Genomic DNA, 72,089 nt, shown 5'->3' on the forward strand with positions numbered 1-72,089 from the left:
TGTATCATTTTTTTTTTCCAAATCACAGAATATTTGTAATTTGTTTGATAATATTAAGTTGTAATTGACATTCCAAAGAAAAAAATCAATTTCATGTACACAAATGACGATAGTTTCTCCGCAAATGGTATAAACTTGTAAATTCCATATTTCATGATAAATCATTTATTCAGTGTGCTTATTTTCAATGATTTACGAGGGGGTCAAAAGTTCGTGGACTAGCGCCATAAAATTAAAACCGCTTTAGGTACATCAATGAATTTTGAAATATCTAGTTATCGTCATCTTTTCTAATTATAGAATAAATTACAAAAAATAAATTCAATTTTTTGATAAATTGGTAATGTTTTTATAAGCAATGTTATGTGCAGACGGTGCAACCTCGGAAACGACGTTTTTTCCGACTTAGTATAATTAAGTCAAAACTATTTTGATTAGTGTTGGCAACGAATACCCGGTTAACCGATTAACCGTCGAACGATGCGAGTATCGGTTAGTAAAACTGCTATTCGGTTACTCGGATAAAAATACATCTGATAAAGTAAATAACTTAAAAATAAAATGTTAATTTGTTTATAAGCGTATATCATAAGCATTTCTCTAATTTTATTTACTGTCAGATTTGATGATCTAGTGTTTCACTAGTACGATCGATTCGTTTTTATTTGTTTTCGCAGTTAATTGATAGCTTTGATTGCCAACAGGTTATACAAGTTTTGAAGACCCGAATAATAATTACCTCATTAAAAAAAAATTACATGATGCCGCCAAAGACATATATAGCTTGGAAGTATTTAAAAGAACAGCTGATTCGATACCTGTAAAATGTAATTAAGGTAGACTAGATGGAATATTCAAAGTACATTTGCTGATATGTCTTATACATTTAGATGTAAGGGGTTTAAAAGATCATATTTTTCTTTCCTCATCACAATTATACAACTTTAAATAGAATGGTAAACTGCGTTTGAAAACTAGCAGGAACTATATTTTTGGCGGAATGATGGCGTATGAAAATATCTTCTTTTCTGCCTCTCAAAATTATTGTAGAATATTGAATTTAGTTATAATTTTTACGCAATCAAAGACTAGACGAAATTTTCAAATGTAAGTTAGATTAATAATAAGGGACTAAAGTTTAAAAATATATCAAATAAATAAGATTTTTCACACATACTAGAACTATGTTGGCTTATAAAATTAATGCTTCAAATCTAAGTACAGATTTGAGCCAAAATTCCGTAAAAAGTGTTATTTCTCTCTTAGTAAACCATCAAAACTTTTAGTTTTTATATCATTTTGTATCTTTATGTGACAACTTTACTATATATGAAAATTGGAAAAAGTTAAATATAGGAAGCATATAAAAATAACTAATAAATCCTAAAAAATTAAGATTCGCATTAGCAAATATCCATTTTATTTAAATTATCCATGTCAATTTGGTAATATCATCTTATAGGCCCTATATGGTAGTATCTTTTTATGCAAAAAGAAAAACATTCAATCTTTTGAATTACAAGTAGGGCTCGCATGATTGGAAACAGTAATTTTTTATTCTTAATGTCCAGGAAAAAAGAAATGACCTTGACCTGACCTTGCCTCTAATATTAAACGGTCAAATTTAATCTCACTGATACCATCACTTAGTGATATTGTCCTCTTGATTCTGTGAAGATTTCATTAATTCTTAAATACAAGAAATGTGAGAAGAATCCTACCTTAAGTGAATTGGAGTTATCGTGTAGGGTTGTGATTTCAAATTTCTAAATAAGTAATTATTCTCCTTGATCATGACATAACTATATCGGGAGTCGAAAAGTAAAAGGTGATGAACGCCATTGTAAAATAGCGTGAAAGATTGATTTTTTTTTCTGACTTAATTAACTTTCTAATTTTAAATATACACGTTATCAAAATTCTTTCAAGATAGTGCGTGCGTGGGTATCTTTAAGCATTCACAATATATTTGTGTTTTATCACTACCGATGAGTAAATTTAGGATGAGATAAATGATATGTATGAATATTAATAAAATCATCCGAGTAACCGGGTACTCGATCGAAAGATTCAGCGAGTAAGCGGTTACTAAATATCGTCCGATTTGCCAAAACTAATTTTGATATGAACATTTGACAGCCAAAAATCACGTTAATTCAGGTATGTGTTGGGAAACTATTGTTCCATAAAATATGGAATTTTCACCTCATTCTGGAAGTTCTGTGAAATCTTATCGTTAACTTTACATGGAGTATCCAAACAAATATTGCTTGAAAATGACGTCAAAAGCGGCGTTGATCGGGTGTTTTAGCTATATTGAACTCCAAAAAAATATATATATATGCTGGCACAATCAAGCTAGGATCTCTTCCAATGTATAAATCCATTTGCAATAATATATCCATTGAAAGCCGCTGTATATATCATTGGAAAGTCAAAATAAGTGTACAGGGTAAAAGAAGCGGACAATGAAAAATGACGACGTTTTCGGACGTCATGAAACTTTAACGGCGACGGGTGATCATATAGTGTCCTTTTTATTTTATAATAATTTGGGAAATAATGAACGTATCAAGCCAATTTTTTCAACATTTCTTTATTTTTTGTTGTTTTATGTTCCTTGTAAATTCTGTAAGCTCAGACAATATAGCCCCAGTCCATGAACTTTTTGATAACCCCTCGTATGTATTTTAAAATTACTCGAAAATTGGCAGTGGTTGCAATTTCTATTAAAGGCGAGTTATTGATTTGATTGAATTATTTAATATGGTTGTTTTCTCATAAGACATAATTCTTTAGTGTTCAGATTGAAGGTGGGTAATACAGCAAAGATGGTAAAGGGGAGATAACATGAATATATTTTTGAAAAGACACTTGAAATATGTTTTTCTCTTTAAATATCAAATTGCTGTGAACCATTTTTCTCTGTTGTTCGCAGAACAGAAATTTAACTGATTAACGAATATAATAAGACATAGACAAACTGATCTATGATAACTTTATTGAAGTGAAGGATATGTAGATAATGAACAGTATTCAATATCAAAGTCCATAAAACAATACAAAATAGAAGCAGAGTAAACACGGGCCGCCAAAACATCAGAGGTAGAATTAGGTGCCATGGAGGTGTTAGCATCCCCTGCCGACTGGTCACACCCGCCGTGTGCTCATTGTTATAATCGGGAAATAACGAAAAAATCCGTCGTCAATTCAGTGGATAAATAATGGACTAACAATAGGTATGAAAAACATACAGCATTTGACTCAATGATAAACTGTATTTGCTGACAAGGTCATTGTATCGACAATAGAACTTACAAAATGATAAATTGAAACGAGACTGCTGATATTCTTGTTTCATCAACTTATTTGTCAATAACTTTTCTCGTTTAAGAAATTCTTCATACGTAGTGCATGCTCTTGAGTATCAAATCAACTAAGATACATATGCAGGTGATGAAGGTATATTGCTGTATAAGTATGGAAAGCTGACGATAGAAAAATTAAAGTCATCACGTTTATCATAGACCTTGGTTGTTAGATTACCATTAACGTCTTTTTTCAAGTAAAATATCCAATTATGAAACAGATGTTTCAGACTCTGTGGTGTCTTTTATTTCAAGCTCACCAGAATATGTCTTATCGACATAGGAAAGAAAATTACCATTGTTAATTGACAATACGTCATCGGTATATCTAAATGTTCGAGTTGAAGGCCACGGCAAGTGTTTTCTTCTTTTAACGCACAAAGATTTTGCACAAATTCTGCTTCATATGAATACAAAAATAGGTCTGCTAATAATGGAGCGCAATTGGTACCCATGGGAATTCCAATAGATTGTTGGAAGACTTGGTCTCCAAAAACCACATAGATATTGTCAATCAGAAACTCAAGCATCTTTTTATGTCAACTTCAGATGTTGTCAATCAGAAACTAAAGCATCTTTTTATGTCAACTTTAGAGTGTACAATCGGAATCTGTTTTAACAAAATAATTTTGCAGATGACCCATGACTAAGTAAGTAAATTTACGAGTTACATTTTCATTGAAAAAAAAAACAGCTGTCAATGATATCAAAAAGCATTGACTTTAATTGATCGTGGGGAATGGTTGTGTTTAAAGTTGAAAAGTTGTAAGTTTTTTTAAACTGTTGGTTTTGGTAAGGTCTTGCTATTTCAAATTTTCCCAAAGGTCTTTGGAACTTTTTAGTATCTACATCTGATTCATACCAAAGGTAATGAAAAGTACATTTATGTTTCCTGAAAACATTATGAATCGTGTACATTAAAACCAGGAGGACCATAGGGAACACTGGGATTAAGATCAGATACTTAGGATACATTCCCTGTGGACTCGAGCTCGTCACACGAACCGTGAGCTCTCTATTTACCTTCTTCGGTAGTATGGTCTCAATATTTCCCACCTTATTCACTAATCAAGAGCTTGCTCTGAGTTCAGTCAATCATTAAAGCGATATACGTAGATATTATAGGTATTTCATCAGCATAGTTTAAAGTCAGCGTTTTTTAAACTTAAATTTTGTGGTCGTTAATGACCCAGTTAGCGACTATAGCCTATCGTTAGGTTGCGTTTTGGCTGATTTGTTTAATACTAATTGTTAAGCTTTGTTTTCAAACTGAATTTACTACGGAAAGTTCTGTCTATCTGATCAATAAAAAACGCTAACGGCGGACGTGACTGGGGATGTTTACAACTCCCAGGCACCTGATCCGACCTCTGGCATTTCCAGGGATCCGTACTGTACATATTTGGATTGTTTATGAATTGTTTGGGATATATTTACCCTTTACAGTTATATAGCTAGACAGCATTAAAACACATGACCAAAGAGTGTGTTCATTTTTGCTGTTGTAAGGTAATACTACTGCTTTATTTAATTTACATTAAATCTACAGCTTTCAAAGAAATCATAATCGCTATTTCTCTTTTTCGTCAAAATGATAACAAAAAATCATTTAATAAAATAATGGAGTGCATGCAGAAATTAATTTAATATGACCATAACTTTAAACATTTCAAACACTAGATGTTGTCCGCTAAAATCAAGGATAAGGCTTTTTCTAGAAAAGTTTTTAGCGCAGTTAGCTGAAATTTTCAATAAATGTCTATTTATCATTTTGAAGTTCATCTTAATTTTTTTTTTTATAAAATACAGACAAAAATAAATATTTTTTGAATGATTGAATGTGCACAGGATACTGCACTTCGGCGCACAATAAAAACAGGGTTTCATAAGAAAATACACGAGTATTATTTCGAAATAAAAGTATTAAATACATGTAGATATGATTGGGGCAAAAATTATTCGATTTTAATTCACTAGCACTATCAGTGTCGTCTTTTTGAAAATTTCAAGGTATTTGCTTAATTTTTGGCAGTTTCTCGAGCATTCGAAATGGGAAAGTCGCAAGAAAGAAATGACGACGTTTGATGGCGGTACGATGTACCGCAGAAAGAGAGAGAGAGAGAGCAGTTTTACTTAGATGTAGTAAAATCGCTCTAAAATAACTTTAAATGAATATAAAAAAAATACAAAAACATCATCAGATCTTTGTTATACAAGTGCAATGGGAGTTTTCTTGGCGAAATTCCTTTTAATTTGGTCCAAGAGTAGAATAAAACATACGGACAAACTGTTTTGGTAATGGCAAAAGGTCAAGAAGCTGTCAGTGTAGATTGGCGATTTAAGATAGCATATTTAGTTGAATGATATTGAGAAACCTGTCCGTAACTTGATAATAAATCTTCAAAATGCCCCATGTATGTTCTTCGGCTGTTTATGAGGGAATATATACGGAAACACAAGTCTCTGCATTAATGGTATACTTTAATTAAGTTTGACTTACCGAACCTTTTTAGCAAAGAGGAAACGTGACGCTGATTTAGGCACTTTGATGTTATCTTACGTGCGCCAAGTGAGTCGAAGCAATGTTACAATGTCATAATTTGTTTATTTATGTACATATTTATCTGAAATTTGCTTTGCATATTGATGAAATATTGATTAAAAATGTTCTAACAAGTAGTGAAATTTTGTAATGTAGGGATGATTAATTTTCACTCTATACAATTTGTACACGATTTTTTACGGACAAGCCTTGCACATGAGTATTTAGTACAAGTATATTCAGATGCATGCGAAGAGTTTATACAGAGTCGCAAAATAAAAGAAACTCAAAAAGCTAATATCTGTTGAGAACAACATTGAAGATTGTATGTACATAAATTATTTGCATGTTACACCAGCATCCTCGTTGTGACCACAGTTTTCTTTCCCATAACCATTGTGCGTACAGTCGAAAATGGATGACTCAGTCCCCTGACAGTTGACGTCATCTAACCAAGTAATTCCAGACCCTTCTCCAAAATACGCTCCTGAGCGATCAATATAGTGTCTATAAAAATAATATGGTTAAAATATGTCATCCGATATGACATCGAACTATGTCCACCAGAAAAACAGGCATTATTGTATTAAAAGGCGGCACATTTATTGTGACCAAAATTTTATTAAAAACAATATAACATATCATATATAATCCAAATAGAAGAATATACGTGTATTTGAATATTTATTTAAAGATAGCTTATTTATTAAGATATCGTTTGTTATGTGTTCTTGAATTCCTTTGATTAGCCAGTCATCAAAATACAAGCACACTTTAATGTCTTTTCTGAGGTAACTTCCCATTACTGTCATCAGTTTGGTAAAACTTTTGGGCTATTGCCGACCAGACTGGCATTGCCTTGAATTGGTAATTATACTGACTTTGCCAAAAAAAAAAAAACTCAAAAATCTGCGGTGTGCTGGACACACAGCTACATGAAGATAGGCATCCTTTTGATCTAGAGACACTGCCAATCTTCGGGATCTATGGTCCGCACTATACTTCTCATTGTCTCCACCTTGACATGAGGTATTTCTAGGTAAGTATTTCGAACTCTAAGGTTCAGAATTGGCCGAAATCCTCCGTCCTTCTTGGGAACTAGAAAGAAAGTGCTGTAAAATCCCTGGTCTGACGGGACTAGTTCTACAGAATTTTTTCCTAATAAACTTTGAACATCTTCTCTTTTTTTAAATCTACTATAACTGTAGTTCTGTCTGGCGGCATATTTTTGAACTGAAAATGTAATCTTTTCTGGATTATGTTTAAAGCCTCTATGCTTTTCAAAATTTACCAATTTTGGTCCTTTTGGGGGAGATACCAATGCTTTGGCAAACTGTCTGTCTTGCTTAAATAATCTTATACCAAATGTTTCCATGTTTAATACTCGGGGATACGAACCCCCAACTGATTATCATCATGCCTGGAGAAAATAGACTGAAAACAGACTTAAGACAAAATTTCAAATCAGTATATCTTTTGAAATAATTTTGAAACAACGCTTTTTACAATGCGTTAACACTGAAAGATTATATAAACTTGTAAATTTTTGATAATGTATGTATTATAAATGATTAGCTATTCAAAATCAAAATTTTGACTTAAGTCTGTTCTCGGTTTATGTTCTCCAGGCCAGATTTCGTAGAAGTAGCTACAAGTTTTCCCTTATATCTACTTCTCTGCTTGAAGTTATCTGCATTCTTATTGTATGCCTTCTTAGGAACCTTAGATGCACTTCGCTGAGTTTATCATGCATCACTGTGAAAAGACGTATCAATTTTCCTTTTCTTGGAATCAGCATAATTATCCTTGCTCCTTAGGTGTTGGGTTTCTTTTGCATCTCTTGTTTGCATTCTCGGCACTAGTATGCAGTACCTCAAAATACTTTCCAAGGAACAGATCTGACCAAATATAGACAAGCATTGCATCTTAGACTCAGTTGCCTTATTCTTGAAAGTCATGTCCTGCAAATACAAGTTTCTTCTTGAACCCACAGCTGTTACGATAAATCTAAATGAAACATCTACTGAGTTAAAGAACTATACAAGAGTCTGTAGTGCCCCTGTCTTATCTTGATTATACAGAATCTAAGTAAGATGCGATCATAGGTTCATAAGAGATTTGTCTTAAAAACAACAATTAAAAACAATCTGGCACTCATATCTACTTTGCGAAACTCCTAATTACACGAAGCACTGTTCTTGTCACTTAATCTAAAACGAACCTTGCCATTAATAGCAAAACATTTACTGGACTGTGTTTTGCTATCTGTAATGCCCTCTTCAATATTACTATTGAGAATTGTCACATTACAAAACTTCGTTAAATGATCTGATGGCATGACATATCTTTCATCATCTTTTAAATTGCTTTGCAAGCACAGACCTTGCCTCGTACCTGCCATTCCTTGTCAACATTCATGAAGGCTTGTATGACCGATCCCCCCAACGAAAGGTGGCCTAATCTTTGAGGAGACTTTGCTACATTGAAAATGCTCTGATACATACTAATGCATACTGTTCTCGTTTATCAGCTTCTGAGGGAACTTTAAACTCTGAAGCTAACTTAGTTATGAAGTTCTTCCAAATGCCTTATTTGAAGCAATATTTGACTCTGTCTCATCACTTTTCTCATTACCATGTGATCTAGATTCATCTAAAGACTGATCATCATCCTCAACAAACTCGTAATCTCGGTCATCTTCCAAGTCTAGGACATCAGGACTGACAGACCTGATTTCCCTTTCAAATCTGTTGAAACGTCTGTTACACTCTTGTCTACCTGCACCCGCATTAACAGACTCACCTGGGGGTTATGACCTGAAGAGACAACCTCGGCTGAATTCTTCTGTCGAGTCATGAGCCTGATTCTGAATGCAAATGCTTGCTCAGACCAGTTCATAGAATTTCCATGTCTACTCGGGGGAGCGACCAGTATGAAAGGTATACGTATTTGGCTGTTTAGAGACGTCTTTGTGCAGAATTTAAGGGCACAAAGGCTGAACTTGGGTTCCATTGTCCGATCTGGGGCAAAGACAGGTCTAGGAACACCTTAGTTTGACCGTTCGAAGGTAGCGTCAAAACGCAATGAAATTAACGCCATTCGCGAGCTAGAGGAATGTGCTATCGATATTAACAATTGGATGAATGCAAACAAGCTTAAAATGAATTCATCAAAAACAGAATTCATCCTCTTTGGAAGCAAACGGCAACTAGAAAAATGTACAACAAAATCTATAAACATTAACGAAAATGAGATCGAATCTGTTAAATGTATACGATATTTAGGTGCTTTTCTGGACGAGAACTTAAATTTTAAAGATCATGTCAACAAAAAATGCCGCACAGCTATGTTTAATTACCAAAAAATCAAATGTATTCGAAAATATTTAACGACCGAAGCAACAGAAGTCTTAGTTTTATCTTTAGTTATATCCCATTTGGACTATTGCAATGTGATTCTGTATGGTATATCGCAAGGAGAAATCATCAAAATGCAAAGAATTCAAAATATGTGCGCAAAACTAGTTTTAAACCGCAAAAAATATGACAGTTCTAAGAAAGCCCTTTCTGATCTTCATTGGCTACCAATCAAATGCAGAATATCTTTTAAAATTTTAACATTCATGTACAATTGTTCTGTTGGCCAAGCACCGGAGTATTTAAAAGAACTGTTAACGAAAAAAACATCAAATGCCAATTTACGCTCTTCAAGAAATTCTGAAAGTCATTATAATGTTCCATTTAATAAGAGAAAAACCTTTAGTGACAGAAGTTTTAGTACCATCGGCCCCAAACTGTGGAATGAACTGCCAACCAGTATTCAAAACTCAGGATCAATTGACATTTTCAAAAACAAATTAAAAAATTACTTTTTCAGAGACTTCAATTCCTTGTTTTAATTCTTCGTATGTATGTAGTATTATGTGTAAAAAAAAAAGGACTTTATGAATATGTATAATTTATGTATATATGTAAATATCTTTTATTTTCTTAATGTACAACGCCATTGAATACGTTTTATGTAAAAATAGGCGTTTAATTAAATAAACAAGTTTCAAGTTTCAAGCGTAGGACATGTTACATCCCCCTTGTCGCTCGGAGACGACCAGGACAACAAAACTTTAATTTTACTCTCGTCTACCCCCGAATTCGATCTATCCCTCGTCTCAGACGATATGGGACTTTTAACCGGCTTGGTAGCTTTAGCTAAAGCCTAATCCACCATTTTATTGTATGCGGTCCACGGCTCCGGAATCCACGTTCTGCATATCTTACAAGTAAACGCCTATGTGCACAATTTGTGCCGAAAACAATCGGGATGATCGTCGAGGGCGTTCATATCTCTAGAACATTGTGCACATGTTTTGTTTGAAGTTTATTTACTAAAATATCGTTTGTTTTCTGTTTTTGAATTTCTCTATATTAACCACTGAATTTAGATCAGAAACAAAGATCTGTAATTTATATTATATTTTCAAAAGATCTATTATTCACTCAGAACTAAATCCATTTAATTGATTTGAAATTTTATACTGAAAGGAAAAAGAAACGCAAAGTAAACTTTTGAATTCAATTAAAACTATTATTTCGAATATGTTTCCAGTAATTTTATAACCCATTTTAATTCATTTTTAATCAAAAAGTTACCAAAATCTTGTAACTTTGACTGATGAATCACAAGTTAAGGAAACTGATATGTCGATACCCCCCAAAAAATAAAATAAAATTTTCATAATCTCCCTTTCACATTACTTCAAGCCTTGATTTTCCTGTGTATTGAGTTCACCAGAGCATTTATCTTTCTCATAGGGCTATTATTCAACCCTCCCGAGGGTAGTCTTAATGGTTGAGAGTAGCTGTAACATTTTAAAGGCAACAAATCCCCCCCCCCCCATAAATCCCACGAATTTTCGATTTAGGATAGAATTTACAAAAACCAGCTGGTTTGGTACTCGTAAATGTTTGTAAGATAGTCTCGACAAACACTGGCTACAGTTTCCCACTGTGAACATGCTATAAACATACCACATGCTACGCGAACTTACGTATGTGAGAGTAAAATCGACGTAAAGTTGCAAGGCTCGCGTACCGAACTAGAGAGTTTCTGTGAATTTTTGAGTGAAAAAAAATTAGTTTGATTGTCTGTTGTATAAATATCGGTTTCAATGATAATCCCTTGACGTTACCAGATAATGTGACGTTGTTACGCGCCAACGTCAACGTCATGGTTGGTTAGAAACCTTTTTAGTCACCCTCTGACAACTGAAAGCAACTTTGTTGGTTGAAAAGTTAAAAACAACCAACACAGCAACATGTTGTTGCCTTTTTAGTTACTTATGCAATTCAATTACTAGTGCCAATGTAACTTCCGTCAGCCATACCATGATTGCGAGAAATTTATACTGATTGCAAATATGCAAAAACGATGTCTATAACTCTAATGCATCGTTTGGTACCACAAAAAGTGATCACAAAATTGTCATCAGAATTGTCATAATTAAGTGCAAAGTAACTGAAATACGCATCTTACCAATTTTCGTAATTTTCGACCAAATAGTCAAAAAAAAAATTTGCAAATTATGCTCTCATGCGTTTCATTTTCCTTTCAGTATATTTGAAAGACATTATGGTGTTTATAAAAGTCAGTACATGTATATTAGTAAATTATTTTAAATTTTTAAATATTTCAAATCAGTAAGAACACTGATGCCCAGACCACCCAAGAAAAAATATATTCACCTCGTGCAAAGCCCTGGGACAATATGATTTTCCTTAGCTGAACGAATCCCCACATTTCCATTACGATCATGAAAATTTTACTTATACGTCTCAGTAGTCTCATTATTACGTCTAATTGCTGCTTCTCCGTTTATAATTCCATGAGTTCATACCCAAAAATGGTTCTCAATTCATGAAAGCTCTTAAGTTTTTTAAGTTATTGGGGTGTATTAACATGGATTTCTCACGTAGACATATTGCACTAAGCGCGCTACATTTAAAAATCACCAATCCCGATAAATAAAAATCCGATTCCGACCGAAATGGATGAAAAATAATTTAACTAAAGGTAATTGCCACTCAGAAATTATGTTCCAAAAAAACTTTTTAAAAAATTGTAAATTATATGACAATTTAATAACCAAATTTCATAATAAATTCAAAGTAATTTTCCTCTATATATATTCTAATCGGGATCGGTGTAATTTGGGGCATTTTTTAAAGAGACTACATGAACACTGAAATATATTTCGATATCGTACTTGTAAAAAAAAATGCTTTAATTAATTACTAGTCTACATGTAAGAAATAATTAAAATTCTAGACGTTCGATGTACCCTTCATTGCCTGGTTTTTGGTGGATGTCTTACTTCTGAATAATGTAAGTGAAAAAATAAATAAAAGTTTAGTGAAAATTTACCCTGAATAACCCAGGCTTCTACAAACGACACGTGCGTCCATGTCGTCCCAGTCGTCATCACACACAGTGCCCCATCTCCCGTTGATAAATAACTCAACCCGACCTTCGCTGCTTGAAGCTCCATTTACCAGTCTAATGGCATCTGTATATATATTTTAAAGGACATTTATACTCGACATTTTATGTGTAATTTAAAGTAGGACTATGTCATCGTACTAAAGTTTGATTATGTAAATTTTTATTACAAAAATGTGACCTTAATTTCTGCAGAAAACCATGTGATCTTAAAATGTCATATTGTATGACTGACATCATAAAACCATAATTAAATTCCCGTACTTTAACTGTGAATTCACTTATTCATTCTGGGGATTAATCTTTTGTTTTCTGGGTATGTTACTAAGTAGGATATGGAGATAACGATCAGTATTCAATATCAAAGTCAAAAAAACAATACAAAAGGAGCAAAGCAAACACGGACCACTGAAACATCAGAGGTGGGATCAGGAGCCATGGAGGAGTTAGTATCCCCTGCTGCTCATTGCTCGTGTGCTCATTGTCATGATCGTGAAATAACGGAAAAATCCGTCGTCAATTCAGTGTATAAATAATGGACTATCAATTGTTATGAAAAACGTCAGTCAGCATTTGACTCATTGATAAATTGATTTGCTGACAAGGTCATTGTATCGACCATAGAACGTACGAAATGATGACTTTAAGGGGGATGTACAAGCCATACTGGATCAAGTCTGGTGTAAATTAAGAAATATCAAGAATGCGCTTAATACTTTACCAAACTAGCCCAAAATTACTCAAAGTGCTAATGTACTCATTACCTACTGTTAGAGACCAAAATTAGTAAAGAATTAAGTTTATTTTGTTTTAATTAGGAGGAAATAATCATGTTAGAACTGCGCAGCTACAGCATTCGCGAGATGAAAAATGCATTGAAAATAATGTTAGTTCGATTCATTGGTAATATGGCTACAACCATTTGTTTCGCTTTTTTCTTGTCATTATCCATAATTCTTGAAAATTTGATTTTTCATATGAGGGTCTTCATGAGGCCATGTGTTTATTTCGTCCCCCATTCCTCTGTCACACAGAGTTCAAATAACATTGATTTTAGAATAAATGCGACCAAAACAACACCAAGACAAAAAATTACTAAGTAATAATCCTTAGGTTATACAACTTACTACTTTTATTTGTTGCATCACATCGTCTGATTAATGAAAAAAACGCAATTTTAACCCCACTCCAGCAAATCGGGAAAAATTGTTCTGTTTTAATTATCGCTCGAGTTTCCTCGTTAAATATCATTCCACAGAGCACGTGGTTGGCATGTGCATATACTGCTGTGGATAGATGCGTTTATTACCATGATTATATTTAATTTTTCATGGAACAAGTCTTGATAATTTGTTGATTTCTTTAAAACTCAAGAAAAAAGATAAAAAAAGATGTGTTTACGGCGGGTCTTTTTTTCTGTGGCGATAGAAGTTATTTTCAAATGGGACTCTCAAGGAGGATGCTTAATTTTTAATTTGAAAATGTTAAACAATATGTGGTGCATGAAAAACAAATTGTAATTACATGTATTACATTCGAAAAGTTGGTACATATGTCTATTTTGTTTAGCAGTTAGATAGAAAAAATTGTCAGTTATAGGATTTCCTTCAGGTACCTTAGATAAATAGCTAGATTGTTTGCAATGACCCACACATTGTATGGAGCAATGTTTGGACATAAAAACACATCATGTCCTATTATGTTGAAAAAGTTGCAAGCTCTCACTAACGTACGAAGTTTGATAAAATATATTGAGTTGTTTCTATGAAATACAGAAGATGAAAATGTTTGCAAAGAAGGTCCATTGCATATGCTATGTCTATCTTCGGGAAAAAAGAGTGAGAGGCTAGACCCCCCCCCCCCCCGAAAATCCTATGTTTGATTTTCAAAACAGTGCCAAACCTTCAGAAATTTTGCATTACTAGGTATGTGATGGAACATGCACTAGCTTTATATTGTTAAGACCACTTTTTATAAAAATATTTGGTTGCCCTCTCTCCCGTTCTACTGCCTATAAATAGCCCGACTCATTTTTTTGACATCCCATTACACGATATTTTTTTCTTTTTTTCCGTACAAATATGTTTAAATTTTAAGGAAATTTTTTCCTCACCTATAAATACGGACCCAATAATTTTTCCCCGAGTTGGGTGGACCACCAAACGTCATTTTAAAGATGGTCCAAAATATTTATTTATGTTGGTTGTTTTCTTCTTTACTCTGTAAAATTGTAATTTTGACAATATGGGCAAATAGAAAAAAAGTTTTTTTCAGTAAATCTCCACTCTGAATGATTTCATTCCTTTTCAAATGGTGCTCCGATGTGATGAACATTAATGTTTATTTGACACAATATACTAGTAGGTACTTAAACAAGGTCATTCATATTGATATGTGTCTAATATTCTTTGTGTTTCATTGGTAATAATTAAGATTTTGATAGATAAAATAAGTTATCTGTGGTAGACTTACAAACTCTTGATTTTTAACTTTGATGGTGCACATTTTTCCTTACCTGGAATCAAAGAGTTTAAGATTTTTTTTATATCAATACGTTCACTATTTTAACAACTGTTCGTTAATAATACTAATTACTTTAAGCCACACTATAACACATTTCCTTCTTTAAAAGTGTTTGATCTCAATTGAATATTATTTGAAACATTTTGTAACTGGAATTTCTCTTTTACATTTTAAGATTATGTACCTCAGTATTTCGAAGAGGTCTGGAAAACAAAATTCTCTGCTAAAAATAGACCACGTGCTGCTATCCATGAACTACTTTCATGGTTCTTTACACACATTTTGAAGACGACAGTACCCTGTTTTCAACTTGAAATTACCATGTAAAAGTGCAAAATTTAGACATTTTCTCAACAGATGATTGAAGAGAGAACATTAATGCATACTTTGCATATTTTTTGGATTTTTTAAGGCTCTGCTGAATTCTGTAGCTGCTCAGTTCTAAGTAGCATATCAAAAGCATTTTTCTGCAAAAGTATAGATTATATATGCACAACATACATTCAGCATATTTGTTGTATCTTTATCATAAGGACTTAAAATTTGATCAAAATACAATGTATTTTAGCCATTTGAAGAAATGTTTACATTTTGTGCTTACTGCACTAAAGGTGACCGGACATCCCCCTTAACCGAGATGTACTACACATTTTCCAATCAAATCCTCTCAAACCAGCCCCCCCCCCAACCTTAAAAAATTGACTCCATGAAAAAAATAAGTGATTTTTCAGTATCAAAATATGTTTATAAACCAAACAAATGAACAATTTTATGATATTCATTAAAAATTTTAATTTGATGTAATTTTGATACCCTCGTATATATATAATAATTGATAAAAGTTCAAAAAGAGGCTAAGGGTGAGTTTTAATAGTCTTTTACACAACTAATTAAAAAAATATAATGTTTCGGAAGGGAAACTAAGGAACTTAAAATGATTGATGAAAAGTAAACATTTAAAGTCGAATTTCCTTTTTTATGTAACGTTAAGACATATTCCTATCTAAATTCAGCGAATAAGTTATTCATATTATGAATTGACTTTTCTCGTCCCATCAAAACCCTGAAAATCAGAAAATAAATATTGAGAAATGAGTGTGCAAGTTACCAATATATAGTTTTATACTTACTACCCACATCAATATTACATTCCACTTCTACAGCACCAGTCTTACTGCAATCGGGGCTGATAGTTCCAAATTTACATCCAGCTAATGTTCTCTCCGATCCAGTACACTGGAACTCTTTTAAGTACTGTTCGCCAAATATATTCCCATCTTGTCCACGGTTTACCAATCTAGCATAACTTCAATTTTAGAAAAGTCCTTTTTATCAAATTTTTACTTATTTCGTTGGGTTTTTTTTCAAGATTTTTTCATTATACCATGACAAAATGACTATACCAATGTAGAATGAACAAAAAGCTAATGAATAATAATATCGATGGATTGATTGATTGATTGATTAATTGTATGTTGTTGAAAGTCCTTTTCGTTAATTTTTCCCTAATATGGAGACGCCACCGGTTGAGAGCTACAAATTCTGTCCTATACTCGCCACTTAGGGCCATTGAGCAGGGAGTGATCTTTTTCCTGCCAACACCTACTGCGACATCGGACCTCGGTTTATACGGTCTCGTTTGAATGACTGGTCTCCACTGGTCTCCACTTTCAACAGTGGGATTAGAACCCGCGACATATGGATCAACTCCTTACTGTGCGAGTCTATAGCAGACCTCAAAGCACTATGCCACGCGGGCGACAATAATGATCGAAGTAATGCTAGAGAATAATACATCTCTGGTTGTAAAATCCACCTGTGACGTCACTCTTGTTTAAGTGCTCCATTAATTTTTAGGAATCGAGAGTTGCAAATTTCATTGAAAACGCAATTTATGTTCTTATTCTCCTTCCCGTGCCTCAACTGAGGAAAGAACTTAGAAAATTTTATCAAATTCATTTTCAAATAAAGAAAATTAATGTGCCCATGCTGAGAACCGAACCCGGTACCCAAAACCTTTAAAGTCGGGTACTCATCTCCCTGAGCTATTGAAGCTGTTAAAATATTGCCGCTTAGACTAACGTCAGTACACTTTGCTCGGCTTCTTTCTATAGTATATATGAATCGAATACTACTTTTATGTTAAATATATAATTACATGTATTACAATGTATTCTAAAAATATGAACAAACATTAAATACAAGCATTTAGAAAGGCGGATTTTACGCGGGCTAATATACTCGTAGCACTCCATTCCTTAAAATTAATGGGCGTCGGCCCCTTCCGGGCCTCGGCTTCTTTAGTTTTAAGGAATGTAGCGCTACTCGTACATTAATCCTTACAGAATCCTGTTATTCGCGTATATAAAAACGCGAAAGAGCTTTCATCGTGGTCTTGTCATTATAGGATCATACGTTCTGTGAGAGAATATTCCTTTTAAATCAAAATACGCAATTTTGCAGGAACTAACTTCCATTTTGGACCTTTATCGAAATGGAAACAGATTCAAATTTTAAAACCACCCAATAATAGCAGTTAATGCAGCCATTTACCTGTAAGGAGTATACTCCAAAGAATATTATAAATCTAATTTTTTGGAAAACTGAGACTTTTTAAATATGATGAAAGACGTTTTTAACTGCAACTCAAGCACGTATATAGGTTTACCTTCTACATAAAAAGTGCATGTCTTTCTATCAAATAATAAATCCACTGTGGGACGTGGAGACCGGTCCTTCGGATGAGACCGTATTAACCGAGGTCCCGTGTCGCAGTAGGTGCTGGCACGAAAAAGATCCCTCACTGCTCATTGGCCCTAAGTGCCGAGTATAGGACAAAATTTGTAGCTCTCCACCGACAAGTGGTGGCCTCTCCATATGAGTGAAGCAAAGCATGAAAATATGAGCACACGATCCAAAAAATACAACATGCCTTTCAATCTTCAAAAATATATTTTTCATTATGTTCTTGCATATTTTGGATCAGAGGTTTTGCTCTATATGTGCTCTATATGAAATATTGAAAAGTATTGCTTTAACTTTAGGCCTTTCTTAGACAAATTTATATGATAAAGGGAAAGTGACGCATTTTGTGACGTCATGATGCATTGGCTAGAAGGAAAAGTACGTCATTTTCAATACATACATGGCCACAGACAGTTTAAGTGATAATTTTTTCATTTTCAATATTAACTGAACAGTTTTGATTTTTGCAGAAATACTCATCGCAAAAAAGGCCCTAGGTGGATCTTTTATTCAAGGTAAGTACATTTGTGAGTCCTTCATATATGATACTATTATTTCAATAAAATCCACTACAATACTTCTGAGGTTGAACACTGTAAATGATAAATGAAAAGATGATGGTAGGACAGGTACTAGACAAATGTAGACCGCTCTAGTTTTTTTTTTTAAATATACTCCAAAAACAAACAAAGAAATGATTATGATATGTTTTTGTTAGAATGAATAAGTATTTTTTTTTAAATCTTTGAAAAAGAGCATGAAATGGAGAGAGAGAAAGAGAGAGAGAGAGAAAGAAAGAAAGAGATTTCATGTACCTTGGGTAGCCAAGACTTCTGCAAATAACCTTTGCCTCCGCATCATCCCACCTGTCATTACAAAATCCAATCCAAATACCTTTGATAAGCACCTCTGGATTGACAACGGTGTAATTTGTAGAAGAATTTTGTTGTTCTAATCTGATTATTTCTAAAACAAAGTCTTGAAGTCAGAGATTTACTAATTTTCTCTCTCTCTCTCTCTCTCTCTCTCTCTCTCTCTCTCTCTCTCTCTCTCTCTCTCTCTCTCTCTCTCTCTCTCTCTCTCTCTCATCACTACAATGTATGTCTAACGGAGTTTTGAAGTCAGTGATTTACTAACATACTCTCTCTTTTTATCTCCTATCCCCTTCTTACCATTTGCTGTGTGGTAACACACGACTCCTGCGTGTCTACCACTGTTACAGACGTTGGATCCACTAATGGATCGTATACATTCGATCAAAGAATCTTCATTGCCATTACAGTTAATGTTGCTCACAGCCATTTGGCCCTTTGTTTCCCCAAACACAGAGGACGAAGCTGATAAAGCCGGGATTCCTCTACCAAAATAGAACCATAGCCTTAAAGAGCAATCACAGTTTGGAATTGATTAAAGAAATCAAAAAATATATATATCGTACATATCCCGTACTTGACGGGCATGGTATGGACGGAAGGTCGTGTGACCTCTCGACAGGTATGCTTACTTCTCCATGGCACGTGATCCCACCCCTGATGTTTTAAAGATCCGTGTTTTTTCTACTTTAATTTTTTATTGTTTTAAACGACCTTTGATCTTGCATGTTATCTTCATATTACATGTATAATATAAATTTTAAAAAAAATTCAATTGATAAATTTTTTAGCATTTGATATGTATGGCGTATAATGTTTATTACCCTGAATACCCTAGTCCTCTGCAAGTTACATAAGCCCATTTGCGTCCCATTGATTGTTGCACACACTTCGCCATTGTCCATTTATGAGAACCTCCACTCGGCCTTCATGTACAGAGCTACCATTCGCCATTCTTACTAATTCTTTTTTTTTTTTAAAAATAATAAATGATAATTGACCAAAAAAATTTTAAGCAAGAGCTAGTAGACCAAGTCCAACGAACAGGTATTACAGGGAGTCCTATTGTAGGTATTTGATCGCTTTGTTTAAGTCTTTGAAGAATACGAGTAATTTTATATATCTCAAAAAATGGTGATAAACTGAATAAAAGCGAACCATTTTCTGAATGGTAGCAAGAATACTGCAGTATTTATCTCATTAGATGTTGAAATATATGAACTTACCATTTTCTGAATGGTAGCAAACGACTCCTGCTGCCTCACCACTACAGCCGTTTGATCCAATCGTAGATTGTCGACACTTCAATAAGGAATCTTCCCTTCCATTACAATTTATACCACTCAACCATAATTCACCACCGCCTTGTCCAAACAGAGAAGATAGGACCGGGAGTCCTCTACAGAAAATATTAAATCAATATTTACCGTGTGTAATTTATGATAGTGATTTTTTTTTGACACATCTATTCTTTTTCATTGTTACTGTAGACATTTAAACAGATTGTGTCATTTCCAGCAAAACTTTATTACATCTTATAATATATTTTTCTTTTTATGTAGTTTTAATGACTATTTGATATTATTTGTTCATTAATCAAGTACATGTATAATGAATTTAGTCAATGTATAGTCATTATCATTTAGTCATAATTTAGTACAAATTCAAAATCGTCGAATTTAAGTATTATGACATTTTAGTGAAAAGGAGAATCTAAATTTTTAGGAAATTATGATTTACACGTGTATAACCTGAAATAATCTAAAATGAAAAAAAAACATCTGTACAAATTAGTCTATTCCAAATATAGCGTTTGAAACAATATACTATTTTAGCTATTATATGGAGACATTACCCTGAATAACCGAAACTTTTACAAGTGACATCAGCATTCATCTTGTCCCATCCTCTGTCACAAACATTCTGCCATTCACCATTTATCAAAACCTCGACCCTACCTTCGTCAGCAGAGCTACCATTAACTATTCTGACTGAATCTAAAAGAATTAAAAAAATAACGGAAAAAAAATATTTACGATGTATTAACATTAATTAGATATAAATGAATACATTGTTGACCTACCATTTCCTGTGTGGTAACAAACGACCCCAGCGTGTCCACCATTGATACAACTGTTAGTCGCAATAACTGACTGAATACATCTAAGTAGCGATGATTCACCTCCATAACAATTTCCTGCGGACAATATCCATATTGTTTCAGGTCCCTCTCCAAATACAGATGAGGAAACTGAGAGACCTCTGCAAGACAAGGGTCGTTGTGAAGGTGAATTTGATTCTAACAAATGTTCATAACATAACACATTCATAAAAAACAAATGATACAAAAATAAATAGCCATTTTAGACAACACTGTACATATGTACTTATCTCAAGATATCAACTAAGGAAAACAACAAAATAGGCAAATCTTGTTTGATATAATGCAAAATAACCTTTAAAGTGAATGTTTTGTTTCAAGAACAGTTTGTATTTTCCAAGCAAAAATGAAAAGCTGATTTTCATGAAAGGCTATAATTGTTTAAAAAATTTAGAGAGGTTACCCTGAATATCCAATACTTTTACAAGTCACCTCAGCACTATTTTTATCCCATCCTTTATCGCAAATACTCCGCCACTGTTCATTTATCAAAACTTCAACTCGACCCTCGTACTCAGAAGTACCATTAACAATTCTTACCGATTCTACAACCAAAACGTAAAATACAATTAACATCGATTATATTCACATGAAGATTTACATAAAAAAATTAAGAAATAAATCACAGAGAAATTTCTATTTTATGCTACGTTTACACTATGTTCCCGGCAGCCACGGCAGCCCCGGTTGCCCGAAACGTAGTGCGCCGTGAGATTTTGGTTATTTTCCCCTCTATATCCAAGTCTTGACAAGTTCTTTTGCGGTCTTCTACAGTCTTCTACGGAATCCGTGATGGGCCGTAGGAAGAAGTTGCCGTGGAGTGCCGGAGGCTCCACGGCGCACTACGGTTCTGCCACGTATGCCAGCACGTTCCCCCCAGGCCTCTTACGTTCTGATAGGTCCCCTCTCGTTTCTCGCGTTCTTATGAAGTTCTTATACGTTTCTCACGTTTTGTCAAGTGTTTCTACGTATGAAACATGGACGCCGGGAAACTATGGATCACGTTTGTACCAGAGAAGGTCTCCTAATTAACCAGAAACAATCATTGTATCATGACCCTTCAAAGATAAAACATCATGAATTCCCAAGACGAAGATTTTATTTTCGCGTGTTTGCTGGGTGCATACCTAAAATCACTTCGTCCAAATGAAGAGAACCAGCAGCAGTTACAGAGAAGGAAGGCAGGAGTGCAGCAACTAGGAATGAGACGAATAAGACGGATGAGAAGGCGGAGATCCAAACTTCTCTGCAGTGCCCGGCTTTTATATGCTTCCTCTCAGACCGCGTGCGCCGTGTCAGACCGTAGTAGAACGCAACGCACCGGGACCATAAACCGTAACATGCCGGGACGAACCGCGATTGAACGCGAGGAAACGGGTACCATACACCCTAGGTTGCCGTGAGGAATGTGATGAAACGTGGCAGAGCGTGATAAAACGGACAACAACCGTGAACTAGCCGTGACAGAACGCGAACGTCAGCAAAACGTCTCAAAACGTGAATGGACCGTGAGATGAATGGAAATATACATTCTCCCGTCCCACTACGGACTGCCTCCAAGTTCTGTTACGGTCTATTACGTGCTGTCGCGTTTTGTTGCGTTTATTCCGTTTTACTACGACCTACTAAGTTTCACATCTGCAACGTGGCCGCCGTGGCAAATTTTTTGACAGTTTAAAAATCTGTCACGGCATCCACGGCAATCGCGATGAGTTACGTTTGCCCATCCCGTTGCCCCAAGTTTTCTCACGCCCGTCCCGTTTTTTCCACGGTGGCCTGAAACGTGATTGCCGTGGCTGCCGGGAACATAGTGTAAACGTAGCATTAAATTCATTTTTAGCACAATACTCCTCATTAAATAATAAACAAATACTGCCTTTAGAGATGAACTGCTTATCTGTTTTTATAATAAAATTAATCAAGGAATAAAAAGTGGCAAAAAAAGTGTTAAAATATGAGCATAGCAAACTTAAGTAGGTTTACTGTAATAGCCAGGTTAACCCACCCTTTCCCGTTTGATAACAAACGACACCAGCGTTCCTCCCAGAAGTGCACACGTTGGACCCAATTATTGATTTTGTGCAGCGCAGCAGAGACTGTTCAAACCCGTAACAGTTAACGCTGTTAAACATCCATATCTGCGCAGGACTCTCTCCAAACACAGAAGACGCGACAGGAATACCGCTGAAATATGATCAAAATGATTAGTGACTTATGTCAAACTTTATCGAGAACGATTTCTTCGAAAATTTAATTAAAATCTTAATATACAACATAACATCGTAAATTCAAAAAACGTTAAAAGAATAATGTATTCTCTTAATTTTTTAATAAAAAATTTATCAACACAACATTGGATAACAATATAAGTGTACAAGGAGACCTTGAATATCCAAGAATTTTGCAAGTCACTTTTGCATCATTGTTTCCCCATCCTCTGTCGCATATACTTCGCCATTGACCATTCATCGAAACCTCCACACGACCCTCATGGTCAGTGCTACCATTCACTATCCTAACTAAATCTATAAATAACCTAATTTATACAAAAATCATAAAGCATTTAAAATATAGTGTTAAAATCCTTAATTAACAACCGTTATTTTGACGCACCTTTTCTTGTGTGGAAACAAACCACTCCAGCTGTATTACCATAACGACAAGTGCTTGATCCAATCACTGATTGTGTACACTCAAAGAGAGAGTTCTTATTGCCATTGCAATTTACATTGTCTAACCATGCCTGGCCACTGCCTTCACCAAACACAGAGGATAAAACGGGTAAACCTCTTTAAACAAAAAAAAAATATAGAGAGAAAGAGAAGGATGCGGATATAACGAACAATATTCAATCTCAAAGTCCAAAGTAAAACAATACAAAATAGGAGCAGAGCAAACACGGACCTCCTAAACATCACAGGTGGGATCAGGTGCCATGGCGGAGTGAGTATCCCCTGCTGACAGGTCACACCCGCCGTGTGCTCCTTGTCATGATCAGGAAATGACGGATAAATCCGTCGTCTATTCAGTGTATAAATAATGGACTAACAATGTGTATGAAAAGCGTCAGTCAGCATTTGACTCAATGTTAAATTGTATTTGCCGACAAGGTCATTGTATCGACCATAGAACTTACGAAATGACGACTTTAAATGAGACTGCTGATATTCTTGTTTCTTCAACTTGCTTGTCAATAATTTACCTCGTTTTAGAAATTGTTCATACGTAGAGCAAAGAATATCGTGAACTACAGTAAAAACAAATTTAAAAATAATATAAAAATAAAGAAAAAAATTTAAAACACCCTGCATATCCAAGACTTTTACATGTGACATCAACATCAGTTTTACTCCATCCGTTATCACACACACTTCCCCACTGGCCATTAATAAAGACTTCAACTCGACCCTCATCAACAGAGCTACCATTAACAATTCTAACTGAATCTGAAATTGAATTTCAAAAAAATCTTATGACAAAGTTTAGTATATCCAAAAACAAAGTTTACTTTAATGTCTTTACCCACCATTTCTCATGGGATAACATACAACTCCAACGACTCTTCCAGAATTGCACTCGTTGAATCCAGTTACTGAGTCTGCACACTGTAACAGAGAACCCTCGTTTCCATTGCAATTAATGCCGTCTAACCAAATGTGTTCATTACCGGGTCCAAAAACCGACGAATTCACTGCAACACCCCTTGAATCAATAAATAAAAATTAAAAAAATTACGAAACATGCAACGTGTTCGTGGCAATTCACCTGGTTTATAAGCATTATAATGCAGAATAAAAATCCTTTGTAATTTTTAAAAGAATGCAAAAATTAGAGTCAAGCAAGCGATCATCAATTGATATAAGTTCCTTTATGAAATCTAAACTAAAAAATTTTAAGCATTAAAAGATAGTTAGATGGATAGACGGAAGGGTGGATGGGTGGATTGGTGGATACATAGATAAAAGATAGACTGATAGAAATCTGAAAATAGAGTGACAAGCCTGAAGTTTTACTGGGGATTTTCATGTTTGTATATAATTATTTATATTTATACAGTTTATATATACATGTAACCATGAATGTCTTTCAAATATTAAAAAAACATGACAATAAATTACCCAGAAAACCCTAAGGAACGACAAGCGACTTTGGCGTCATCGTTATCCCATACTTGATCACAGATAGTGCCCCACTTCCCATTGATATACACCTCAATTAAGCCTTCATTTGTAGAATTTCCATTCGACAACCTGATATGGCCTGTCAAACAATGTAAAATTCAAAAATCGAGATAAGTTCCTAACATTCGTAAACTGATTAAAGTTCATATTATTTGTAAAATACATTCATGTACGATTTGGAAGAAAACAAACAACTCCGGCATCTTCTGAATGAGTACAGTTGGCTGTGGTTGAATGAGGACAGTCGAGAATATCAGTTTCAGCACCACTACATTGTAAATCTAAATGGATAGTTCCTGCTCCTTTTCCAAATACTGCAGTTGAAACTCCCACACCTTGTCTTGAAAAATATTGAGTTAAAATGTGTGTATTATTTATAACCCTGACCTTGAATATCTAACAATTAAAGTGATGTATTTCATCTTAAACAGACACACGAAAATAGACCAATTCTTTTTTTTAAATACTAGTATATATCGATCTGATCAAGAAGACATTCACCTATCTAATCCAAATAGTTGTTTACAGACCACATTGGCATCATTGGAATCCCAGCTGTCAACACACACTGTTCCCCAGACTCCATCCTCGTAGACCTCCACCCTTCCTTCCCCTGATGAACTTCCATTCACAAGTCGTAAACCTTAAAAGAAAGAAAACATTGTATAGCAATTGGCTCATTCGTATTGCTTAGCGCTTGGCAAAAGAAAGGAACAGGTCCTGTTTTATTGACTTCAGCAAGTCGTTTCCGGGGATGAACTCACAACCCTCTTGCTATGGAGCGAATTCGAACCCTCTACCGACTGAGCCTAATATTGAAGTGCTCACTCCACCATGGCACCTGATCCACCTCTAATATTCTGGAGGTCTGCGTTTGCTCTGCTACCATTTTGTATTGTTTAATGGACTTTTGAGCTTGAAAAATGTTCGTTATCTCCATATATTTCATTAAAAAAACAATCATCTCTTGAACGTTAATAAGGTTTAATTAATTACCAGAATGGAACAAATGACTCTTAAAATATCAGAAACTTTGTACGTTTGGTTAAATTATCAATCTGGTCTAATTTATATTTAAGAAGAACTTCTTTCTATAATGATCATATTTCTTGCAAATGAAAGCGAATAATTTTTTTGTTCGCTACATATGCGATTCATACGCATGGAAGAAACCCCTACCTAGTTTTCCAGCTCCTCCGGGATCAGTACACTGCTTTTGTTCGGTAATCTCTTTCTTAAAATTATCCAGCTGCATCTGATATCTAAGCATCTTAGTCTCAATCAAGTTAAAATGAGACGTTATTACTTTTCTTGTTGCTGTGTTAAACAGAAGCTCTAGTTCATCTGTATTAGTCAATGGCAAGTTGCCCACCGATTCATGTCCACCATGTAAGATCTGACTGTCCGCCTTCATCATGGTCAGTATCACTCCTAGAATAGTAGCTGTGTCCATTCTGGATAGAAGAGGAAATAAACACATTAATAAAAACCTGAACAATTAAGTTTTGAAAATAATGTTTCTTTTGTTTTCTACTAGAAATTCCATTTCATCCTTTGTTTCATGAATATGGCAACGAATAGGACATTGAATGCTTTTCAATCTCAAGCATCATTATTAAATCTTCAAATAAACAAATCTCAAAGATATGGAAAAAAACATGCTTTATTAAGTTAACATCTAAATAGTCGATGCAATACAGAATTAACAAATCAAAGTACAAAGAAAATTAAACCTGAAACAGAATTTGTCAAGTATCAAAAAAATGAATAGCCTAAATACGATAAAACTTCAACTTAATTATGTTTTACTTTACTTCACTGGAGAACCTATCCTACTTTGATATTATTAAGACCCAACAATAGTGCCGTGTTGCTTGCAATTGGTAGGTAATAAAATGTTAATTTGAAAGCTTATAAAGTGGCAGGAAACGTACGAAATTCATACGTAATATGTTCAAATATGTTACGGTGCCCGAAGTGTTCATTATTATTTTACTTGATGTCGTGCCTGGGTTGTTGGTTAGGGAAGTAATGTTTAACCAATAGATTTAGATCATTTTAAGTACTCTTAAAGACTCGTATAGAACTAAATCATTCTCCTTTTCAGACTTCTGCACGCAAAGAATCAGAAAATTTTATTTAAAGTCGGTTTTTGACAGACATAGTCAGGTTATCATTAAAACGGATGTGCAAGCCCTTGCCCACACCACTCTCCACTAAGATATATATTGTACTTTGACTGTGTGATAAGATGAATGTCCTGTAGCCCTTTTGACAAAACATCTTACGATGAATTTTTATCTTGAGAGAAATCGTATGATTATAAACATTTTCACTAAATTCTTAAGAGGTTCTTATGTATAAGATTTTCGTAGCTTTACGAGAGCTTTAATCCTCTTCTAAGTATTTTAAAGCCGATTTTATTGTTAAAAATATAACTTTAAAAAAATACCCGTTTAAATGAGCTTTGTTTTTCTTTTTCTTTTTTTTTGTTTGCTTGTTTGTTTGTTTTTTGGTTTTTTTTTTTTTTTGTATCACAATTATTGCCGAAAACGTGAATGAAAATACTACAGAATTATTTACAATGACAGAAGGTGAAAATACTCAAAAAGTAATTTCAAAAATAAATTATAAGTTCTAATAAACTCTACAATGTATTAATTTTGGTATTTTTTTTCCAGATGCCCACTAATGACTTAGATCATATATACTCGACAATACATTGAAGCAAAAGAATCATGTTTGCTTGCAATTGATTGATATCGATGCACAATCTGCATTTTTTAGTTTGTTTATTAAATACAGAAATATATATTTATAATAGTTATTACATAAAAAGAAAGAACAGTCACCTCTCTAATCCAAATGAATGTTTATAGGTCACATTGACACCATCAGACTCCAAACTAACCGTTCTCCAGAGTCCGTTTTTGTACTTATTATCTCTTCCTTCCCGTGATGAACTTCCATTTAAATATCGGACATCTTTAAGTAAATAAAAAAAGTTATAGTTCATCGTAGGCTTCGTCAAAACTTTGATATAGAGGCATATTCCAGTTTGCGTTTCTACTGGATAATAATTCTCTTTGAAACATTAATTTGCCTTGGTTTAGATTACTTATTCTAATCTTAGTTCCAATATGCCTGATTCTTTACACAAAATATATTTATGATACTTTGTAATTAAACAGTAATTGGTCTCCAAATGAGAGAATAAAATTCTCGAAAGGGACGTTTTAACAACCAAAACAACCATACCAACCTAGATTTCCAGTTTCCTCCTGAATAGCATTTTGCGTTTTCTTTATTTGCTTGGTTATATCTGTCTCTGTCTTTAACTTCTCCAGCTCTGTCTTATGTTTAAGCATCTGAGCTTCCATCATGTTTAAATGAGATGTTATAGCTTGTCTGGCTGCTGAGTTAATCAGAAACTCCAGTCCTTCTGTATTAATCATTGGACAATGATCCACTAGATCATTTCCACTGAGTATAGTTTGACTATCCACTGTCATCATGGATAGTATCAGTCCAAGTACATTTATGGGACCCATTTTTTATAGAAGGAACTAAAGGTACGTGTATATGGGCATTAAACCTTTAGAAATTTGTACTAAAATTATTTTATTATATACTAGAATGGTATATCACTCATAAAATATTGATTTTTATACTAATACATTCTCCAAAAACGATTTTGGAAAAATAAGAATCGTACAGCCAATCTTTAACTATTCATCAAAAGAAACACTTTTTTCTAGAGCAGTATGATTATTCTACCCACACTTTATGTAATCAAACAGTCCAAAGAATATCTTTTTTGGATATACAAACCTTATACTTAAAGTGTTTAAAAAGTAACAGTAATTAGTAATTTGTTGTTTCAGATTGTGTCTTAGTTGCGATATAAGGAAATACTTAAACTATAAATAGAATGTAAGGCTCATAAATTTAATTTAAATACTTTGCACTAGTATGAAAAAAAAATTAAAGTGTTAAAGAGGAAATTTAAAGAATTTCATATTTTTTGCTTAAATTGACAAAGAAAATAATATAATACATTTTGAAATTAGTTTTACATCAAATATTTATAATATTTCTTACAAAAACTATTATAATTTTTTTGGCGCGTAGAGTGGATTTCAGATTTACATTGTAAGTTGCATTAAAGAACATTACACACAGTTCAGGAATAAAGCATTGGATGCTTTCTCCACCGAGGAATCTGATCCAATCTCTGGAATTTCCATAAACAAATATTTATACCCTGCTTACATTTTGTATTGAAATTTTTATAAAATCGTAGTCTAAATCAGTATAGAAACAAAATGATAATTAATATGTATTCTTTTTTATATAGATCGTAATATATAATCGTTTTATTATTTTGCGAGTAGAATGCTTACTCCACCCCCGTCCCTATTTTCCCAAATTATTCATTACATTTATAAATTATAAACTAATTGCAAAGCTTAAGATTACCATGGAGCCTTAAAACCCTTTGAAAATGTTTATTAGAGAATTTACTTTTTCTTAATAAACATAAAAGAATTAACATTCCTTTTGGCACAAATGTGCATGCATTTTACATTTCTATAATATTATTGTTAAAATCCCATTCAAAGTATACAGTTGCTAAAAATAAAATAAAAATTACCTCAAAGAATTTTTTTTCACTTTTTTTGTGAACGTCAGTGATCTCCTTCTTAGACTTTTTAAAGGCAGGCTTAATGTATGAGGAAGTATGGGGAAGTAAGGAAACAAATTTTTATAAATTGTGCGTTGAGTCCTCTTGTAAAAGTTTACGGAAATCCACACCAAAGGTCCACATAGCATCTCTCTGATAACAAGAACAACGGCGGTAACAACATCACTATTTCCACTTGATGCCTTTGAAACTTCAAAAGGGGCCTGGTCACAGAATGCTTGCCGTTTTACTTACAATTTTATATTTCTTTTTTTATTTACAAAAAATAACTTCAGTTTAATGAATTGAACTTACAGATTCTTCAAATCTAAAAACAATGACATTCACGTCTTCCATTTTCGAGATGATCAAAATGTTAGCTAATTATAAGCTATCTCTATATTTAAAAAAATTCAAGATCAGAATAATATTTGGCATACATCACAAATGAAGTAATGCAGATGTTCTATAAATGGCATATGTTAAGCAATGATTCGCATCATGTTTGTGACGTCACGATATATAAACATTATGGCATTAATATGTAGATCACTTGTAACTAAAAATGAATGATTTAGTCATACTCGATCAACGAATGGCTGTAAAGTTTATCATCTATCTCACGCTATATTTTATAAGGTTAAATAAGAAGAAAGTTGTGAACTTAATATCAAAAAATTAATAAATTCTACGTTTCATGATCACATACGTCGATATTTTCTCTGTGATTATTTTTTAAATAATATACGTAAACAATCAATATTTCATTTAAATACTGTATTTCAATGTGTGTATTTTTAAATGTATGCATTTTGAAAGTAAAGATGTGCAAAACTTTGTATTTGACAGTTACATCGCCATTACGTTTTTACGAGGGTTGTTCGAAAAGTTTGTGGACAACTGCCATATCTTTTTATTTGACGTCAGATAATATCTAAATTTGGTAGAAATATTCAAAAAAAGAAATTCAAATGATTCGTATTAATTTCTTCAAAATATTAGGATTTCTTCAAAACTTATCCAGATTTTAAAAATGCAAAAATCGGGTCGCGGAGCAGGTCAAAATTTAGTAAGATACAGACAATACACTAAATAATGCCTGCAGTCTTTTTCTCTGTAAAATGGAACAAAAACGAAAAACAACCCAGAAATTCAAATTAAGAATTGTTACATCAATTCGTAAACCAAATTATGACTTTATATGTTGCTTTGTTGAAAAGAAATCAACTTCAGAAGATAGATATTCCTTATTGAAAACGCCAAAAATGATGACGTTTTAGAACGTCTCGGAGCAGCAGATAAAGATGCAATTTTGTGTTTTACTCAGGAAAAATCCTGAATAAACTCTATTATTGTTGGGGGAATCAAGAAAATATGTCACAAGCGAGTCGTGCATGTGTGTACAAATAGTAAAGATAGTATTTGAGTGGCAGAGACTCTATATCGGATGAGTACAATATGTGGAAAAAAACCGTTTAACTGTAAAAATCTGGCCAAAAATTTTAAAAGTTGGAACGTCAAGGAAAGACATAGGCCTTTCAAAGTTGCTTATCTGTGAAAGCAGAGTTAAGTAATTAAAGAAATTAAAACCTTAGCAAAGGAAATTATACAACGAGTGCAATTCTTAAAAAATAAATTTCAAGTATTAGAAAACGGATCTAATGAAAGGACATTGGATTATACTGTGTGAAATGTATAGGGATAGTATTTTTTAGAAATTTTTGACGCTGTTTTGCCGTTAAGTGTGCTCCGCAGTTACAAAACATGCTGATTTTAAAATGATGTAAATTGATTTTTATTAAATCGAATGGAATAAAACTTCCGAAATCAACAAAATATTTTTACATTTTATATTGTGCTTAGTTTAAATTTCTAGTGAGTAATATGACGAAAATTGACATCGTCCACGAACTTTTCGAACAACCCTCGTAGAAAAGATATACATGTAATAATGCAATCGACTGGTTTTATACAAGTTGTTTATTTACTAGATATAATTTTCTCAAGATTGAATGAGGATAAATCAACAATAATAGAAAATTAAGAGGAATGACTATAAAAATTCTGATTTTGTAATTTGTTTTTATATCTGACTATTTACTAGTAATTATTGTTCTCTGTTCAAAGAAATGTAACAAAATAAGAAACAAAAAATGAGACAAAAACAATTGTTCTATGATATATTAATCGTTCGTAATAAAAATATAAATCCGGAAAACAATATGAACTTTTAATATGAAAAGCAGAAAGCTTATCCCCCAGGAAGCAGTAAGTTGGGTGTAGATTCTTAGGAAGAGTACTGTATAGGGGAATAATTTCACGGGTTGTAATTTTCACGTTTTTCTCTTTTTTGAAACAATCACGATTTCTTGAATTCGCGGAATTGGTATATGATAAAAGTTTCCTCCCTTATCTATACCTATTGAAAACTTATTCACTGTTTCTTGAATTCACTGATCCATTAACACCGTGAATGTAGCGAATATTAACACCGCGAGTTATTTTCCCCCTATACAGTATGCATTTCCTGTCAAACCGTCAATCATTCTGTAAATCCTGTATATTTTATATACATATGAATTTTTTTTTAAAATATAGTTTGTTTTGAGCGATGATTTTTTTTTTCCCTTTGATGATGACATATTTTCAAAATTCTTATTTTTCTTACAAATATATCATGCATCAAGTAAAACATAAATTAGAAGATTATCAAAATCTATTAAATAGAAAAATACAATAAAAAATAATTGCAATGAGAAATTGAAATGATATTACAATTTGAAGAGAAGTAAATACATGCATGTAAAAAAAAAATACAGAATTTTTAAATATAACTTTTGAAAAGTGAATGCTTTATGAATAGCATATGCTTTTACTTGTTTATTAATTTATAAAAGTACAGGTTAAACAGGTTAGAAAACTCTTTATACTTTTCAAAGTTCAAATGTTTTAAAAATATGTTTCAGGAATATAGGTTCATGTTACATGTACATTAATATGAAACCTACAGGACTGGTATACAAGGTACATAACAGATATGAAGTAAAGCTTCAATTCTAATAAAATTCAATTTTAAATCGTTACTTCATAAGTCTCCAATGATTTGTTTACCAACTGCTTTAAATAAAAGATACCACCTTTAAGCATGAGGATGTCGTGTTTTGTGGGTACAAGGACATTTTTGTCCTTTAAAAAGTCTAAAACTGCGGACTGAACCCTTAAACATTCTGCAAATCCACCCACTAGATTTACTTCATGAACCTTCTCCTTATTGAAAACGTCCTTCAGATTTTGAAGTATCTGTTTAATAGGTTCATCGAAAAGACTGTCAAGCTCTTCAGCGTTTATAACCATTTCCTTGCCCATTCCTGGAGCATGGAGTTGTATCATCTGTGTTTCTGGTTTTCGTATAAAGTATTGGAATTGATTTATGAAATACTGGTTAATATCAGGATTCCTTGACTGTTCAAAATAGCTACTGTAATTTCTTCTTAGAAGATCTACCAATTTTCTGTTGACACTGTTGCCTCCTCCGGGGCCTGTATATTGGAAAACAAAATGGTCCAAATGTTTTCCCAAATTTGCTCTCGAATGTACAGTGATATCCATTGTTTCTTCTAAAAAAAATGTCAATTTAAGAATTATCTCAGTTACAAATTAAAACACATAAACTTTCATGTGAAGTTTTTCTTCACATGATATTTATGCAAATGAATATGCTCTTTAGGTAAAATTCATATGAATGTTATATGTCCAAATTGCCTGAGGTTTTCAAATAAATTTGAAGTTATCTTGTTTTCTGTCTCTTTCTTCTCTTTCTGAACTTCATGTAAATTTCATATAAATTTTGTATAAGCCACTTTTGCCTGTGTATATTTTTCTTTAGTAGTCTAGTAATTTTGTAGCTGCAGATCTGTAGCTATCCGAAAAAAATATATATTGATAGACCGGAGAGCAACAGTGCAACCCATTGAAAAAACTGTGTATTTATTGCGCACAAAAAAGTGTGCTCGGTTCTTGATTATTTCTTCCAAATTCTTACCTCAATTGCAAAAGAGGGAGGATTTAAAAAATTTTCTCTCTCCTTTATCAAGTACATTCGTAGATGACATCTGAACGAAGCATATTGGACCGAATTATCTTTGAAATCAAAATGGCAGTATATATAATAGAAATGTTCGATGATTACAATATCAGGGCCAGGAAGACTATTAAAAATAATTATGACGAATGTTTTGTTGTGGAAAGAGTAAAAGAATATGTTAGGAACACACGGTTAGCAGGGTTCTCCATCATTTGAGATTTTACTGTGTTGCAGAGTTTACGCGAAGCACTAATATTTCGCAGTATTTTCGCGAACAAATTCGCAACTGAATCACAATTCATAATAATTACAATAGATTACAAGCACACACTTATTTAAAAATCGCTAATTATATAATAGTGTTGTGTTTTGCGCGCACTATGCCTAAATAGTAGTCAGGGTTTGACAAATGGTGCACGAGCTGGAGGCGAGTGCACTATGTGTCAAACCCTGACTACTATTTAGGCATAGTGCAACCAAAACACAACACTATTGTTATTATTATGCTGACTGCTGTAACTGTATAAAAACGGCAATATTTTCTTCATTCCCAATGTTTCATCACATGTTACATTCGTCTATTCTATTATGACGTCACCTTATGCAACATGTACGTCATAATCTTTTTCTTTAATTTTGAACGTTCCATGCTTTAGGTATAATCTACAGATAGTTTTAGAGAATATTATTTGAGTGAAGGAAGGGGGATTGCAAGAAATAATTTTAGAACATTTATTTTGTTTATTTTTAATTTTAATCATAAAATATTTGAAAACTAAGTTTATATACATTATAGTACAATATTATAGATAACGGCGTAATCGGTAGCGCGTCGGACTTACAATCTCGGGGTGGTGAGTTCGCTCCCCGGTATGGGCGTTGTCGGATTTTCCTCAAAAATGGAAGCCGTGCTCTATTTCGCCATAGTATGCTTACGCTATATAAATCCTTAGACCACTATGCGAGAATAGTAGGGTATGGGTTATATAGAGACAAACTGACAGGAAGCATAATAATTCGTTACACAAATGATATGTTCGTACATACTGATAAAAGGAAAAAAACGTTCTGAAAAGCAGAGGAAATTCTGACCGATAGTCGAACTACTTAACATTTTTGAAAGTAGATTTGCCGAATTTATTTATCAGGTTTCTTGATCGAGTTACCGAATTACAAAAAAAGGAACTTCAGAACAGTAAAATATTTCATAGAGTTCCTTGAACATGCTGAAATTTCAAAATTTTCGGCAATTTATAAATTACATCAATTAAATGACTTCGGTACGATGTTATGTTTGACTTACAGTGCTTACAGATTTCTAGAGCCGTGGTTCTATAGGAAAGACATATTTAAATATTTTTCATAAATAATACAATGTATTTTATTGCAACTACCAATTAACCGGTACATTGAATTGTGAAGACAATTTATTTGTCTTAGTTTGTTCCGTCATGCGTAAAGTCCGGCGAGGGTCTAGGAGATTATTGATTGATTACTCAAGATGAAGCCCTAGTAATTAAGTATTGTAACTTTTTGAATTGAAAGACGGTAGAATTGTTTGATTTAAGTTTCAGTTTGAGAGAATTTGTGTGTTTAGATTTTCTAATTATCACAACTCTTACTGTGTCGGCAAAATTTTTACTATGTCGCATGCATGAAATTTGAATCGTTACTGTGTCGGAGAAAATTTTACTGTGTCGGGAGCAACACAGTAAAACAGCTCATGGAGAACCCTGCGGTTAGTAATATTTTTAGATTACAGTTTTAGGAACATGGAGAAATAAATCGAAAACCGAGCGCACTTTTTTGTGCGCAATAAATATACATTTTTTTAAATGGGTGGCACTGTAGCTATCCGGTCTATCAATATTTATTTTTTCGGATAGCTACGGATCCGCAGCTAGTAATTTTGAAACATTAAAAGCATGCATGTAAATCGAGAATTTTTCCTGGACTTATCGAATGACTTTGTCAAATAAATATTTCTGTTTAAAAAATCATTATTTATAGAAACTTACCGCCGATGTTAACTATCATATATTTATCTCCCTTGGTCAAATTGTCAAAAGCAGTGTTCAGTGTGACATCAGTGTGCTCAGCATATTCCATCTGACAGAAGAGTAAAACGGCTTGAGATTCCCGTATGGCGCTAACTTGCTCTTTTTTCAAAGATAGCTGCAATGTTAAGGTAGAGCTGATAATTCATAAACAATATAATATTTTTACTCTAATAGGACATTTGTCAAACACAAATGGATGTATAACTGATTTATGGAAGTTGGAATGCATCTTTTCATGATTTATATGGGTTTATTACATACTTAGTAATAAATACAGGATTTTTGCATATGCGATATGCCCGACGTCACAATAGCCGTATCAGCCCTGCAGCCCTGCAGCCCTGCATGGCTGATATGGATTTGCAGGGCTGATACGGATAAATATCACACTCCTAGTAAATTAAACCACAAAAACAGTACTTGTGATCATACATAATTTTTGGTGGGTTCATAATCTCTTAATTTTAAATGTTTGAAAATAAGGATAATGTAATTTAGAAATAGATTATTTTCAAATTACGGATCGAGTGCATTGAAATAGAAGTAGAAACAAACCCAAACCGTATGAGACAATAGACCATATACATGTATGAAAAAAGTCTATGCATGATTATTTACTTCTTTTCTTCTAAACTTAATGTGTGCTCTATTTTATTACTAAGTATGTAATAAACATAATAATACATACCCTTTTCCACATCACATCCTGTATCAGCCCGAGACACCAATATCAGCCAGAGGGCCGAAGGAAAAGGGTATGTATTATTCCCTATATTAACTCGAAATAAGGAGAAGATTTGGTAACCGATGAATCTGGCCCCTAAATATCTATTGGATGTAATAATCAGAACACTGTTAAAACTGCGATAGTTTATATTTAAGAACATGTATTGATGGTCGCCCGTGTGGCGCAGTGGTTAGCGCGTCTGCTCTAGAGTCGCGAAGTAAGGAGTCAATCCTTACGTCGCGGGTTCTAATCCCACTGTGGGACGTGGAGACCGGTCCTTCGGATGAGACCGTATAAACCGAGGCCCCGTGTCGCAGTAGGTGCTGGCACGAAAAAGATCCCTCACTACTCAAAGGCCCTAAGTGCCGAGCATAGGACAAAATTTGTAGCCCTCCACCGGCAAGTGGTGGCGTCTCCATATGAGTGAAAAATTCTCGAGAGGGACGTTAAACAACATATATTCAATCAATCAATCAATCATAAATTGATGCTTGTATTAAAATAAGCACTAATTTTGATTCGAAGCATACATGGAGGGCACAAAAGAGGGCAGAGGTAGTACTTCTACTCTCAGTCTTAAATACTATTGAAAATCCTTAAAATTTGAGATACTTTTCACTAAGGAAAACGTAGAACACAAGATTGCCTATCTGGAAGTTTTACACAAGATGCATCTGACACTAGAGTGTGAGACATGATTTGGTAGATAGGCAAGCTTATGCTCTATGTTTCCTGAAAAAAATGTGCTGTAAAGTTGATTAAAATTTGCTTAAAATGAGGAAATGCGGAAATTGACCTATTTTCTGACCTGACTTTCTGTGATCTCTGCGTATCTCGTAACTTAAAACCAATACTCATTTTGTGGCAGGGGTGATAAGTAATTTTCAGTTAAGAAACGATTGCATCATCCCAAAAGACATCCCAAGCTAGGGCCAAAAAAGGGGTTTTACCCTATCTTGTCCTTTGTATAAAATTCAATTATGTTTAATTATTATTTTTTTAATTTAATGTAATGTCCGAATATAAATGTGATCCTTTTATGCTTAATTAATGAAAAGGACAAATGTTCTTTTAAAATAACTGTTTTAAGAAAAGGCTTGAGTTGATGTATGTCTTATTATTTACATCACTTAGAGCATCCTGGAAAAATTCATCTCCTAAAGACCAAAATGTTGTCAAGGTAAAGACAAACATAAAGTTACTCAGCAGAACGTGTGCAAACTCTTCCCGAATATGTCTTATTGCTCGTTCTATCATATACGAGGCACATCGGCTTATGATGATTTCGGCACTAACATTCCTTCCTTTTGCGTCAGGTATTTGAATGCTTCTATCCATACTCTGTAAAAATTTGATAAGAAAAGAATTTAAAATTTGTGTATAGGTGTCCGACCGAAAAAAAAAATATTGGAAAAATGTAACTGGTTAAGTAGATATCGTAAAGGTAAAAGAGAAATTATTTCAACTGAAATTAAATGAGACTTTTACAGATTCTGCGTTGCACATTGTCATTGTGTACTGTATATCTTTTTTTTTGGCCTAACAAAATTTTGGGTTTCCCACAGCGAAACATGGACACTACCATTTGTTCTATAATTTTGAAGGGTGTCCATATCTTATCCACGCTTGCTTTTTATTTAGTGCCATTTTTTTTAAAAAAAACTAAATTATCTGTCAATTATTACTAGTCATATGGGAGGCAAAGGTCATCATTTTTGAGCTCATAGCCCACAGTACCTTTATTTTTTTACCTTTGTGCTTGCCTCATATATCAAAGTCATGAAGTTTTCGAAGTAAAAGACCTCTTCGGCTTCCTTTTGTCCTCGAAGGTGTGTGTACTCCTCTCTTGCTTTATGTCCAAATGAATGAATTTGCAGGTCTTTATCTAGCAGAAGAACAGTGGGGATTTTCTCAAGATGGCTATGTTTGTTACTAGTCAAACTAGGAGTGGTCTTTGTTGAATTCATTTCCGAGAATGCATTGTAGCAACCTCTAATGATAAAACGCCGCTTAATGATAGAAATAGCATTAAGCGTTGCAATTGCAACGCTTAATGCCAAAAATTATTGCATTAATAGCTGACATCATCAACCGCTAATGCTAAATCGCCGCTTAATGATAGAATTATATCATTAAGCGTCACAAATGCATTGCAACATCGACGCTTAATGAAACAAGCAAATATCGACATATTCGACACTTAATGATACACACTTGTGTATCATTAAGCGTTGCAGTTGCAACCCTTAATGATATAAAATTTAGAATTCGCTTGTAATATCTAAGAGAAACACACATCTTCCTTTCCTGAACAATGAGATATCATTTGTCAAAATATTTATATACGCCCTTGTTCTATATACAAATGTAAACGGTTATTATTGAAGTTTTCTGCATGTGTTTTCTATTTAGTCAAAGGAACATCTTTAACCCACGGGTGTTTAAGAGATAGCTGGAAGATAGAGATACAAACAAAGAGATAAATAAAATGATATTCAAATCCTTTAAAAGGACCATTTTTTAAAACTGAAAATACAGAGGTTAACAAGCAATTAAATTCCTTTTAAATTTATACAATGATTTGAATAGTCAACCTTAAATATATATATATATATATATATATGTTTTAGATTTGATACAACTTAACACATATCACTGTTAACGTTTCAGATATACGTATCGAGATTTTCACTATTGTGTGTTTCTCCAAATTCCAAAAAGAGAGTCATCAATATTGACAACTTATGTTTAAGGATATATAACAAAGAATACAAGTACATGTAATACATAGAATAATATATATTATATAATATTATTAGTATTATTTTTTTTTCGATATACATGCTATATAAGACTATGTTTACATCTGACTAATATTAAAATGATATAGATTTAAATGAATATAGTTCTTTTTTCGATACAAGAGAGACCCTCTCTATTAATACTAGTATTCATCAGAAGTATTTCGTTCACTGCGAATGGGTATTGAAAGGTCGCATTAAAGGTCCGACTATGTTTTACTTGCGTTGGTCAATACTTTAATGAGCTACAAAATATTCTCGTCTCATGCAACTACGGCCTGATTGGGAGAGGATCGTACATTTTGACAGTGGTTAGCGACGTTCCAAAGTTTTCACTTTAGCAAATCAAAGTTCCAAAGTTTTTACTTTGCTTCTCTACATAATTATATTAAACTATAGTAAACTATGAAGTTTTCTCTAGTATTTTTTTTTTTTGTTGGGGACATGTCTGCTACTAACATCAGCCATGAGTGAAAAAAAAACCACATCTAAATTTCAGACTTATATTAAGCAAAAACCACTAATAGGCGAGTATAAATGGTACATGTATACCGAAATAGATCATTCTTTACTGACAATTGCAGTGAAGACAGACTGAAATCTTTCTGGTTAGGAATAGAATTAAAAACTTTTGAATAATATAAGACATTATTGTTTCTAATTATTCCAAACATAAAGTACAAAACTTTGATATGCTTTGACTCTTCGTATTTAAGGCATATGGTATTCTTGGCGTTACATAATTAGATGTTAAATCGATTCCACATGGTCACAAGCTCATCTGATTCTATACATAAAAAGTAGCTCAAATACAAAGAAAAAAAGAAACACAGAAGTTTTTCTATGTGCTGTTTAGTTGGCAAAAATAAGCACGAGCTAGATTTTTATTGCAATGACATTTATTTAATTTTCATTTTTTATCGTTATAAAAAAAACAATACTTTGATTAGAAATAGTTACTTTAATACCATTGGGTACCACATGTAATTTAGATGATAAAAAGAAACCTAAGTAGCATATCACGCAAGTCTGTGTCAAACTTTTCAAAGTATTGAGGAAGGACTTCAAAAATGGAGAATAAAAAATCCCTAATCTTCCCCAAAACATTAAAGATATATTTAACTTAAGAGGGGTTCTTCTCTGGTTTCTTACTAGATAGAATATTCAAAGTATATTTGTTGATATGTCATATATTTAGATGTAAGAGGTTTAAAAGACCATATTTTTCTTTCTACATTATAATTATACAACTTGAAATAGAAATGGTAAACTGCGTTTGAAAACTAGCAGGGGCTATATTTTTGGCTGAATAGTGGCGTATGAAATATCTTCTTTTCTGCCTCTTAAAATTATTTTAGAACATTGAGTTTAGCTTTAATTTTTACGCAATCAAAGACTAGACGAAATTTTCAAATGTAAATTAAATTAATAATAAGGGACTAAAGTTTCAAAATTTACATGTATCAAATAAGTAAGATTTTTCACACATACTAGAACTATGTTTGCTTTTAAATGCTTCAAATCCAAGTACTGATTTGAGCCAAAAATCCGTAAATAGTGTTATTTTTGTAAATGATCAAAACTGTTAGTTTTTGTATCATTTTGTACCTTAATGTGCCAACTTTACTATATGTGAAAATTGGAAAAAATTAAATACATGTATAGGAAGTTTATAAAAATAACTAATAAATCCTAAAAATTTAGAGAAAATAGAGGATATTCGGATAAGCATATATCCATTTTACTTAAATTGTCAATTTGATAATATGATCTTATAGGCCATATATGGTGGTATCTTTTTGTGCAAAAATAAAACAAAATAATCTTTTGAAGTACAAGTAGGGATCGCATTATTGGAAACAGTAATTTTAGCTCTACTGGTCAGAGACTATAGAAGAGCTTTTCCGATAGTAATGCGTCCGTCCGTCTAGCTGTCCGTCTGTCTGGAAAAATTTTTTAAATGAAAGAGGCAATGACCTTGACCTGACCTTGCCTCTAATATAAAACAGTCAAATCAATCTATTCTAACTGATAGCATCACAAATACGTATTGTCCTCTTGATTCTGTGAACATTTCATTAATTTTCAAATACAAGAAATATGAGAAGAATCCTACCTAAACCAACATAAAATATTTATTAATGTAAATAACCCCTTCCCCACCCCATCCCGACGCTTACAAACATACTTTGTCTCATTACTTCGCCTTAATTGAAAACTTCCATTAAACTACAACGTAGTTTGATCGGCTTTTTGTTTTTTTGTGATGAGAAAGTCGGAGATGTTACATTGCACAACAAACTAAAATTTATAGGATAATTTCACGGCTGGTGTAAAAAAAATCAAAACACATCCTTAAAAAAATACTACAGTAAACTATTGTTTACTTTAGTTAACTATAGTACCAAAGTAAACATTTAGAACTTAAATTTACCATTTATAGTGAAAACTTTGGAACTTTGATTTGCTATAGTAAAAAATTTGAAACTTTGATTTACTACAGTGAAAACTTTGGAATTTAATTAACAATAGAAAAGACTTATTCTTAATATTTCATTACATTTCATGGTTAAGATTAAAAAAAAGGCTCCAACATTCTTTAGGAACAGGACCATTTTTCTGAAAAAAAAAATAATAATATACTAGAAATAAATACTAGTACATGTATTAATAGAAAGGGTCTCTCTTGTACCGAAAAAAAAAATATCCATTTAAATCTATTTTTTTTTAATATTAGTCAGATGTAAACTTAGTCTTATATATCTAAAGAAAAAATATATCTCTGTCGAGACTGTAGCTCTACTCGTCTGTACTTACCGTATATACTCGCCTATAAGTCGGTTTTTTGGGAATAATCTCTGGTCCAAAACTCTATGTCCGACTTATAGGCGAGCTATAAAATTAATGGTATTATATGAGGTCAGTCCTGTGATATATAAGCTTATTATATTCAACCGACTTATAGGCGGACCGACTTATAGGCGAGTATATACGGTACCTAAAATGAAAGAAGAAAAAAGTAGCAATTGGGGCTTCAAACTTTATAAAAGCAATCAATAGAATGACAGTCCTTAATTAAATCTATTTTTATGGCCAGATTGCAATAAAACTACAACTGTAGTAATAGCTTTCAATAAAATTTTACAGAATTTTCTATTTTAGTTATCATGGCAACATCAATCAACAAACTCAAAAACAAGAAACTGATGATAGTGTTTGCCAGTATAGTTTACTTGCATGCCAAATTATATCATAATCTGACTAAAACTGTAGGAGGAGTAACATTTTGAATGAATTTCACAGAAATTTCTATTTTAGTAACCAAAGCAACACCTTTGATCGAAATCAAAAAAATATATCTTTAAAGGCCGAGGTTTTCAACCGTACGGTTTTCCTCAGGTAAGTCTAGTGTGGGGAGGAGCTTAATCGAAGCGGCTGAGAAGCCCCGAGGGAACAACACTGACTTGTGTATACTACCTATATACACAGGATGTTACCTGAGGCCCTGAGTGTATTACCTGTATGCGTTTTCCTACGACTTTGTAAACCGAGACCGTTTTTTTTTTTCATGTTTAGATCATGAATTAAAATTCGAAATTAAATATTTTTTGCTGCAGACAGAATCCTTCTCAAAATTTTCTCTCTTTTAAAATAATTGATATTTTTAATAATTCGACATATATATTTTTATATACGGTGTGTTTCTTAATGAAGTGTTATAACGAAAATAAATTTAGGACCAAAATCTGTCGTTGTAATATTTGGCGACAAAAAGGGAAGTAATTCAAATTACACGTCGTCTACGCAAAACGAAAGAAGAAAGTGAATCATAAAACAGTCTCTCGGGAAACGATGTTTTGAGAATAAAATGTTGAAGTACAAATATTAATGTCTAAATAAATATCTTTTTAAGATAAACCCTACTTGATTTTTCCGTAACGTATGGTCGGTAGAAATGGTCAGGGCTTCGGACCGAGGTTGATTCCCATCTGCATCGTTTTTTTTCTTTTCTTTCGGGATTCATTATTAATTTCAAACATTAAATACAAAGCAAGATGTTATATTCCGAGTAATTTCCATTCTAAAACATTATACCGTAACTTCCTCACCATGTCTCGAAGAAAAGCGACACTTACAGATGTCTTATAAATATAAAATTCGCTTGACTCATGAACAATGTTACAATGTTGTCATACTTGTTTTAAAAAACAATTTTATTTAACATTGTTTAATTCCATGATACTAGCTTCAAACGCAGATCGGTTTATTTTGTTAATTAATGGAGGAATAAATGTACGTTAACTCATGTTTTGACACGGAATTAAAATCATCGATTGTAATCGTGATATGAAATCATCCCGTTTAAAATTAAATTCATAATATTTATTATATGACCAATGCATGATTTTTCTTGTCATTTATTTAATTATTTGATAGATTGATTATATTTATGGCATATTCTTATGATTAAAAAAAGAAAAGAATGACTTGATTGCTTCTTAATCACGTTGGCAAGTGCGGTAGGCATCAAAAGCCTGAAAGTTAATTCGATGGTCCGTACGATCTCCAGACAAGGTACACAAGATATACACAACGGCAGCAAAGTAAATGTCAATCAAATCAAAGTATCCAATCCCAGGCTTAATTTCAGATGATTGACAGAGGTTCTTAGACCAGGTAAATTTGAAGGAGGTGCTTATTTCCTCCCCCTTTAAGTGTAGTCTACATGTGAGCTAAGTTATTTTGAAATCAGACAAAAAATGTTGGATAAGTAGCATTTTATTATATTATTTATATCTTTAGTAACTAAGGCACAAATCAAAAACCGATGCAAAACTTAAGTATCAATAGTAGTCTTCTGTGTGCCAAGTTATATTGAAATCAGACCAAAACTGCAGGAGGAGTAGCATTTTGAAAAAATTGTTTACAGACAGACGGACAGACAGACAGGCAAATATACTACAAAATGAAGTATGCATCATTTAGAATTGTAAAAACATCAGCTTCATCTACTTCATTCGACATATTTTTCATAATTTGATAATTATATACATGTACTAGTTTTCAAAAATGATTCTTAAATAATCATGCCACAGTAATGTATTTAAGTAAAACTGATAACAAATAAAAGATGAATGAACCTTTTCTCAAAATAATAATTATATTATTCAATATATTGCATTCATTTGTATTCTTTGTGTTTAATATACTTAAAAATAAATTGTCAATCTCTCTTTATCGAAATTTGGAGAAGCGAAGCAGATTAAAAATACAAATGAAGTGAAAATTATGAATTTATTTCTCGATACGTATATCTGAAACGTTAACAGTGACATGTGTTAAGCTGTATCAAATCTAAAATACAAAGTTGGGAATACTTTAATATATTTTATTTTATGATGAGTTGATAAGTATTAAAATCATTGTATCAAATTAAAAGGAATTTAATTGCTTGTTTGGTTCTGTATTTTTAGTAAAAAAATTGTTCTTTTAAAAGGACTTGAATATCATTTTATTTATCACTTTGTTTGTATCTCTTTCTTATAACTATCTGTCTCTTTAGACATCCGGGGCTTAACGACGTTCCCTTGACCACAGGTACTTGTGGACAGGAACCCCCCCCCCCCCCGATATTCAACCCCGGGGCTTATTGAACTTTTTTTTTTAAAATTATATTTATTACACTTATTCATCATGTGTACAATATGAAAAAATCGTCAAAACTCCAAAACAATCGCTCCACAAAAAAAAATACCCCACTGTAAATTCTAAGGGAGAAAGGTATGCCACTCTGGTTTCAAATTTCCCTAAGTAAAAGCAACGGAAGTGCATAGAGAATATATGATAAAACCCGAGAGAGATTATTACGTCATACAAAACTCTCTCGGACGTTATCCTAATAATTAAAACATTCTCTATGCAGTTAACTAGGGAAATTTCAACGTTCTGACTGGAAAACTGTTTAAGGAGATAATCAGATATTGTGGGATGCTTACGATATGCAGATTACCAATAGAATGAACTAAGACAGAAATATACAAATACAAATACAAATATTTTATTGGCACATACACAATTACAGTAATTGGTAAAGGCCCATAGAAAACATAGTGATAAGTATGAAAATACAGTAGAACACAACCAGGATACAAACAATTGGTGTAGCAAATTATGTATTGTAATTATCAAATACTAAATACATACATATGATTCAGTACAATATAGTTACTCATTTACAGACCCTGAGACGTGCTACTACCCCAAAAAAGCGTGTGACTTTCGTGCGCTTTCCGTTTCGTGCAAACCGTGTAGCGTTTCGTGTAAACCGTGTAGCGTTTCGTGCAAACCGTGTAGCGTTTCGTGTAAACCGTGCAGCGTTTCGTGTAAGCCCCAAAGCGTTTCGTGCAAACCGTGTAGCGAGCGTGTGAAAAGCGTGTGAGAAACGTGCGACTTTCGTGTAAGAACCGTGTGAGAAACGTGCGACTTTCGTGCAAGAATCGTGTAAGATTCATTCGGAAGTCATTTCATTTTAAATCTGGCCGTTGATGGGTCAGGATGTAAAATTCTATTTGTCTTTTATTATTGAATTAGTTATGCTTGTGATATTATAGGAGTTAAAAACAAAAAAAATGGAAAAACAAAATGAAATAAAACGGTAATGTATAATTTATATTTGTTTGATTTCTTTTCCTTCTGAAGAAAATGTGTTCAAATTAATCAACTATGTACAACAATTTTAAGGGCATTAAATTCAATATACTATCAACGCGATCATGGCTTCTTAAATATTTTTTTCTCGAAGAAAGACAGAAATACCGGTATTATTTTTTTTTTAATTTAAAGCAAAATATATCAGGACTCCGCCGTTGTCTTTACATTTGAAACGATGTGTTATTTAATACTTTTTAATACATATAACTTGCTGCTCATTATTTACAAATAAGTGGATTTTATAATTTTAATACACATGCACTGACGATCACATCTTTATAAACGAAAGGAGTGGGGGGGGGGTGTTTAAATTAAATTTTTAGAACAGTCTTTCATTTTTTGCTGTAACTTTCAATCTAATGTTAGTTTCAGCAAACGCTTAATTTTCTATTCTTTTTAAAATCCTTTGTTAAATGTGTGCGCAGATACACCCCTTCAAATTGTATTGGAATCTTCTTTCCGCGTTTCATCTGTGATCAAGGTCATTTACACCAGCGATCACGGGCTCCGAGTGCATGGCACATGAAAACCGGTTTGGTATATGTTCATGATGAGTTCACGGCTTAACGACACCTGAAAATTACGACTGGATTTTATTTTTTTTTCAATAAGATGGTTCTATAAATATTTAATGGTTACAACTTATAAATCAGCGGATTTCATTTTTTATTTGTACATATACATCCTAATTTCTAGCCGTAAACAGTAAAATAAACAGAATTGATTTGGTAGTCTTTTCATGGATATCATGTAAGAAAAGCTTAGGAGAAAATCATAAATAATTGTACATTATTTGTTTTAATTTATAAATCACGTACTTTTTATTTCATCTAAGATATTTCAGTTTTCTTGTAATATACCTGAATGCCGGTGTAAAGATCGATCTATCACTGATAGAAATACTTAGTTGATTTAACTAGTGTGCCTAGTAGCTCCTATTGATAATGGTTGCGTAAAATAAAAAAAATCTTTAAAAATGTATCAATAATCGTTAGTACAGTATATAGGCAAATTTTATAACTAATTTAAAATCAAAATCACGAAAAATAAATGTAATCCGCCTACGGAAATCAAACTCAATATTATTAAAAATCAATGAGTTTATATTCCTGCGGTAAGAAATCGAATTTGTGTTTAATTTATTAAATTATACGCGTAAAAATATTACATTGAAATGAATGACTAATACCTGTATAAAAATTGTATTTTATTAAACAGTCATTCATGATATCGGCATTTCATTTTTAAACAGTTGGATAAATAAATAAATTCGAACTGACAATTATTTATCAATTAATTACAACTGTCAGAGTATCAAATATTTCTATCGGTTTATATAATACAAATGTATAGTGAAATTTAATTTAAACAGCTGCTTAATGTGGCTTTGTGAAAGATTTCCATTGAAATAATGATAAAACAGTAAAAATGCCCGAGATATTCCGAGTAGAAAAATCCAAACCGAGGCCAAAACGTGCGAGAATCGTGCACAAAGCGTGTGAGAAACGTGTACAAAGCGTTTCGTGCAGCCTTTCGTGTAAACCGTGCAGCCTTTCGAGCAAAGCGTTTCGTGTAAACCGTGTAGCGTTTCGTGCAAATCGTGTAGCGTTTCGTGTAAACCGTGCAGCGTTTCGTGCAAACCGTGTAGCGTTCGTGTACCGTTCGTGCAGCGAGCGTGTGGGGTAGTAGCACGTCTCAGGGTCTGTATGACTAAAGTATTTATTCTTATATCAGATATTTGACATAAAAATGATGATAATATTTTAAGAACCTTTTTACAACTAGTATTCATCAATACTTTTAACAATTTGTCATTATTATCAATTGTTTGTTTAAAGCTAGGGAAAGTGGATAATTTTGTTTTGAATATTTTTCTCTGTGCTTCGTATTTTGGACATAGCAAAATGAAGTGTTTTTCATCCTCAATATCAAAGTTTTGACATACTTTACATATCCTATCATTTTTATTAGTTTCAACATATCACGCAGAGACGATGTGAATCGACATTTTAGGTTAAAATAAAATAAATACATGTTTTTTAAACCTTAAGACCATTGGGGGTACAACGTAAACAAACCGGAGTGGCATACCTTTCTCTCTTATAATGTATAGTGGGTATATTTTTTGTAGAGCGATTGTTTTGGGAATTTGACAATTTTTTCATATTGTACACATGATGAGTAAGTGTAATAAATATAATTTTTTTTAAAAATCCAATAAGCTCAAGGGGTTCAATATTTGGGGGGGGGGGTTGTCCTGTCCACAAGTACCTGTGCCCTTGACTAGATAGAAAACACAGTAAAACTTCAATAATAACCATTTATATAGCACAAGGGTATATATAAAAATTTAAATAAGTGATATCTCATTGTTCAGGAAAGGTGGATGTGTGTTTCTCTTAGATATTGCAAGCGAATTCTAAATTTTATATCATTAAGGGTTGCAACTGCAACGCTTAATGATACATAAGTGTGTATCATTAAGCGTCGAATATGTCGATATTTGCTTGTTTCATTAAGCGTCGATGTTGCAATGCATTTGTGACGCTTAATGATATAATTCTATCATTAAGTGGCGATTAAGCATTAGCGGTTGGTGATGTCAGCTATTAATGCAATAATTTATGGCATTAAGCGTTGCAATTGCAACGCTTAATGCTATTTCTATCATTAAGCGGCGTTTTATCATTAGAGGTTGCTACAATGCATAGCTTAAATATGTATTTCCAAGATCAATTGCCACAGCAAATACGTCACTCTCTGGCAATGGTTTTAAATCGATACCTGTGTAAAAAAAAATTGTTTATTTGCAAATAAAAGAGATCAAATAAAGAAACATCATAAATTGAAAATCTAAATAAAGTCCAACATGTAATTCAACTGTAATCTGTTCTTAAATGACTTCTTTTCAAAGCCATACTATTGGAGTTTTATGAAGAGACTTACTTTTACAATCGACGACTGACTTTTACAATTTAAACAGTGACTTACTCCATCACTAAAATGTAAAAGTCAGCTTTCGAATGTAAAAGTAAGTCTCTTCATATAACTCTATTATCTTATTTTATCATATTTTATTTTAATTAATCATCTTTCTTTAAATAATTGTTAAATAAGTGACTAATGAAATACCTTCTGTGCTTTGTGCTTCTTGAACATCTCCAATATCTACAGATAAATCATTCCAAATTCAAGTCTAAACTTTGCATTAAGGGTTGAAAAAGAAGAATGTCAGTAAGCTTCCCTTTCATGTCGCCTTTTTTAACATCTTTTTTAAATTTCAGAAAACTTTCCCTGTTAGGAAACTCTAACTCGATGTTAATGGAGCCCCGACTGCATCTGCCTTTTGTTATGTTATATGTTGACATCATTTTGCAAACAATATAATAATATTTCTTGAGCAAGTCTCCGTGTTGAGATGGGTCAGTCTCATTTTTCCATTTGTCTATCATTCTATCAGTCTTATCTACAACCTCTTGAATTTCCGGATAAGTGGATGGTTCAACATTTTGGGCAAGCGTTTCATACATTGACAAGTAATCCATGATCTTATCCTGATTTGAAAAGTCTCGAATTCCTTCCAAAAAGGAATTCAATGTTTTACAAACAATATCCAAAAAGAGGGTGCTAACTTCTTTCTTCGTTTTGTCCTTTGAATCTAGATCGACTTTCAAAGACGAGTAGACTGAGTTTGCTGAAAACAAGCAAAACAAAATCCTTTATTTTGGTTTTTAAAAAATGCATATTTTACAAATAGTTTACTATTGTAACAGGCAAATGACAAATCAAGGTCATGACATCTCATAAATCTGCCAAACCAAATAGTGAATACTCTAACAGAAACAAATATGAATGTACATTACATATAGTTATTTAAAATGATGAGGGGTAAAAATAAAATGTAAAAATGATATTTGGGAAATTACACAAGAAAACATCTTCATAAAATCATACAGACTAAATTGAGTTCTAAATAGAGTAAAGTCAAATAAGTTCCAATTATGAATTAATTCATATACTTCGAAAGAAGAAACTTACTTTTCACATGCAATGGAATTTGCTTGCTTCTTCCTAATCCGACTGGGTTGCAGACGATTAAGTGATATTTGGCAGTGTCTGCTGGCTTGGGGTCTTTAACCACCAGTTTCGGCTTTGACAGATCCTCGGAACTCCCTTTGTACTTCGGTAAAGTAATTTTAATATTTTCCACTTCATTATTGACCACCTTTTGCCATTTTACATACAGTGGGTCAGGAATACTGCATATTTCAGCAAGACATGAGAACTGTTGAGCAACTTTTACTTCCGTTATATGAGCAACAGGTAAGCCTGAAATCAAATTTGGCATCAAAAGAGTGATGTAAATTTTCCTGCAACTATTATATGCAGTAAAAAAATTTATAGTTTTTCCTTTTAAATAAATACTCAAATTACCTCCTTCAATATCAAGTTTAATTTCTTTGCTGTTTGTTGTGCCTTTATTATTCTTAACATTAAGTGTGTATATTCCATAGTCACTAAAATCTATGTCGTTGATCAATAAAGAAGGTTTCCGTGGGTGATCTTTGCTCCCTTGGTACTTCTGAGATTTTATATCTAATTTTATGGATTTCAAAGTTCTAATTTTAAACCACTGTGACGTTTCTGGCTTTGGATATGATTTCACCTTTCCTTGCAAAGTTGTGGACCCTCCAAATGAAATCTTTCTGCATGCTTCTCCCAAAATTTCACATTTAGGCTTTCCTTAGCAAATAATGAATCAAAGAGTCATGATTTCAAGCAAATTTCAAGACAATTTCATAACTGATTTTTATATCCGCAATAATGAATCTGAGAAAAATTTTAGCAGAGTGGAGTTATTTTGTCTAATAGCTTCATGGAGCATATATATTATATACAATATTATTAATACATGGGCAAAAGAATCGGACATTACATATAAGGTTCGGTTAACATATTCCTTCCACAGTAATGGATACACAGCTGCAGACAGACAGGCATCTATACATGATAATTTCATTTCTATTAACTTTCTACAGCTGCCTAACAAGAATGTCGAAGGACTACATAAGATACTTATATACCTTCTTTAATCTTTAGATATACTGTATTGCTTCTTGCCATCCCTGATTCATTTTTCACTATCAGATTATAATTAGCAACATCATCTGTGTCCATTTTGTTGATGACGAGTTGTGCATTTATTCCATTTTCAATGCTTCCACGATATTTTCGGGTAGAAATGTCAACATTTATGCCTTCTTTCTGCCAAACTGCTTGTAGAATTTCGTTTGGAGATTCAATATTGCTGGTAATTTCTGCAGTTTTAAGGTATCTCACTGATTCTGGTCCTCGAATTTCAATGACTGGGAGTGCTGAAATATGTTTTAAACGTGATCAAACATAGAATTCAAGATAAGAGATAAATGTTTTTTATTTTCTTAGTTTATTGCTTGTTTATTGCTTTTACTGTTTGTTCATTATCTGCTTTATTTGTTGATTCAATTTCTTACTGCTACGGTTGTTGCTTGATTTCTCTGTAAGCTTTTTCTCATACTCACTTAATTTCTCTGATTGTGATTTCAATTCCCTTTCTGTATTGTCTTTGATTGATTTAAGACTCTTTTTCAATGTACTTTGGTCTAGTTCTGAGGAATGAATATCATCGATTTGATGTGCTTGAACAAATGTGCTCAATCTTCGAATTGCCTTTAAAAATCAAAACAAAATGTAGGATATTCTTTTTGTTTTTACACACATGCTGTAATTAAAATGTAAAGAGATAGATATTATGACATACTCAAATCCATTTACGTCATATCAGTCCGAGTGGCCCCATATCAGAGGGGCACCATTAACTACCACAAGGAAATAAAAAAGGCAATTAAAGTTTTCTATTAAGAGTCACAAAATATGCTTTCTTCAGTATTTTATATATCGACAAAATTTCTGGGGCACCACCTACCCTCACAACTCCTGCGACTATGAAAGGAGTTTTCCACTTATGTATGGTAGCTTGGTCCCTTTTTCGCCCTTATTTTACACAATATACTTGGGGATATGGTATTATTTTTATTTTCATGGTGTATAACAATATATTTCTAACTGAAATGTTGTAGAGTCATTAATAATGACTTTGAGTATTAAGAAATATAGGCCAATTTTCAACACTTACAGTACATACAAATTCCAGAACATTTTCTTTCGAACAGAGTGCGGTTTCTCTATTACATACATTTAAATTAGGTACTATATAAAGGATGACATGGTGAGCTGTAGCGTGAAATAAGAAATAATTTAAGAAAATATACTCGTAGGCGTCGGAACCGGGGGGATGGGGCTAAGGGGGGGGGGGGCTTAGCCCCCGCCCCGTCCCACTTTTTTTCCAAATATATACTTAGTATAGACATTGAACATTGTTTCGTAGGTTTAGCCCCCCCCACTTTCCACAGACACGTCGCAGTGAAAGTGGTGGTGTTTGGAAAAAATTTTGGTACTGAAGTTCGAACCTAACCCCCCCCCCCACTACCCCACCAAATAGGATTTTCGTGTTTGGGACAGTTCCTTTTTTTTTTTTTGCTTGTCAGGTTTTTTTGAAGGTATAATTTTTTTTAGATTTAGCCCCCCCCCCTTTCAATCTGCTTCCGACGCCAATGATACTAGTATACGAATAATCTTCAAATGAATAAGCTTGAATTTTATTTTGCATTATTCGTATTATTCTTAACTTGGTGAGGGTGAGGGGTCTTCTTTTTGTTTTTGAGGTATTTTTGGTCGGAGTTTTGAAAATCCCCTAATCACGTTAATTTTTTTATCCATCATTGTTGAATAAAATGTCAAAATATTTTAACCATTATATTAATTTTCTTTTATATGATGAAAAAGTACAAGCGACCAAATAATAATTTACGGAAAATGCACACAGAAATACGCCTCCTTTCCTTTGTAAAGGGGGGGGGGTGAGAAAAAATAAACAAGAATAGATACTCGACCAAAAGATTGATAAAGCAAAAGAGAAAACCCTCCCAAACTTGAAAAAAAAAATGATTATGCAAGAGTGGGAGTCTAAATATTACTCATTTTGATTTGCAAAATTAAACATTAACATTAATGTGTGTTCATTTGTATCGTAAGAGCGTAAAAACGTTTTTTTTTTTTTTGAAGGGGGGGGGGGACTCAAGATTTTTCTCAACCACCCACCCCTTGATACTACATGCCTGTATGTATATTTATTTCTTAATTTCGCTCCAAATTCTGCAATGAATATTCCGATTTACTAATCATTTATTAATTAATACATGACGTGTACAAATACATGTAATATACATGTATATAAACACTTCAGAAACAGTTGTTCGAATAATAGAAGCATAATTATTATTTATGTCTGCTGTGAGAAAAATCAGCCTGATAAAAAAAATTTTAAAAATAGTAAAAAAAAAAAGAATACAGGTACTAGTATGCAGTGTCGTCGATTTTGTCATTCAATTGAATGACATAAGGTAAAATGTATTACAAATTATTAAGTGGGATTTATTATACTTCACAAGGATTTTCTCTTTTAATAAATATCACAAGATTAGTAAATGAAATTCAAACCAAATAGTCATTTTCTTCGTTGCGATAATACATTCGAAGTTTTTCCGACTTTATATGCACCCCAAAACGTAGCAAGGGTGTAAGATTGCTTTGAATATTGAAGTGGTCAGTATAGTGCATTTGTTTAGATTGAATAAATGTGAAAAAAAAATTGTTACGTCTTTGGCTTTTTTTGCTTGTTTGTTTGTTTTTTTTTTTTTTTTTTTTTTTTTGCAAGAAATGGATTACATATGTATTTATATACATCTAAATACTCATATATTGATTCGTGTGCTGTTTCCAATGCCCAGGAAAATTGCGATTACATTCATGAGAATTAAAATATGTCCCGGAAAATCATCAAAGTTTAACATAAGTGGTAGTCTATAGAAAACTTTGTTTTGAATTTTTAAAGAAATAAAAGCTTGTAACTGCACTTTTCAAATACGAGCTACATGTGTCGCTTCTTACAGAAAACACGCTTTCCAGAGGTATTCACCTGTATCGGTATGGAATCACGTGACATATTTTGCAATTATTTTATATTTTTAAACGTTGGCGCAAATAGTACAGAAATAAGAGAAAATAAATTTTACTTTTTAAGGACGTTCGATCCTGAGATTTTGAGCATATTTTGGTCAGGTCCTTTATCTATAAAATTCTGCATCATTTTTAAGTTCTAACATTAAATCTAAATTCTACAGTGCAAATTTAACTATATTTAATGAAAAAACTGCGATTAAATTCCCTTCAAGTACAATTAAGCTAGGGATTATATTTTGTGGCGGAAGGTTTTTTAGACGAAAATGATCAGTTTTTCATTTTGAACTTTAACAGTACTGTTAATTTTGGATTCCTATTTTCCCATCTTGGTTGCACACAAAGCTGTTTTTTGCAGTGAAATGTGTTATACTGGTTCTGAAATATCTATTAAATTATTTCTTATGAAATCTATCAACAAAGTGTGACAAATATAGTAAATATATTCTGAAAATCCGGGGGAAAATTGAGCCAACTTTAGCATTAAATTCACACTTTTTTAGTAATATCTGAAAATTTACATAATATACCCAAACTTTTGATGTTCTTTTCTAAATATTCAAGATAAATTTGACCTATTAGCTTAAAATCAGAAATAGTTTAAGACTTTAAAATAATTTTCTTGCTTATTAAATTTTAATGCCAGAAAAAGAACGTTTTATTAGTGCAGAAATAATTGATTATGCGAAGCAATTTGAAACTTTTTCTTAGACACACTTTTTAAGTGTCTTTTTTAAAACAAACTTAAAGTTCACTTTGTTTCATGCTTTAATTGGATAAAAATATTGGAGGGAAAACGTCAGAAATGTAATTTTTAATTAAGACACAAATTACAGTGCAAAAAGGTCATATTAAATGTATTGTTTCGCCAAAAGAAGCGTATTGACCCCCATTTTTTTATTTGAATTTTAATTAAGCTATGTAAGCAGAAACTAAAAATATACTTGGCAAAAAAAGTTTAAGACTTTAAATATCAGGATCGAAAGTCGTTAAGTGTCTTAATGAAAGTTTAAAATTTGACATGTAACCAGGGATCACAGATGATGCCTTATTGAGACTTGTTCTTTGGGACAAATATTTGATTGGACTGACTTAATTGTTTCATTAAATACCGACGACAAAACCAAGGACGATAATAAGAAATATTTTATTTAATTGTAATGGAAAGTCAAAATCGACATGTCAGCGCATGCGGGTTACTAAGAATCGTTTGACATTAATGTGACATAATATTTACTGACTACATTTAGTTAAGTATTATTGATTGTTATTAGCATCATTTCATTTTTTAACCATTAAATTAACTTCATGAGACAATGTTCTTAACTTATACATAATATTTTTTTAATAGAAAGATACGGAAGCCCATTAGTGCCAACCTGTATATATAAAGGAAAAGCAATATATAAAAGCAAACCTCGATATATAAAGGAAATGCGATATATATAAACAAAACCTGGATATATATAAAGGAAATGCAATATATAAAAACAAAACTTCGATATATATAAAGGAAATGCGATATATATAAACAAAACTTCGATATATATAAAGAGAAAAATTTCCACCGTCTAACCTTTAACATGTTTAATGACCTTCATAACAACAGAGACTTCGCCAACATACGATAAGCAGCTCCCGATCTAATGTTTTGATTGCGATCAGTTGGTGTGGCTGTTTCAGGATGGTATTCGGTGTGTTGTTATCTTGATAATTATGATGATTAAAACTGAAGCTAAAAAAACTGCTGTTCTTCTTCACGTGCCAAAATGATCTTGATTCTTTGAAAAAATCATGTACATGTACATTTATCTCTAATATTAATAGTGTTGTCTGTGTCTGCTCCACTGTATTACAGTACCGACCAGACCCAACCTGACACAAAGCAGTCCCAGAGCAGTCCCGGGGACTGCTTTCTGGGACTGCTAAAGCAGTCCCACAGCAGTCCCAGAGCAGTCCCACAGCGGTCCCAGAGCGGTCCCAGCAGTCCCAGCGGTCCCAGAGAGCAGTCCCAGCAGTCCCAGAAAGCAGTCCCAGTGGGCGGGGTTTATTAATTTAATGGGCGGAGCTAACTCAGAAATGAGATTTGCAATAAACAATGGAACTATAAAAGGCAGTAGAAATTGATTCTGGGTAGTATGCCAGGAATCCTTACATGTACGCGGAGGTCATTTATGAACAGTACGCGCATAGAAACAAATTGAATGATTATTTATTGAAGGAAGAAGGCTTTCACACGTACTGTACATGTATGAATTAAAATGAACATATATAAACATTTAATCACAATTATCGGGTATATTAAATTAATAATTTAATTTCTTTATTTTCTGTGATTTATATGGTTTCCTATTTATTTTTTTATACAGAAAATTAAACTTGAATTAATTATTTTCCACCAGTAAATAGATCTCATCATTATATGGCCAATTTCCATACTATCGGGATACTCAAAAGGAATTTAGCTTTTAGAAAATTCTTTGTTAATTTTGCCAAGTATTATTTTCTAGTCATGATTTTTTTTAATGACATGTCAATTTAATTATTGTTAATTTCTCTATCTCTATAATACTCGGTTTTAAGTGTTTTATTTGTAAATGTTAGAATGTACATCTCTAAATCACCAGGATGGAACTATCAGATTATGTTCAAAATTGATTAATGCTGAAAGAAATTCATACACATTTTATTTTTCAATTTGATTTTTGCATTATATACTGGTAGATTGAAATTAGGGTCATTGTTGACCAGCATTTTCAATGATGTGAAACGCTGATACATATACCCAAATAACATGCACTGATTTTCTGCCCTAAGGCGATTGAAACCGCCGGTGTTGATACCATGTAATAAACATTAATCGGTCAGGTACATGTAAACACAAACAAAAGAAAAAAGAAATAAATCACAATTCTCGGTATTTTCAACTCTTTATTTATAAAATAAATGTTCTCTTTTGATAACTTGTTTATAAATTAAAAACTACCAGTAATTCATTAATAAATTCCCCGATGATTGTTCAAAATGTTTGAGTTATGGAAGAATGGTAGCATAATTTCATTTCATGGTCATTTAATAAATTGTTTGGCTTTATTTTAGGGTTGCATGGGATACTTTTTTAGAGTGGTGCTCGTAAAACATGAAGCTTTTCAATTAAAAATCTTATATCTAACTGTATAATGATTATTTTTAAATAGTGCCAATGCAAATTTTTAGTGCACATAATTTTACATTAAATAATAAAATAGACCTACTGTACCTGAAGATATTTTTCTCATAAACCTGTAATTTTAGGGGGAAAAAAATCTACTTCTGACTTCCTTATTTATTAACTTAATTTATTTAAAAGATATATTCTAACTACATTTGTGTACAGTTGTAAATGTACAGACTCTGAAAATATTAATTATCTACATGTATAATTTTCTCTACTTATCAAAAGATTGTAAGAAATCCTTGCTTTCTTAATAATTTAAACTCCTCTCTGCTGTAAGTAAACAAAACAACTGGGGCCTGCAAATTCAGAATACACAAGGGGGCGGAGCTATCATGTCACTCAGAACTTCTTTCACACATAAGTGAACAAAGCAGTCCCAGAAAGCAGTCCCAGGGACAGCTTGGACTGCTGGGTCTGCTTTTTACAGCAGTCCCAGGGCAGTCCCAGAGCAGTCCCACAGCGGTCCCAGAGCAGTCCCACAGCAGTCCCAGAGCGGTCCCAAAGCAGTCCCGGGGACTGCTTTCTGGGACTGCTTGGGTGTCAGGTTGGGTCTGGTCGGTACTGTATATGTACATGTATATATGTGTTTTTTATGTTTCTGTACCTTGTGTACCATTTACAGTGTGTGAATGAATCAAATTGAATTGATTTACCTTCAAAGACTTCAAAGTTTCTTTTAATTAATTCCCAAATACTTGATTTTTTTCCCACACCATTAAAGACCCTAAAATTATTAAAGCATAATTTTAATTGTCAATTTCTTCCCTCACATTCAAATGAAGTGGGTACCTTCACCCTTCCCCTCTCTCCCATTCCGAACGATATTGATTCTTTTTTAACAATCAATGGGCATACTAGTTAATTATTTTTAAAATGAATTAAATAAATTTGAATTAGGGCATCAAAAAGAGACTTCCTGTTAAACATTATTTTCATAAATTCTCGGTCGTGAAACCAAAGGTAGTACGCCTAAGTTTTTTATAAAACAGTAAACAAGATACATGTAGCTCTAGGTTGAAAAAAGGAAATTGATCATGTACATGTAAAGCCAATAAATCCAATAAATGCACATAAATATACTTATTTCATTAATATACATGTATATACTAATGATTAAATCAAAGGCGGATCCAGGACCGGCGCCCCGGGCGTGCGCCCCCTCCGTTTAAAATATTTGTATATATAATTTATAGGTCCATTATCCTAAATTCCGTACAGCCACCAGAGCTCTCTGCCTTCTAATGCGCCCCCCCCCAATTACGAAATTTCTGGATCCGCCACTGTAAATGCTCTTCTTCTCAATTAATTGCATTAGTTTAAGTAATGTTACAATTACAGTCCATTGATATATGCATGTACAAACAAATAAACACTATTTCATAGCAACATTTTGCCGATTCTGGGAAAGTTATACATGAGTACTGTATAACTGATTTCCCCCCTGCCAGGAGTTAATCTGTATATAATCTTGATGGACAGCCGAGCGCTACAGGTCAGGCAGTGGAAAATTTTCTCTTTATATATATAGCATTTCTCTTTATATATATCGAGGTTTTGTTTATATATTTCGCATTTCCTTTATATATATCCAGGTTTTGTTTATATATATCGCATTTCCTTTATATATATCCAGGTTTTGTTTATATATATCGCATTTCCTTTATATATCGAGGTTTGCTTTTATATATTGCTTTTCCTTTATATATACAGGTTGGCACTAACGGGCTTCCGTAGAAAGAAATGTAAACAATTATATCAATACATGTTTTGGTATAACGTCAAATAAAGACACCGGTCACAGTAGGGCGTTGCTTTATAATTTGGTGGCTCGAGTTCGATTCTCCTTCTCAGCACCGCGTCAAAACGGAGAGACGTATGAAAAGGTTATTGACTGTTTCTTTGCGAAACGTACAGCATAAAATAATTGATTGGTTGTATTTTGTTTAGCGTTTCTCTCTAGAATTTTTCACACATATGGAGACGCCACCACTTGCCGGTGGAAAGCTACAAATTTTCTCCTATCCTTGGCACACAGGGCTATTGAGCACTGAAGGGATTTTTTCGTGCCAGCACCTACTGCGAAACGGGACCTCAATTTATACGGTCTCGTCGAAAAGGACCGGTGTTGCAACCACTGTTGAAAAAACGACTACTATTGAAATAATTATTTCAATAGTGGTTGAGGATGAATTTCAAACCAAACATTGGTTACACCACTATTACAATAACGTTCGCTATTGAAATAATTATTTATTTAGCGGTTTAGAATGTATTCCAAACTTAAACCCGGTTTCAACCACTACTTAAATAATGTTTGCTATTGAAATAAAGATTTCAATAGTGATTGAAATAAGGATTTCAAAAGGAATTAAAAAATATTATTGCAACCATTAACAATCTTTAAGTTATTTCTATAATGGCTGCACTTCCTGTAACTACTCTAGTAATAACAACCACTATAGAAATAATTATTTCATTAGTGGTCGTTAGTTCAATTGTGGTTGCAACAGACAGGTCTGCACGTCCCATAATTTGATTAGAACCCGCGACGTAAGGATTTACTCCTTACTTCGCGACTCTAGAACAGATGTTCTAACCACTGTGTCACGCAGGCGATGCCGGGCATAAAAAGTGACAGTCATGGGTCAATTTGGGTGAAACCTAAAAATCTATGTCCTTTGTCACAATAGGCAAAGGCACAATAATGTACCCTCACTGCTCAATGGCTTTGAGTTCCAAATATATATGCATGTAGATTTAATTTGGAAGCTTTTAAACAGTCTATGGTGATCTCTCTATATGAATGAAATAGTCTAGAATGAGGCGTAAAACTACATAATCAGTTTATATTTCAATCAGAGTATCCTATCGCAGGGGGATATATCGATGTAAATTGTTACTTCCGTTATGCAAGGAATGAGAATGAGAAACTACAGCATCGACGTTCTAGACAAAAGCGAAGCAAGATTGAATCAAAGTGGAAAGATAACACTGAGTACAGGAGAAGAAGTTCTTTATTCTGGCAATGAGAACGAAAATGATCATCATACAAAAGAAGTGGCGATAATACTGTCCAAGAAAGCAAAGTACAGTGTCATGGAAAGGGAACCTGTCAATGAAAGAATAATGTGGGCGCGATTTAAAGCTACTAAATGCCAAAACTTTACCATCATTCAGTGCTATCCACCAACCAATCAGGCTGAGAAAGAGGTTATTAAAACTTCTATGAAAAACTACAGCAAACTTGATAGGAGGAAATCACCCGACGGCAAAACAAAGAACCAAATCGACCACATTATGATAAGTCAAAGATGGAGAAGTTCGTTGCAGGATGTAAGAGCTATACGAGAGGAGCAGATGTTAACTGAAAGAAAAAGTTAACAACGCTAAAACAAGAGCACAAAAAGAGTGATGCTCATGCCAAACACCAAACTTTAGATAAGAAAATTAAAACATCTTGCAGGAATGACAAAAGAGAGTACGTTAACTAACTTGCAACAGAAGCAGAAAGAGCTGCCTACATGGGAGATATGAAGACTCTCTACAACATCACCAAAACATTAAATACGCGTAAAACATGCAAGTCTAAACCGGTCAAAGACAAAGATGGTATAAAATCCTAAACAAACTAAATGAACAAATGGAAATGTGAAATGAACACTTGATTGGGGTCTTGAATAGGCCAGAACCAGACAAACCGGTAACCTTACCACCAGGGGAAGACCTTAATATAAAGGTTGACAATATAAAGAAACAGGAAATCAAGAAAGCCTTAAAATCAATGAGGAATGGTTAAGCGGCTGGAGTAGATGGTAGACCACCAGAGGCGTTGCACTATAGAGACGAGATAAGTTAATACCTGCTTAAATTATTAACAAGAGGCCCATGGGCCACATCGCTCACCTGAGCACTGTGGCTAGGAAAAAGTAGAAATTGGTTTATAATTGAAAAGTTTTAATCCAAAAGTAGTCCCATGACAAATCATGACTTTGCTACTAGTATATCCTTGAAAAGAAGATTTTTAAAGAATTTTCCTATATATTACTATGTAAAACTTTGGTGGGCCATTGTGGCCCTGCCCTACCCCCGGGGGTCATGATTTGAACAAACTCGAATCTACAATACCTGAGGATGCTTCCATATAAATATGATCAATTATGGCTTTGCTATTCTTAAGAAGAAGATTTTTAAAGAATTTTCCTATATATTTCTATGTAAAACTTTAGTCGGCCATTGTGGCCCCGCCCTACCCCCGGGGGGTCATGATTTGAACAAACTTGAATCTACACTACCCGAGGATGCTTACATATAAATATGATCAATTATGGCTTTGCTAATCTTAAGAAGAAGATTTTTAAAGAATTTTACTATATATTACTATGTAAAACTTTGGTGGGCCATTGTGGCCCCGCCCTACCCCCGGGAGTCATGATTTGAACAAATTTGAATCTACACTATCTGACGATGCTTCCATATAAATATGATCAATTATGGCTTTGCTATTCTTGAGAAGAAGATTTTTAAAGAATTTTCCTATATATTTCTATGTAAAACTTTGGTCGGCCATTGTGGTCCCGCCCTATCCTCGGGGGTCATGATTTGAACAATTTGAATCTACACTACCTGAGGATGCTTCCATATAAATATGATCAATTATGGCTTTGCTATTCTTGAGAAGATTTTTAAAGAATTTTCCTATATATTTCTATGTAAAACTTTAGTCGGCCATTGTGGCCCCGCCCTACCCCCGGGGGGTCATGATTTGAACAAACTTGAATCTACACTACCCGAGGATGCTTACATATAAATATGACCAATTATGGCTTTGCTAATCTTAAGAAGAAGATTTTTAAAGAATTTTACTATGTATTACTATGTAAAACTTTGGTGGGCCATTGTGGCCCCGCCCTACCCCCGAGGGTCATGATTTGAACAAACTCGAATCTACAATACCTGAGGATGCTTCCATATAAATATGATCAATTATGGCTTTGCTATTCTTGAGAAGAAGATTTTTATAGAATTTTCCTATATATTTCTATGTAAAACTTTGGTCGGCCACTGTGGCCCCGCCCTACCCCCGGGGGTCATGATTTGAACAAACTTGAATCTACACTATCTGAGGATGTTTCCCCATAGGTTTCATCTTTCCTGGCACAGTGGTTCTTGAGAAGAAGATTTTTAAAACATACCACCAAATTTTTATTAATTCCCAATTATCTCCCCTTGTATGAGGGCGTGGCCCTTCATTTGAACAAACTTGAATCCCCTTTACCCAAGGATGCTTTGTGGCAAGTTTGGTTGAAATTGGCCCAGCGGTTCTTGAGAAGAAGTCGAAAATGTGAAAAGTTTACAGACAGACAGACAGACGGACAGACAGACGGACGCCGGACAAAATGTGATCAGAAAAGCTCACTTGATCCTTCGGCTCAGTTGCGCTAAAAAGATCTGGGAGGCTGAGAGAATACCAACAGAATGGAAACAAGGGGACCTAAGCTAGCAAGATCCTCTGTACAGTAATAAAGATGCGGTGGATGAAGTTTTACGGGATGAACAGGCAGGCTTTAGATCCAATAGAAGTTGTACTGACCAAATTGCAGCTCTAAGAATTATCGTGGAGCAATCATCTTTGTATATAAATTTTATCGACCTTGAAAAGGCATTTGACAGTGTCAACAGAGATGGAATGTGGTAACTGCTAAGACACTGTGGAAGACCTTATATGAAGAATTCTCAGTGCAAGTGATACACGAAACATCCCTCACAGATTCCTTTAAAGTCAAAGCTGGAGTGAATCAAGGCTGCTTACTCTCGCCCACTCTGTTCCCAGCAGTGATAGACTGGATCACAAAGCAGGCATTCGACAGGCCGAGGGAAATACAATGGACAGTGGTCAGAAGATTGGAGACCTGGATTTTCCCGATGACCTTGTCCCACCAAATAAAAAGACATCAGAGAAAAGACCAACAAGCTAAATGAAACTGGAAAGAAGATAGGACTAAATTTAATAAGAAAACAAAAGTTATGAAAGTCAAGACTAAAAAAGGTGGACCAATCACAGTTGCGGGGGAAAAACTGGAAGAGGTGGAACAATTTACTTACTTAGGGTCCATCAATAGTAATAGAGGTGGTTAAGATGAAGAAATTAAAGCCAGAATAAGCAAAGCCCAACAAGCCTTCGCAATGCTCAAACCTGTCTGGAGTTCCAGTACACTAAGTAAAAGTACAAAGATTAGAATATTTAATACCAATGTTAAATCAGTGCATTTCCGTACGGATGTGAATCCTGGAGACTAACAGCAAGACTAAACCAAAAAATCCGGATATTTACCAACAAATGCCTACGACACATCTGTAAAGTGGCATGGCCAATTAAAATATCAAATGAACAGCTACTGGAGTGTACCAGCATCCCTCCAGATTAAGAATCGAGCATGGCAATGGATTGGTCATTCATGGAGAAAGCACAAAACAGCATCACTAGAGAGGCATTGGATTGGAATCCACAAGGTCAGAGAAAACAAGGGCGACCATTACACAGTTTGCGGAGAACAAGATTGAAAGAGCTTGAAAACATTGGAAAGACCTAGAATAAGGCAAAAAGAAAAGCGCAAAACAGAGTAAGGAGGATAGTTAGTGTAGTAGCCCTATGTTCCACAAAGAGCGAAGAGGACTAATTATAAGTAAGTTAGTTATGAAAGGACTCAAACACCCATTCATTAATATATATTAACACTCGCAGACGCTTCCCTTTATCCCATCTCACTTTCTTGCTAGAATTAAACATGCCAGCTACTGGTAAAAATAATTAAACGAGAGGCCCATGGGCTTTATAGGTAACCTGAGAATCATGCAACAACTTTCAAATGATAGAATTTGGTTCATGTTTTAAGATAGATGCTACAGCATTTACAATTTTAAAAGAAGCTGGCACCATTGCTAATCATAACTATGAACTTAGTAATTGCTTAGTTTAGTTACTTAGCCTCCTTAATACCCTTAGGCAAGGTAGGGGAACAAAAAATGCATACCAATTAATCAGTAATATTCAGGAATAATCAGAAGTGTCCCTACCACATATGAACCGCTGACCCTAGGTTCACACATTGCACAATTTTTGAAAGGCATACTAGCTTAGCAGAAATGTTTGATTAATACCAAGGAGCAGATTTCAAACAATTCATTTTCAGTATTTAAGTAGAGCCCCCCCCCTATGGTATCCCTGAACAGTAACAGTAACAGTAACTTGATCCGAAGAGTCGTATCACGTCGAGTTGACAGGGGCGGATCCTCAGATCTAACGAGACGCGAAGCGTCGAGTTTGATCTGATGATCCGAGCCTGTCAACGGCTCTTCGGATCAAGTTACTGCTATAATGATAAATGTATTACATGTATATACTCCCTTATAAGTAGCAAAATATAGCAAAATAAACTTTAGATATCAATTGTTTAACTTTTATCCATAAAACAAAGCATAATAACAAGGGACTTCTTGACGCGCAAGAAAAATAACGCCATGTTTCTGCGTACTAAGTCATCAGTTTCAGAGAGTGGTGATATGGATCAGAAAACCACAGTGTGGTGATCCGGAAAGTCGGATCACGACGTCACGTTATAGCTTAAAATCAACAGTAGAATTGATTGATGCACTTTAGGTACTATATAATAATGCATTTCAATGTTTAAATATTATAAATAGTATCTTCAGTTTTCTTACTTGAGAAAGATCCCTCCCTTTCTCCTCAAATAAAGATGATGATATTGAGTGTGTATCCCTTTGTTGAATCATACATTCGTAATGTATCCGAATTCTTTCTACATCATCTGACGGCAGGGTGTCGTCAATATCAGGGATATTACCCCATCCTTTGGAGGGACTTTTAATATCAAGGATGCTCTTTAGTATTATATATAGCACAGAAATATCCATGGTTTCAGAACTTTGCACAACTAAAATTTATAAAAAGAAAAAGTTGACAAGATTTACAAAACAGATTACATATTACATGAAAACTGTGTTTGAATTTCTTTAAAGAACATTTATATGTTTGCGTATTTCAAATTTTGATGATGCTTATATCTATTCTCTTTTATTAAAACAGAGAAAATGAATCAATATACTTTTGATTTGCTCCATTTGAGATTTGGTTAACACAAAATCAAGCTCTATGCCTTTTTCCTCTAGGTAGGTTTTCAAGGACGAGTGTGTTTTCCTCTCAATGAAATGCTTTATAGATTCTCCGCCCAGTTTCACAAGATGAAAGTATCTGGTTGTTCTTGTTGAATAATCTTAAAATACAATTTTGTAAAAACTAAAAAACAAACAATCGTTTTATGTAATATAAGTGGAAACAAGGTGTCATGTTTTGTAAGAATTGTTTAATTGGATTTCCTTGTCTCAATCAAGACTTTAAAAAATTAAAATAGCTGAAAATGTATATTTTTCAAACTGTTCTGTTAGTTACCATGACTATCAAGACACATGGAAACTAGATTTATTTCATTCATATTTATTTGACCGCATTCATAATTGGCAAAGCTTCATCAAAATCGTGTCTATGCTTGATAAAGAAGTACAAGTGATTACAGAGAATAGATATTAATATGCTTGATAGAATACGTTACAATATTTAGATCATTCGAAATAGACGTTTTCGTCCGAATTACTATGAAGCCTCAAAGGCAAAATTTATTTCAAGCTTTGTCTTTCAAATACCTTCTTGAACTCTTTAACAGGTCGGAGAGAATACTCGAAATCGGTATTATCCCTGAAATCGCGTATAATACTCGATATTAGGGTATCGTTGAATCCGCGAAATCGGGTATTCCGTGCAACTTTCTATAAAAACTAAAGAATAAAGCAACGGCGCATTATGCCAGTTACTGTTACTTGTACATCAGTATCTTGTGGATTTATTTTTATTAAACCTAATTCATAAGGTTGTCAAATAAGTTTAAAATCACACGACAAACACTACTGGGGTAACAAAGAGGACACAATGGCGTTATTATTTTTCAATATAATTTCTAAAAACAAATAACTACACTTCGTTTGTCTTTATTTCCCATTTAAGTATTCCATATACTTAATTTTTTAATTTGTGCACGATTCACAAAACGTGAAATTTTAAAGAAATTAAACGACGAACGCCGTGTTATGTATTTTTACTGAAAAATGTATGGCGTCCCTTTCTCGTGAAATATAAATTACTCCTAACAGTTTGAGAGTACAGTATAAGCGAGTTATAATTGTATTCCTCTGCAATAATAGAATACCAACGTTATCATAAAGAAGAAAATAAAATAAGTTGAAATAAACAGTTTGAAAATAGCTAATACGTTGTATTTCCATTAGTGAACTCTTCAGAATTAGAGGCGCGTTTGGTCGTCTGACTGGGACAGCATGGCATTGCGGATAATACAAAACATGCCAATATCAATCCAATTTTAAATGTTAAGTGCATTTGTCATTCTAACTAAAGAATAGAAGAACTAAAAGACATATGTGAAAGAGCCAAAACCCTAACTTTATCGTCCATTAATAAAAATACGACATTTCCGAGGTATGTGTATTGACTTTAAATGTACCATTACGATAAATAGATACATACGATCACCAATAAATGTCATCTCTACTCTTGATTTAAATAAAGTCCACAACAATAAAATATTTCATATGCATTTTGTTAGGATTTGTTCATCGACATTCAACGTGTTGTTTACATGTTTATGTTACGTTTGTCCCAGAAATCCCGCGAGATTTGTACATTCTCCGACTTTTTCACAAAAGAGCGCACCAAGAACTATAATTCTTCAATAGTGGAAATAGATCGTATTGAAGGTGAGTATCTTTTTTATGTCAATTTAGCATTAAATTTTTATTCAAAGACACCGTAAATTTTTTGGTTGCATTTTAATTTATACAAAATATACTATTTTACCTTTATTTTATGCATTTGTGTGAAAATTGAGAGAGAGAAGTCATATGAACAGGATTTTCTTTTTTTTTTTTTTTTTGGGGGGGGGGGTATATATAAAAGTCAAATGGGTACATCTTTTCATGAAGTTAAAATTCATTGAATTTCTCAATATAGATCGAGGTACAGTCATATTGAAATATGAATTACATAGTCAAGTTTTCACATTTCTTGTAGTTTTTACGTTTGTAAACGTGTTAAATGAACAAACTGAAATAATGGAGTGTTCAATTGCCTTGGAAACTCTTGTCTTACTTTTTGGGAATATAATTCCTCATCGGACATTAAAATTTCATAAAAATAGTAGCCACTTCCTTTCTTTATTATACTATTTGATAGACAGGGTAAATTTTACCTCTTTACCTTCTATATTTTTTTAAATATCGCAATATCTTATGCCTCATTATCATATGCTAATACAACGCACTATCTGATTGGTTCTAAAAAATATGTCACAGTTTTCTTTTAGTTATTTTATATATGATACGTATAACTCATGGCAATAACTTTTCCTAATACTCATCTATAATGAAAAAATGTGTTTCAAAAATAAACAAGAATTCTAGTTACTTGTAGTCTTATATTGTGTTAGAAAATAACAGGTTGCTTTTTGGTTACTTACAATGCATATGATTTTTATTTGATGAATAAATCTTCCCTACTATTAAAAATATATGACCGAGTTAACCGACCATGACAATCAAAGAGAAGCCTCTTAGACACATGTAGAACACAGTCGAGGTTGTTTTGTCAGAGGTGGTCAAGAAGCCTTTAGCCCCCCCCCCCCCTTTGAAGTCGCCAAGAAATGGTGAAATATTGATGACTTAGCGAAATTAAACGATCAACAGTTATGTTCTCTCATAAGATGTATTCCTGAAACTATCACTGTCTCTGCTAAAATTTTGAAGACATATTCTGCAAATATGTTTGAATGATAAATTAAAAAAGAAAAGATTTTCAAAAAAAGAGAAACGTTCTTTTAGCCGAAATTTTAGACATTTTTATAATTACATTATTTATACATTCAAAAATAAATTTGATTTTATGCACAAAATGAATGTGAAAGTAATTAAAGACGCATAATTTGATACGATAGACAATCCCTTCTTTATACATGGCATCATATCTGGTGTGTGAAATGTGTTTCCGTATAATTTGATTTATTTACAAATTGTTCATGTTTGTCGTTTTGATGTGGAATTATTATAAATTCCCAAATTCTGATACTTTACAATTCTGTTGTGTTGGGAATGAACATTAGGAGGATGCTTATACTTTCAACATAAGGAAAAATATTAAGCAAATCTAACGCCTTTTTGTGTGCAGATCATGAAATGTACTAATGCATTAATCTTGACGTCCAAATTCTTACTTGGCTAGTGATATCTTTAGAAAACATGTGTATCTAGATGAAAGTTAACTCGGCAACATGCGCCATTCCATTCTTTAAGTTTTATTAGGTGATTACACCTCCTATACCCGATTTCGCGGATTCAACGATACCCTAATATCGAGTATTATAAGCGATTTCACGGATAATACCCGATTTCGAGTATTCTCTCCGACCTGTTTAAGTTCCAATTTATATCTTGAATTAAAAATACTAACCTTCATTGAAATTCACCTTGCAGTGCTTACTCTCTACCTGCCCAACTGCGTTTGTCACCCTTAGACAGTAGGTCCCTTCATCCTCGTAGTCTAGCCTATTTATTTGTAGTATTGGTACCCTCTGAGTGTCAGTGGAACTTTGTGCATATTTTTTTAGAATTTATGTTTACTTCTTCCCATCTTTTTCCAGTGAATTTCCACCAAGAAGCTTTCTTTGCTGGTGGATTGGATATTACGTGACACTCCATTGAGAAAGTGCTTCCCAGTTTCATGTTGTATGATAGTGTTGTCACGGAAACATGGGGGAAATCTGAAAATTATGAAACTCAATAATATAAATTTTACTTGGAGATTGAAATTGAAGAAAATAAGCATTAAACCCCATCCAAATAATAAAAGATCCTTTTTAATTTCGATTTAAGAATGTTTCTCGGATTCTTGTCCGCAATTGTGTTAATATTGTCGTTCTTTTGTACACTTGACGACGTTTAATGGTATAATTAAAGAACATTAGGCAAATTACAGTTTTCTGGAGAGAGGTCAAGTCTGATAATGTATAGGGTTTTCCGTCGGTCTCTCCGTCTGTTTTCAACTTCTTCTAAAGAATCACAGAGCCAACTTTAACCAAAGTTGGCACAAAGCATCATTAGGTAAAGGGGAGTTTGAATTATTAAAATGAAGGACCAATTCTCCATACAAAAGAAGATAATTAAGACAAAAAAAAGTGGGGTCTTTAGAAAATCTTCTTTAAAAAAAACAACGCGCAAGAAAAACTTAAACTTTTATGTGAAAACATCCTGGGGTAATGTAAATTCTAAATTCTAAAAGGGAATCATATAGTTTTACATTGAAATATATAAGAATGAACTTTTAAAATCTTCTTCGCAAGACCCTTGGTCAGAAAAGTTGAAACTTATTTGGAAGCATCCTGGGGATGGGTAAATTGTAATTTGTTCAAATCATGACACCGAGGGTAGGGCGAGGCCTTTACAGGGAATCTAAATTTATCATTGAAAATCTTTTAAAATCTTCCTCTCAAGAACCACTGGACCAAAAATGTTGAACTTCATGTGAAGCATCATATAGTACTAGTGTAAAGCCAAATTTACTCAGTTGGGCGTTGTGGGTCCCTTGTTTCACTTATCGAGTGAGGGTAATTTCCTTCGTAAATTCTGCGCGCGATAAAAACCAATAAAGCGTAAGTTACAGGTGAAACATATGTAGATAACAAACGGTATTCAGGATCAAAACAAAAACAGGTGTGCTTTGTTACAATTTTCAAATGCGTTAAATTTGAGACCAAGTTAACGCACTTTGAAAAAATAATGTTTCTTTCAAAGTAAGCTAATATCGACCATATTAACGCACTTTGAAAAAAAAGTGTATGACTTGAACAATATTCTTGCAAATTTTAGGTATGACAAATAATTGAACCTGGTTCGATAACTTTTCGTTGACGAGCTAAATAAGGGACCTGAGATAAAGCCTTTTTTAATATTTTAGGTAAATATAATGTCATAAAAGGGAAACGGATCTTTTAGAAATAATACATTGACAAAGGATTATTTAATGGCATAATTTTGTTTCTTTTTACACATATTTCTATTCTGTTATAATATTGGTTGATGTGAGGGGGCTAAAAGTCATCGACTCAAATCATTGCATTTTTTAAGGTAAAGGGAGCAATTTTGATTTTTATAAATCTCTCTATTTCTATCCCGCATGGGAAACGCTCCTTCGGATGAGACCTTATAAACCCAAGATCCCTCTCTGTCTTATTATATATGTTAAAGAACATACCTCCTTTAACTTGTAACAGGAAGTGGTTGCTTTGCCTTTCTCCATTTCTATTACATATGTAATAAATTCCAGCGTCCTCAAAGGTAATTTCGTTCAATACTAGGATTGATTGATCCCCTTCACTCTTACTTTCACTATACTTTGCCAAACGTAAATCTAGCTTCTTTCGAACATAAGGGACTTCTTGAGATTTCTCCTCTATTTTCCACCATTCAATATTTGTTGACCTTAATCCATCCGCTTCGATGGTTACCCTGTCTCCGTATAGAGGGTCATGTGCTCGAGACTTCAGTACTATGGGAAAATCTTTTTTAAAAAAAATAATAAATAATCAACAATGAAAAAACGTAGTAATTTCTATTTTTAATAAGTTTTAAATAATTTTGTCTCCAAGAACGATGAGTTATAAAACGAAAGAGAAAGTAAATGAGACATAGGTACATTGAGTATTTTGGAGCCGTTGTTTTTTCATGTATAGGTGATATCACCTATTTAAAACGATAAGGTGATATAACCTATTCGAATAAGTTAAACCTCTCTAATATGACGTTAGGCTTAATAATATTTGATATATAATCTTTAATATTAAAGATCCAGAGTGACATAACACTACAGTGAATGTACAGTACTAGTTTACAGGAGAAGAATATACGTTCAGTGAAGTCAGACATAATAACAATTTTTCGATGAAATTGTATGAAATACCGAAAACCCATCCGTATTCATGATTTTCTTATTACAAACAATTATATAAGTAATGCATATACATGTACTTTGAAATGACTAGAATCTTATATGTACTTGTTTTATTTGACATATTTTTCTGACGTTTTTGAAGTTTTTTTATAGGCACAAACTTTGTCTAAAAGAGTAAAAGCCCACTCACCAAGTTGTTTTCCTCGGCTACATTTTGTTGACTCTCTTATTAAATTCTCAGCTTGTCCTATTCTGTCTCCTGCATGTCCTATTTCAGTCATAAGACGTTTTAAAACGCTGTATTCTCCAATTCCAATACGTTTTGTGTCCCCCAAGAAGAAAAAGTCTCACAAAATAGGACAATCTCGATGAAAAGGAGAATCTTTGATTGTTCTAAACGCCAGCTTCCATTTGGTAAAGTTTCTTTCTCTATCTTATTCAACTGAAGAATCTAGATATTCTGTGATGAGATCGCTTATGAGTTTGTTGTGAATTTCAAATTGAGCTGAATCTTCCATTTTGGTTATATTTCAATCTAAACTTTTTACATTCCATTCTTTGTCGTGATGGCTTATATGACACAAGGTGTAAAATAACTTCTGTATAAGGAGGTCCACTGGCTACAATGCTCACTTCAGTCACCTAGTTCACATCGTCCTATAAAAGATTTTACCTAATTTTATTTCACAACTAACATAGAGACAATGTCTTGAACAAACA

At 33.2% G+C, this 72,089-nt stretch overlaps 4 protein-coding genes across 4 annotated transcripts; all 4 read right to left on the reverse strand.

The window, feature by feature from the left end:
- Window positions 1-6,008: 6,008 nt before the first annotated feature.
- LOC134250377 (scavenger receptor cysteine-rich domain superfamily protein-like) lies at window positions 6,009-28,459 on the reverse strand. Its single transcript, XM_062732731.1, has 21 exons — window positions 28,147-28,459; window positions 27,737-27,869; window positions 26,064-26,338; window positions 25,386-25,527; window positions 25,058-25,224; window positions 24,822-24,963; window positions 24,230-24,405; window positions 24,008-24,149; window positions 23,317-23,492; window positions 23,087-23,228; window positions 22,709-22,887; window positions 21,107-21,248; window positions 20,626-20,804; window positions 20,398-20,539; window positions 19,769-19,941; window positions 19,396-19,507; window positions 18,843-19,027; window positions 18,486-18,636; window positions 16,056-16,231; window positions 12,328-12,469; window positions 6,009-6,417 (listed from the first exon to the last, which is right to left on the reverse strand). Exons 1-21 carry the CDS (start codon window positions 28,433-28,435, stop codon window positions 6,249-6,251), a joined length of 3,534 nt encoding a protein of 1,177 aa, XP_062588715.1. The 5' UTR covers window positions 28,436-28,459; the 3' UTR covers window positions 6,009-6,248.
- Window positions 28,460-32,548: 4,089 nt separating this feature from the next.
- Window positions 32,549-35,840, reverse strand: LOC134250378 (uncharacterized). Its single transcript, XM_062732732.1, has 2 exons — window positions 35,671-35,840; window positions 32,549-33,185 (listed from the first exon to the last, which is right to left on the reverse strand). The coding sequence occupies exons 1-2, from the start codon at window positions 35,759-35,761 to the stop codon at window positions 32,641-32,643; spliced, it is 636 nt and encodes a 211-aa protein (XP_062588716.1). The 5' UTR covers window positions 35,762-35,840; the 3' UTR covers window positions 32,549-32,640.
- A 1,670-nt stretch (window positions 35,841-37,510) lies between these two features.
- Window positions 37,511-38,411, reverse strand: LOC134250375 (heat shock 70 kDa protein 12B-like). The gene is made up of 2 exons (XM_062732728.1): window positions 38,191-38,411; window positions 37,511-37,780 (listed from the first exon to the last, which is right to left on the reverse strand). Exons 1-2 carry the CDS (start codon window positions 38,404-38,406, stop codon window positions 37,511-37,513), a joined length of 486 nt encoding a protein of 161 aa, XP_062588712.1. The 5' UTR covers window positions 38,407-38,411.
- Window positions 38,412-49,130: 10,719 nt separating this feature from the next.
- Window positions 49,131-59,928, reverse strand: LOC134250376 (uncharacterized). The gene is made up of 6 exons (XM_062732729.1): window positions 59,884-59,928; window positions 51,513-51,660; window positions 51,036-51,326; window positions 50,386-50,694; window positions 49,990-50,280; window positions 49,131-49,645 (listed from the first exon to the last, which is right to left on the reverse strand). The coding sequence occupies exons 1-6, from the start codon at window positions 59,926-59,928 to the stop codon at window positions 49,131-49,133; spliced, it is 1,599 nt and encodes a 532-aa protein (XP_062588713.1).
- Between the last annotated feature and the right edge of the window lie 12,161 nt (window positions 59,929-72,089).

The sequence above is a fragment of the Saccostrea cucullata genome, unplaced genomic scaffold (assembly GCF_032062105.1).
Source record: "Saccostrea cucullata isolate Sc308-1 unplaced genomic scaffold, CSIRO_AGI_Scuc_v1 ctg1785, whole genome shotgun sequence".
In the NCBI taxonomy this organism is placed as follows: Eukaryota; Metazoa; Mollusca; class Bivalvia; order Ostreida; family Ostreidae; genus Saccostrea; species Saccostrea cuccullata.

What these genes read in the sequence shown, in the direction of transcription:
- LOC134250377 (XM_062732731.1), bottom strand. Translation starts at nt 28,435, where the DNA reads ATGGGTCCCATAAATGTACTTGGACTGATACTATCCATGATGACAGTG. An exon ending in CAACTATTTGGATTAGATAG is followed by an intron (nt 25,225 to 25,385) that starts GTGAATGTCTTC and finishes ATATTTTTCAAG; the next exon opens with ACAAGGTGTGGGAGTTTCAA. An exon ending in GTGTTACCACACAGCAAATG is followed by an intron (nt 18,637 to 18,842) that starts GTAAGAAGGGGA and finishes ACTTTGTTTTAG; the next exon opens with AAATAATCAGATTAGAACAA.
- LOC134250378 (XM_062732732.1), bottom strand. Translation starts at nt 35,761, where the DNA reads ATGGAATATGCTGAGCACACTGATGTCACACTGAACACTGCTTTTGAC. An exon ending in TATGATAGTTAACATCGGCG is followed by an intron (nt 33,186 to 35,670) that starts GTAAGTTTCTAT and finishes CATTTTTTTTAG; the next exon opens with AAGAAACAATGGATATCACT.
- LOC134250375 (XM_062732728.1), bottom strand. Translation starts at nt 38,406, where the DNA reads ATGAATTCAACAAAGACCACTCCTAGTTTGACTAGTAACAAACATAGC. An exon ending in TATATGAGGCAAGCACAAAG is followed by an intron (nt 37,781 to 38,190) that starts GTAAAAAAATAA and finishes AAATTTTTACAG; the next exon opens with AGTATGGATAGAAGCATTCA.
- LOC134250376 (XM_062732729.1), bottom strand. Translation starts at nt 59,928, where the DNA reads ATGACTGTCACTTTTTATGCCCGGCATCGCCTGCGTGACACAGTG. An exon ending in ATATCTAAAGATTAAAGAAG is followed by an intron (nt 50,695 to 51,035) that starts GTATATAAGTAT and finishes TTATTTGCTAAG; the next exon opens with GAAAGCCTAAATGTGAAATT. An exon ending in TAAACTTGATATTGAAGGAG is followed by an intron (nt 50,281 to 50,385) that starts GTAATTTGAGTA and finishes ATTTGATTTCAG; the next exon opens with GCTTACCTGTTGCTCATATA.